This window comes from Hyla sarda, chromosome 4 (assembly GCF_029499605.1).
Source record: "Hyla sarda isolate aHylSar1 chromosome 4, aHylSar1.hap1, whole genome shotgun sequence".
In the NCBI taxonomy this organism is placed as follows: Eukaryota; Metazoa; Chordata; class Amphibia; order Anura; family Hylidae; genus Hyla; species Hyla sarda.
Window position 1 is genome coordinate 2,260,543 of NC_079192.1, and position 72,089 is coordinate 2,332,631.

Genomic DNA, 72,089 nt, shown 5'->3' on the forward strand with positions numbered 1-72,089 from the left:
GTCAGGGGCAACAGCAGAGGGTCTGGAACACTGGCTTGGGACATACAAGGAACGCTTTCACTTGCACAAGTCAACAAGATCCGGCAATGCTGGGAAGGGGAAGTGAGGTTATATAGGCGTGGAGCAGGTAGGAGCTAATTACACTGATTGGGCCAGGCACCAATTAGTGGTGCACTGGCCCCTCAAATCTTAGAGAGCTGGCGCGCGCGTCGCCTTAGAGAGAGGAGCCGCGCGCGCCAGGGCATGACAGCCGGGGAACGGGACAGGTGAGCAGATTGGGATGCGACCCGCGAGCGGGCGCGTCCCGCTATGCGGATCACATCCCCGCCGGCAGTGTCAGTGCAGCGCTCCCGGTCAGCGGGTCTGACTGGGGCGCTGCGGAGAGGAGAACGCCGTGAGCGCTCGGGGGAGTAGCAGGGACCCGGAGCGCTCGGCGTAACAGGGGTGAATACTTGTGCACATTACAATTTTCTGTTTTCTATTTCTAAACAATAGTTTTATTTATATATTTTTCTAATTTCACTTCACCAGCTTAGACTATTCTGTTCTTTTTTTAACATGTATATTTTTATTTGAAGAAAATAAAAATGTTTACATAGAAACATAACATTCATTGCAGACAATACAGTAAGGTACAAATGATGCATGTGAAGAAGAGAACGGCCACTGCATGGCTGAGGCACACAGATGTTTTATGTACAAATCTGTTTAGCAATGACTAACAATGTATAAAACTAACCAGGAGATAAAAAATAGAACCCAAAAATTGTCTGTGCTCGTCTTCCTTAAATGTATTTCTTGCAGTTGTAAAGAGATAAGATTAAGAAAGGGTTTAATATATCTGATAAAGGGCTTATTTGGAAAGAAGAAACTAAAGTTGTACAGTATTGTGCGGGCTGCTTAACCATATATCCCACTTAAACAAGAAGGATCTATCAGATCCAAGGGCACAATCTGTTTTATATTTGTGCCAACAATTTGAATTAACATTTTGTATAATTTCCTTGAGAGTTGGTATCAACAGTGTTTTCCATTTCCTAACTATATTATGTCTAGCCACTATGAGGGCGTGGATAATGACGGTTTTGTGGAAAATTGAGTAAGTATCAATACCCATAGTAAGAAGAGCTAAGGTGGGGTTTAAAATTATCGAGAGGCCACAAATTTGGGACAAAAATTTGCCCAATCTTCTCCATAAAGCGAGTAATTGTGGACATTCCCACCATTTGTGCATGAAAGAACCTAAATTCGGAAAACGCCAGCATGTGTCCGAGGTTGAGGTAAATCAAGCAAGAAGGGATGGGGTTAAATACCACCTATATAATCATTTTTTTGAGGCTTCTAAGTGGCTGACACATTTAGAAAACTGAGGTATTATGGAGTAGTGTTGCTCGCGAATATTCGCAATGCAAATTTTATTCGCGAATATCGCATATTCGCGAATATAGCACTATATATTCGCAATTACGAATATTCGTTTTTTTTTGTTTTTTTTTTTCACATTACACATCACAGTGATCATCCCTCTCTGCTTCCAGCTTGTGTGGTGTAAATAAGGCTCTAATACTACTGTGTGAGACAGGCGTACAAATTTTCGCATATTTAAGCATATGCTAATGTTCGCATATGCGAATTGTCGCCTATGCTAATTTCCGCATATGCGAATTTTCATTTATGCTAATTTCCGCATATGCAAATTTTCGCATATTCGTCCATATATTCGCAAAATATCGCAAATTCGAATATGGCCTATGCCGCGCAACACTATTATGGAGTGAGATTTATTCCATTGGTTATCAGTGAATGTAGTATTTAGATCAGCTTCCCATTTAACTTTATATGAATTGGAAACCTGTGAAGTGGATTTGAGAAGAAAGGCATAGCTCCATGAGATGTTGTGTCTCGTTGAGTTCGTATTTATTAACCATTTAATAAGTTCGGAGTTACTATCATCTAAGGACGATTTGATAGACAACGATGCATGTTGGATCTGGAGATATTTGTAAAAATCCCTATGATGAATCTCAAATTTTTCATGCAATATGTCAAATGGCACGCAAATCTTTCCATCCCAAATCTCTATAATATGGTGTAATCCTTTAGAAATCCATCTCAGTACGTTAAGGTCGAGGATGTGGGCCATGAGGGTCAATATGTGAGAGTGGAGTAGGCTATTCTGTCCTGATCCATCACATAGAATTCAGATTAACAATTGAATTTTAGGCTGTAATGTACCAAAATACGAAAAAAATATGAATTTTTTGCAAGACACTGTAATCCTAGATAACAATCATTCTAGATCTGAATGGGGCTGGAGACATATTTTCTACCTGTTATTTCTGTTATTCTTTGTAATGGTTTTGGTGGTTTTGTCAATTGTTAGTGGGCCAATTAATAAATATTTTGAACAATTTGTATTCCAATAATAATATAACTATCACTCTTTCTATGGTCTATCATCTATCATGCTTTGATGTTTCAATTGGATCTTTAAAGGGGTCCAGCTGTCAGATAAATACACATATATCGGTTAATAAAGTTATTTGATTACCTTTCTGTGGTCTTTCACACTTTCCTTTTGCTTCTGATGCAATTTGTCCCCTCTGTTGTCTTCGCTGAGCAACTTCCTGTATGGCTAACATCCAGTAACAGACTTCCTGTGGCTGCTCTACACTCTAGCTAGCAATTCAGCCACTATGTTTGAGTAATTATAGTCAAGCTTTATTTCACAAGCATTAAAAGCAAGGTAAGTCTAGAAGACATAAGTAAACGGAAGTGACAGTGAAACAGCCATTGCCTCATGCAACCCCTTCTGAAGCGACTCAAGAGCTGCTTTTCTTTGTTGCCCTTCAGTTTATTTACACTTATTTTTTTTTCCAGCTGAGCACCACCTATGCCTTAATATTGTCTTTCTAGATAGTCTTGTCAGTTACATGGGGAAGGGGAATTAACTCCCCAAAACATGTTATAAAAGACATTAAAGTGGTACTCCCGTGGAAAACTTTTTCTTTTAGATCAACTGGAGCCAGAAAGTTAAACAAATTTGTAAATTACTTTTACTATTAAAAAATCTTAATCCTTCCAGTACTTTTTAGGGGCTGTATACTAAAGAGGAAATGTTTTTCTTTGTGGATTTCTCTGATGTCATGACCACAGTGCTCTCTGCTGACCTCTGCTGTTCATTTTAGGAACTGTCCAGAGCAGGAGAAAATCCCCATAGCAAACATATGCTGCTCTGTACAGTTCCTAAAATGGACAGCAGAGGTCAGCAAAGAGCACTGTGGTCGTGACATAAGAGAAATCCAAAAAGAAAAAAATGTCCTCTGTATTATACATCCCCTAATAAGTACTGGAAGGATTAAGATATTTTAATAGAAGCAATTTACAAATCTGTTTAACTTTCTGTCACCAGTTGATTAAAACAACACAAAATAGGAATTTAGGTGCACTACTGTGATAGATGTATACAGTGACACTGGCTATCCCTCAACACTCATTTTAAAATTGAGACATTCGCCAGTATATCCTTATATGAAGGACATACCAGAGCCCGCACACCAACGCCAAGGTTTCTGAAATGGCGTGGGACCTAACGCTAATCCTACCTGTGCGTGATAAGCAAAACAGGGGCCAGTGGGCAATTACGGTCACATTAGGTCTACTCACAGAGTCCTCCCAGGTACCCTCCAGCGTGGCTACGCACACATACAATGGGAGGAGGGAAGCAAGCTGCAAGCCCCACCTAAGTTGGCTAATATAGATGCATGGCCTCACAGGGGCTACCAGTTGATTAAAAAAATAAGTTTTCCATGGGATTACCCCTTTAAAGATTGATGAGAACCTTAACAGTGATGTTCGAGGAGTTCCCTGAGTTGAGGGGATTCCGCATAGATTCCAGGGTAGTTTTTCTCGGTGGTGCTTTGCTTTAGATTTCATGCCGTTCTGCCATTGGGGTCTGGTGTCTTCACCAGTTGAAACTTCAGCTTCCTCTATTGGAATTATAAGTTCATATGGTTCACTAAACTTTAATAGTTTTTGGGCTCTCACATAACTCTACAAGGTGAACTTTTGATCCTGATTTTGCACATTTAGTATGATAACCTCCTGTGTCACCCAATGTGGTGCTCTGCCCATCCTCATGTTTTTCCGTAGACAACTACCTCTTTATGTAATCCCCTTAGACCATGGGCTGGGATACCTGGACATTTATAGTCTATAGTCAGTTGGCAAGTGGTTAATGTAGGAAAGAAAAATAATTAAACTTAAAAATATCATCAAGGTCTGGGTAACTAGTCACAGGGGGGGTGGTTCCCACGGCTGCTTTCTGCTCCGCCAGCCATAAGGGATGCCTCTCTCCCTATCTGTATATAGAAGTATCACTCAGTGCTGGTGAGCACTTACTGGTGACTACTTACCCGGGTCCTAGCAGAATTGTTAAACTATCATTTCTATTAATTACCCAAGCTTTTGAATATGATTCTTTTTATCCAGACTAACTATAGGATGTCAACTCTATACATACTATAGTATAATGTGTATAGTCTGCACCTGTTTTCTGTGATTAGGAAAGCATAAAACTGGCGACAGGTTTTCTCTAAGATTGGGATGATCCACAATGTATCTATCCTGAAATTACAAAACTTGTATGAAATCTTAAGGGTTAAACAAATATATAAATGCCCCTTTCCTAATTAAGCCCTGTATTATCATAAAAAAAAAATATAAAATAGGTATTATCACATCCATAATGAATTGTACAATAAAACTATGTTACTTTTCCCTGCTTCTGCCCAGGAAACCCCATGGTAGGAAGCACAAAAAAACCTGGAGAGGAGAAGTATGCATGGTTTTTATAGTGTTCCTTTTTTATTTTTATGAAACAAATTTTTTCCATTTTTACTTACAGATAAAATACTTTAATACTTCAGAAAGAAGTGTATGTGTGTGTGTTTTTTTTGTTACTTTTTTGTGACTTACTATGCCGGGATCCATTACTAAATTGGGTTTAAGCATTAGACCATAGAACTAATGCTAACCCACCCTGATTACCCCAGTATCCACCAGCACCAGAGGTACTAGGAAAATCTGGATACCAGCAGGTCTGGACCATCATATATGATGGTTGGGGACAGGGAGCTGTAGCAGGCTAGTAGGATTAATTAGGGTACTGAGGATCAGAAAAAAAAGCATCACCTATATCATTCACACGTTAATATGCCAGGGTGACTCTTCTCCAAGAAATATATTTGTCCCGGCAGCATGGGCAGAGCTGAATGTGATTTATTATCTTTTACCAGAAAAAAACGCTTCCCACCCTCGTAGTGCCAGGCTGCTACTGCTGGTTGGTTATGGAAAATAGACAGGATCCCTTTTTCATGAATAAATCATAAAAAAATGTGTGGTGTCCTCTCTATTTTTAATAACCTGCCAGGTACAAAACTAAGCGCTAGCAGCCTGGATCTGCCAGGGTGAGAAGGGCCGTTTATTATGGCCCTGCTCAGCCTTTATAATACCAGCCTTCTACTGCCACATTCCCAGGCCATCATTTTTGATATTCATGGCCTTGTTATTCCTGGTTCTTTCCAGTAACCCTGGTGAGGTAGGTAGTGGGTAAAATGAAGGGGGGGGGGGTAATGTTATCCATTTAATGGCTAAGGCTATTATCTCATGCTGGGCTGAGCACTAAGCGCCAGCCCACCAAGGGGTTAACGCAGAAATTAAAATCAACTTTTGACATGTCAATCAGACATGTGAAAAGTTGTTGATCGCAGCAGGTCTCACTCCTGAGACCTTCTGCGATTCTGAATAACAGGCTGGGGAGCTCAGCGCAATTCCATGGCCTGTCATTCAGGATCGCACAGGGTCTCAGGAGTGAGACCTGCTGCGATCAACAACTTTTCACATGTCTGAATGACATGTCAAAAGTTGTTTCTTGCTGGGCTGAATGCTATGCGCAAATCCAGAAATGAAATGGTTAATAAGCACTACTGAGCACTAATTAACCCTTAAGGGGATTGTATACAGTATACAGCCTTTGCTGTATGCTGTATACAGAAGGGGATCACTTACACTTATGATGACATCATTAGAGGCGGAGCTACACAAGAGCCACGGACCCAGAATAAGACAGGTAAGAATGGGGTCTGTTTACATTGTGCAGTTTTTAGCATGCCTTTTTGTTTCAAAAAGGCATGTTAAAAATGTTTAATGTGAAAAGACCCTTCCTGCCAGTGGGTTCCCAGACAGGGAGCCTCCAGCTGTTGCTTAATTACAACTCCCATTTGGGATAGCACTGGTTTATGGTCACTCTTCACAGCGGAGAGTGCATTAAATGTACTAACCCTTTTTTCATGTTTTTCATTTCTTCTCATTTCAGATCTATGTATCCTGTGGGCTACATCTGATTCGGTGGTTTACGTCAATGACCAGCATTTTTTTTAAATTGAAATAAAATGGAAAATGATGGCTTGTGGGGGGAGTGTTTTTTTTTTATAATTTTTTTTTTTTAAAGAATAAAAAAATTATTTTACAGGCTAAGTAGTAAAAGCCGTCTCATAGGCAAAATCCATTACTAAGCCAGGGATTAGTGTTAGCCCCCAAAACAGCTAGCGCTCACCACCAATTATTACCCCTGTACCCACCGTCACAGGGGTGCCAGGAAGAGCTAGTATCAATAGGCCTGGACGGTAACCGGCAGGCATTATTTAGCTGGGGAGGGCCAGTAACAAAGGTCCTCGCCCACCCTGGTAACGTCAGGCTGTTGCTGTTTGATTGGCATTTGGCTAAGAATGAGGGGACTCTACGCATTTTTTAAATATTGAATTTATTTATTTATGAAAAAACACATAGGGTTCCCCCTATTTTCATTCTCAGCCAGATACCCACCAAAAAGCAACAACCTGACCTAACCAGGGTGCATGAGGAGCTTTGTTACTGGCCCTCCCCAGCCTAAATAATGCCAGTTGTCATTACCGTCTAGGCCCAGGAGAACCATTTTTGATGCTGGACTTCTGGACCTGTTGGTACTGGCTCATCCTGGCACCACTTTGGTGGTGGGTACTGGAGTAATAATCGGGGATTAGCACTAGCTGGTTTTGGGGCTAGCACTTATTTACGGCTTAGTAATAGATTTTGTCTATGAGATGGCTTCCATCCACTACTAAGCTTGTAAAATCAATAAAAAAAAAAAAAAAACACGTTTTAAAAGTTTTATTTAAACCCTCCTCCCCCCAAGCCCTCTTTAACCATTTTATTTCAATTTTAAAAAAAAGCTGGTCATCGACGTAATCCACAGAATTCCACATAATCCACAGGATACTCTGATCTGAAACGAGAAGAAAAAAGCAACACGAAAAATATTTACGTTGCTGTCCGCTGGATACTACAACTCCCACCAGTCCACCACTACTCTTCCTGCTGCTACTTCCAGCCAAGCTATACGTAAACAACCCATGATTCCTATGGCCCATGAGGATTTTTGGCTTTTCAGACAAAGGCTATATCTTTTTCATGAATCCTGTTTCAACTCCCAAAAGGGATAATTCTCAGAATTCTTGATGAAATCCATTGCATCTTCCGATACCTTTTAACACCGGCAGCATCTGCCAACAATCAGGGATACTTTATATGGGTATGTTCACAGATACAAGATCTCCTGAATATTTTTGGTGCATATTTTGTGCAGCTGATTTTGCTACCCATTAAAAGGGTACTCCGGCACTAAGACATCTTGTCCCCTATCCAAAGGATAGGGGATAAGATGCCTGATCGCGGGCGTCCCGCCGCTGGGGACCCCTGTGATCTTGCACGCAGCACCCCGGTTACAACCAGCCCCCGGTTACAATCAGTGATGTCCCGCTCCACCCCCTCAATGCAAGCCTATGGGAGCGGGCGTGACAGCTGTCACGCCCCCTCCCATAGGCTTGCATTGAGGGGGTGGGGTGTGACATCACACGGAGGCGGGGCCATCATGTCACAATGGTCCGGCCCCTGTGATCGCCAGTAATCAGTCCCAGAGCAAACATGCTCCGGGGACTGATTGTAACCGGGGAGCTACGTGCAAGATCACAGGGGTCCCCAGCGGCGGGACCCCCGCGATCAGGCATCTTATCCCCTATCCTTTGGATAGGGGATAAAATGTCTTAGAGCCGGAATACCCCTTTAATGTCAATGGGTAGCCAAATCATATGCAAAAATATGCAGCAAAAATAATCTGCAGATAACTGTATCAGTCCCTGAAACTTTATTTTAGTGATAAAAAGCCTAAAAATCCACCAGTGCATTAACCCCTTAAGGACCAGTTTTTTTTTTTTCATTTTTGCAAAAAATCAGAACACCTTCAATTCTGTACTTACAGACCCATTTGAGGGCTGTTTTTTTTTGCACCACCAATTGTGCTTTGTAATAACATCAATCATTTCGCCACAAAATCTATGGTGAATCTAAAATAAAAAATCTTTGAGGGGTAAAAATGCCATTTTGTAACTTTTGGGGGCTTCCAATTCTATGAAGTGCACATTTCGGTAAAAATGACACCTTCTCTTTATTCTGTAGGTCCATATGATTAAAATGATACCCAATTGATATACCGTATATACTCGAGTATAAGCCGACCCGAGTATAAGCCGAGACCCCTAATTTCAACCCAAAATCCCAGGAAAAGTTATTGACTCGAGTATAAGCCTAGGGTGGGAAATACATCATCCCCCCCTGTCATCATCCAGACCCGTCATTAACATCCTCATCATCATCACCGCCTGTCATCATCCAGACCCTCATCATCATCACCTGTCATCATCCCCTTGTCATCATCCCACACATCCCCCCTTCATCATCCCCTTGTCATCATCCCACACATCCCCCCTTCATCATCCCCTTTTCATCATCCCCACCCCCTTCATCATCCCCTTTTCATCATCCCACACACCCCCCTTCATCATCCCCACCCCCCTTCATCATCCCCCCCCTTCATCATCCCCACCCCCCTTCATCATCCCACCCCCCCCCTTCATCATCCTCTTGTCATCATCCCCACCCCCCTTCATCATCCCCTTGTCATCACCCCCCCCCCTTCATCATCCTCTTCTCATCATCCGCCCTCAGTGGTCTTCAACCTGCGGACCTCCAGAGGTTTCAAAACTACAACTCCCAGCAAGCCCGGGCAGCCATCAGCTGTCCGGGCTTGCTGGGAGTTGTAGTTTTGAAACCTCCGGAGGTCCGCAGGTTGAAGACCACTGCGGCCTTCGACATCATCCAGCCCCCTCTCACCCCCCTTTAGTTCTGTACAGTACTCACCTCCGCTCGGCGCTGGTCCGGTCCTGCAGGGCTGTCCAGAGAGGAGGTGGTCCGGTGGGATAGTGGTTCCGGACTGCTATCTTCACCGGGGGCGCCTCTTCTCTGCGCTTTCGGCCCAGAATAGAGGCGTTGCCTTGACAATGACGCAGAAGTACGTTGGCAATGAACGTACCTCTGCGTCGTTGTCAAGGCAACGTGACTATTCTGGGGCCGGGCCCGAAGCGCTTAGAAGAGGCCTCCCCGGTGAAGATAGCAGCTCGGAACCACTATCCCACCGGACCACCTCCTCTCCGGACAGCCCTGCAGGACCGGACCAGCACCGAGCGGAGGTGAGTACTGTACAGAACTAAAGGGGGGGTGAGAGGGGGCTGGATGATGTCGAAGGCCGCAGTGGTCTTCAACCTGCGGACCTCCGGAGGTTTCAAAACTACAACTCCCAGCAAGCCCGGACAGCCGATGGCTGCCCGGGCTTGCTGGGAGTTGTAGTTTTGAAACCTCTGGAGGTCCACAGGTTGAAGACCACTGCGGGTGGAGAGTTCACTCGAGTATAAGCCAAGGGGGGTGTTTTCAGCACGAAAAATCGTGCTGAAAAACTCGGCTTATACTCGAGTATATACGGTAGGTTTTATTTTGTTTTACTTCATTTAAACAATTATAAGTATTTATACGAAAATTAGTATGTTTTTAATTGTCATCTTCTTACCCCTATAACTTTTTTTTTTACTTTACTGTAAATGGGGCTATATGAGGACTCATTTTTTTGCACCATCATCTGTAGTTTTTATCGGTTTCATTTTTGCTTTGATGGGACTTTTTGATAGCTTTTCATAATTTTTTTAGGGTATACAAGGTGACCAAAAATAAGCATTTTTGAACATTGAAATTGTTTTACATATTGGCCATGCAGTTTAATTAATATAGTATTTTTATAGTTCGAACATTTACACGACAATGACACATGTTTATGTTTGTTTACATATATTTTTTTAAATGGGAAAAGGGGGTGATTTAAACTTTTTCTTAGGGAAAGAGTTAAATCACATTTATTGACAGTTTTTTTTCTACTTTTACTCTACACTTTCTTTTACTCCACGTAGGGGACTATTGCATTCAATCCTTAGATCTCATACAATGAACAATGCTATGCCATAGCATAACATTGATTAGTGTTATCTGTGCTCGATTGCTCTATCCTGCAGAGCCAGGCTGGAGCTTCCAGGCAAAGATCGGATGGTGAGGAGGCAGGTAAGGGCCCTTCCGCCATCCTCTCAGCTGTCCGTGACGCCACGATTTCACCGCGGCTGTCCCGAACAGCCCGCTGAGATAACCGGGATGTGTTTTCTCCCGTTTTAGACACCGCAGTCAACTTCGATCGTGGCATCTAAAGGGTTAATACCGGACATCCGCCCGATCAGCTATGTCGGTATTGGCCTTGGGTCCTGGTTGCTCATACCTCCTGAGTGAGCTTCACATAACGGGAGCGGGCAATGGATGTAAATATACTATTGTATAAATTATCCTTATAAACACTTACCGTGGGTTACTGCATGTCGCTGTAACTTTAACATTAATCTAGCTTCAAGTTAAAAGGGTACCCTAATGAAAAACATCGTGTTGCCTATCCAAAGGATAGGGGATTATGATGTCTGATCGCAAGGGTCCCACCACTGGGGACCCCCGCGATATCCGTAGCGTATGGAACATAGAAGCTTGGAACTTCCATGTTCATGATGGCCCGCCACGCCCCCTCCATTCATGTCCATGGGAAGGTCCGTCACGCCTCCTCCCATAGACATAAATGGAGGGGGCGTGGTGGCTGTAGTCGCCAGTTATCCAGCATGGAGCAGAGTTTGCTCCGTGCATGGATGACCGGAGATAGGAGGCGGGACCCCTACAATCAGACATCTTTTCCCCTATCCTTTTTTTTAGGGGATAAGATGTTTTTTTTTACGGCAGAGTACCCCTTTTAACTCTTGTAGATACACATATATATATATATATATATATATATATATGTTGAAAGCCTAATTGGCTGCATTTGTGGGAGTGGCGTGGGGTATAAAACTACACCTCTCCCACAGGTAGGGGCGTGTGTATCATTGGCAGTAGTTCTCTTGTAGGCTGCTGTATTAGGTCTCACGTTCCTGGAGAGTTAGTTGGTGGTTTCTGTGACGGTCCTATCCCCCGTCCTCTACAAGGTTTTTCAGGTAAGCGCCACTTCCCGGCCTCTATGTGTCCTGTTTATGCAACCCCACTGCTCCCTGTCTACGTTGTTCTGGGGCAGGGTACTGCTCTCCTCGCCAGGGCCGCCCTCCCCCAACGTTCCTGGGCCCTCCCGTCGGCTTTGCTGCCGCTCCCGGGAGTCCGGGTTTCCCCGGTCAACAACAGGGCTCCGCCCCTACCTGGTTCTCCTTCAGCCTGGTGGCGCCGCTGGCCCGGGGCGGGGAGACGTCATCGTGCTGGTCCCGCTGCTCCGTTCCCTCACGCCGCTCGCTGGCTCGGGTCGGCAGCGTGGCTGGGGGGGGGCGGGGTTTCGCGGCACCAGCGGATGGCGTCACTCCCCTGGCGCCGCCTCGCGTCACTCACCGAGGGGAGGCCAACACGGGCGCCGATCGGTGTATCCGTCCCGTCGGGCCTCGCGCTCCTTCCCCTCTCCGGTCTCCTGCCGTCTCCTAGACAGGGCAGGGAGACAGGAGGGGTGGGGCTCCAGCTCAAGGCAGGGAGAGAATTGCGTACTCACACTGTACCACTCGTAATTTCCATTTTCACGGTTGCTACTGGAGACCGCACTATCTACTATGCTTCCAAAACGTCATTTCTGTGATTTCTTTCCCCCCTCAGGTTTGTCTAGTTGGTGGTCGGTGATTAGGTTCCCTTCTAAACGTTTTCCTCTCAGCTTGCAGCTCGAGGTACAAAAAAAAAAAAAAAGGAGGGGGGGGAAATACATATTATATACACATACACACGTGCAAACCCACAAACTCACGTCCCGTGATCCACGTTTCTGACATCCACGGGTATACTCCCCGATGTCATGCATGACGCTGCTACTGACATTCCGTCACAGCCACACGCGTCCTCACACACACCTGCCACTCGGCTCTCGATCTGACTCTGCTTCAGTCGGGGCATGGCACTCATGTTGTACCTGACTCATTCAGCGCAACATGTCATTAAACTAGGCGGAGGATCACCTTTTGTCTGACACGTCTTCAGCGGGGTCCTCTGCGTGTGCCGTTTCTGACTCTTCTTCAGCGCAAACGGCATACACATAGTCACTACAGTAATTACTCTCTTCGCCACCCACACCCTCTAGTTGTTACTCAGTACACCACGCTAATTGTCTCATATAATATTCACAGCTGTATCAGGTCGTCCCGCCAAGGCTGTCGCGTTGTCCCTACAGCTCAGGACAGCAGCAGGTCAGTTCCTGTGTCTAGTAGCTAGGTGAAGTTGAGTTAGTTGCAAATTCATCAGTCATTTTTCTTTTCCCCACCGGCACCCTTGAGGAGGAGTTAAGGCGAAGGGACATCCCCTTCCCAGCCTCTGCCAGGAAGGGCGAACTGTATAAACTGCTCACTGCCGACCAAGCCCCCAGGGGCAGTCAGGAAGCTGTCCAGGCTCAGGCGTCAAGCGCCTCGCTGTCCCAGCTTCATACTATGATGGCAGACGTCCTAGCGTCAGTCGCTGGCTTCCAGGCCAGACTGGACCTTATGGACACCTCCAAGAGTAGCAAATCTGCTCCCACTATGGCAGCTCCCACGGCTTCTACCTCACAGGCTACGCCTACAGGTACGCCACAACTCCCACCCAACATCACCCCAGCGCATCTCATCTCGGCGCCCATTAAAAAAGAGATCCTAGAGGGTAAGGATGTCAACCTTGCCTCCCTCCTAATCGCTACGACAGACATCAAGGACACCAAGACTGTCGCCTGTGGTGAGCTGGCGGTGACATTCAAAGCAAGGACGCCAGGCTCAACAGGTCCTTGAACGTCACCGAATTCGTCCTTGCATTCGGCCTCTTTAGGGACGTCATCTGCTCGGTCAGCCCTAGCCGCAGGGTCGAGTTAGACCTGTATCTGCACAGAGTTATCCAGATGGCTCATAAATACGGGGGCACTACGTTTTATGATTACCACAAATCCTTCACGGCCAAAGCAGCGGCAGCTTACGCAGAATTTAACTACATAACTAACTGGGGGGGTTGTTGATACGGAGCTCTATTGCGATCACTTCGCAGGCATGAAAGCTCCGTCCTGCGCTGTGTGCGGACTCACCTCCCACTCAGCCAACTGGTGTCCTAGGAGCAGTGACCCAGGGGAGTCTAGCTCCAGCAGGGGCCCCAGCTCCCACGCCTCTGCTCCTCAGAGGAACACAGGCGCTCTAGACAGGCTGGGCAGGCCTGCAACAACTTCAATCTCTCCTCCTGTCAATACAGCAACTGCAGACTCCTACACATATGTCTCACCTGTTACAGAGCTCACCCCAGCTCAATCTGCTCCCAGAAGGGCTCTCAGGCGTGACTAGGAGTGGTCCAGGTGCAGGTCCTGGCCGGGGTCCTCGCCTGTCACCCTGATCCCAACTGGGTCAGTTGGTTGGTGGCTGGGTTCTGTGACGGATTACACACAGGCTTGGTCGCCCTCCCACAGTGTACTTATGAATGTCACAATTTGGTGTCAGCCCTTGCTGACACAGAGGCGGTGTCCAGTCTGATCATGTCAGAGCTGGAAAAAGGATTCATGATCGGTCCTTTTGACACGCCTCCTTTCTGCACTTGGAGAGTCTGCCCGCTGGGGCTCGCTACCGGAAAGTTCAATAATAAAAAGAGGTTAATATATGATCTCTCCGCTCCTTATTCGTCTGTCATACCCAGCATCAATGCTTTAATTCTGTCAGAGGAATTCTCAATGAAGTATTCATCCATTGACCAGGCCATACAAATCATCCTACAGTTAGGGAGGAACACCTGGTTGTCAAAAGCAGACATAACCGATGCTTTTAAATTACTCCCTATTAGGCCAGACCTCTGGCAGTGGCTTGGCATTAAATGGCTAAACAAATATTACTTCACCACCAAACTCACTTTTGGCGCAAAGAGTAGCCCGTGGCTTTTCGATCAGTTGGCCACAGCCCTTCACTTGGCACTCCAAAACGTCACCAACTGCCAACACACCATACATTACTTGGACGATTTCTTGCTGCGTGAACACCCCAAACATACTCCAAGTAACCTTTCCTCACTGCTGGCTTTGTTCAAAGAGATTGGCATCCCTGTCGCTTCACACAAAACAGAGGGTCCCTCCACCCAGCTTGTCTTCTTGGGTATCATCCTGGATACCGGGAACATGCAAGCAAGACTACTACAGGACAAACTGGCCAGAATCCGGGAGCGACTACACAGTCTCTCCAGGTGTCGTACGGTCTCCAGGGTCGAGCTTCAAAGCCTCCTGGGAATGATGGCTTTCGCCATGAGGATTATCCCTCAGGGGAGAGCATTCATTTCCAGGCTCCTGGACCTTCTCCCCTCAGTCTCTGGCCAGAGGCAGACTATTCACATTGACAATGAAGCCATGGCAGATCTACTTATGTGGGACCAGTTTTTAGACAAATGGAATGGGGTGTCTTTCTTTACTCCTGGAGCATCAGAACTGTCCTCCATTGTGCGGTCCGATGCTTCTGCACTCGAGTTCGCAGCTATACACAAGAATCAGTGGCTGGCAGGTCCTTGGCCTCCAGAGATCGGCAACATTCCCGGTTTCAAAGATACCTCTGCACTGTTCGAGATATATCCCGTTGTAGCGGCCGCTGCAGTGTGGGGACGGTCTTGGAGTAACACGACTGTTCGCTTCATATGTGACAACACGGCCACGGTCAATATACTAAACAAAGGGTTCTCTAAGTCCCCCCACATCATGCGCTTCGTCAGGAAGTTCGTGTGTCTAGCACTCGAGCACAACTTTCACTTCTCAGTCGAACATATTGAGGGCAGGTTAAATGTTGCAGCTGACGCATTGTCCCGAGCTAACCTGAGGCTGTTCTTTCAGGTACTACCAGGAGCAGATCGAACAGTCCACCCGCTCCAGCAACTGACGGCCTAGCCACCTACTCAGCAGTGACTATCGCTCTAAACCGAGGTTCCTTAGCACCCAGCACGATTCGGGCTTATGATTCTGCTCTGGCGTCTTTCACTACCTTCATGAACAACTTAGGTCTGCCTGCCACAATCTCAGTGCATTCTTCCCTAGCGTTCATTGGTTTTTGCCACTCCTCCTTACACTTGTCCCACAATACCATCAAGCTGCACCTCACGGGTCTTCAGCACCACAGGTCCTTGTTGCACCCAAATGCACCGTCACTGCTTTCCGCACGTCCCATCAAGGCTGCTCTCAGAGGTGTGTCACTTTCTTCACTTCACAGGTCACCTTCCTGCGCACCGGCCACCGGGGACCTCTTCAGGGCCATGTCCACCCTGCTAGACACTCACCCTTCCGGTTACCACCTAAGTACGGTCATCAAAGCGGCCATTCACCTCGCTTTCTATGGCTTTCTCAGGCCCGGTGAGTTTACGCGTCTCGGGCACAGATCACCGGGCCTGACCCTGGGCCAGCTGTCGCCTAGTGGCTCAGGTTTCACCCTCTCTCTGCTGGCCACCAAAACCTGCAGGTGGGGAGTGTCCGCCCGCTACTTTCCCACGTCACATCGTTGGTGCCCGGTAGCTGCCCTATCGGCCTTACTGGCCATGTTGTTGGGGCGAGTGGCGGACGGTCCTCTTCTACCTCTTGGTGGCCAGGCTTTGACGTCATGACAGTTCATCAAACATGTCCGGTCACTCATCACCATGTTGGGTAAAGACTCTGCAGGCATCACAGGGCACTCATTCAGAATTGGCACGGCCTCGGTTGCTTCTAGACACAACGTTCCAGCTCACATGATCAAGAAGCTGGGTTGTTGGAGTTCTGCTTGCTTTGACCGTTATGTGCCCGACCCTTCAATGGAAATGGCAAATGTATTTAAGATACTGGCTCTGTAAACTAAATAAAATCAAGTTGCACCCTATTTCTGACTTTTGCCCTCTATAGGCGTACCCACGGTCGCGGTACTTTGGGCACACTTCAACCGCTGTTTCCTTACTTCTTCTTATGTTCCAGGTTCCATAGGAATTCAAGGTTAGGTCGGTAAGTCATCCTAATCATGTTTTCTCCTTAGGTTATTCATTCACGGCTCTTCGAGCCACGACCACAAATATATATATATATATATATATATATATATAATCTGAAGCTGGGTTTATGTGAAATGTTTTTATATAAAAATAATTCTGGAGACATTTTCTACTCATTTGTAATGACTGTAATTCCATGAAGACCAATTATGATACAAATTTATTTACACGGCTAAATTTCCCCGATGGCTTCATTACCGGATTTCCCCTGATACCGTAATGTACAGTATATCTGTATTGTACGTTCATCTATAAAAGGGAAACAAAGTGACAACATCACATGAGACCGCCGGATATTTCACCGACAGTAGACGAGACACATGGAAAACAAAATCTAATTTGTTTCATGGAATTTTTTTTTACCTTTGAACAAGTTAATAATCATTGTTTTTTTTTATTTATTAATATTTAAAATTAGACTTATATTTATACTATTTCTAGTTACATTGTTTACAGAATATTTACAAAACATTTCATCGTGTTGAAGAATTCCTCAAATATAACAGAAGAAATGTTTCCAATATTCACAAAATCACAAAAGGAACAAAATGTATAGTATATCATCCATCTGGAATCTGGTGTAGACAGGATTTATTTGCTGTAAGTTTTTATTCTTATCTCTGATCGATATACAAATACTAAAAATCATGAGTTTGTAAGTGTATTCTAATTTGGCGTTTACACACATATATATACCGTATTTTTTGCCGTAAAAGACGCACTTTTTCTTCCCCAAAACTGGGGGGGGGGAGGGAGTTGGTGCGTCTTATACGGCAAATACACCCCTATCGCGGCGGTCCCTGCGGCCATCAACTGCCGGGACCCGCAGCTAATACAGGATATCACCGATCGCGGTGATGCCCTGTATTAACCCTTCAGATGCGGTGATCAAAGCTGACCGCCGCGTCTGAAGCAAAAGTGACACTAACCCGGCTGCTCAGTCAGGCTGTTCGGGACCGCCATGGTGAAATCGCGGCGTCCCGAACAGCTTACAGGACACCGGGAGGGACCTTACCTGCCTCCTTGGTGTCTGCTCCGTGTCGGGATCCCCTGCATGGCCGGCGCTCTCCTTCGACTTCATCACGTCGTCACGCACGCCGTCCCGTCATCCAATAGGAGCGGCCTGCGTAGCGACGTGATGACGGTGACAGACAGCGTGGATCCCGGGGAAGAAGACGTCTGGAGTGTCGGGGACACCACGGGGACGCGGCGACGGTGATTGAGGGGAGCGATGATGGTCCGGAGCGGCGGGGACCTGATGAGTATTACCTCTTATACCAGTGATCTTCAACCTGCGGACTTCCAGATGTTGCAAAACTACAACTCCTAGCATGCCCGGACAGCCGATGGCTGTCCAGGCATGCTGGGAGTTGTAGTTTTGCAACATCTGGAGGTCCGCAGGTGGAAGATCACTGTTGGGTTCAGAATTTTTTTTCTAGATTTTGCACCTTTAAAATTGGGTGCGTCTTATATGCTGGTGCGTCCTATAGGGCAAAAAATATGGTATATATATATATATATATATATATATATATATATATATATATATTTGTTTTTGTTTTTTCTTTCTTCTAAACAATCACTGTTCATGAAATATTATGTACACTTTTGGGCTCCTGTGTATAAGATCCTGTGTACATCTGCGTTTAAAGCACATTCAGGGGTCTCAGTAGCAGAATTTGTCATTGAGCGTAATTTTTTCCACCAAAATGATGGAACCCATGATGGAAATCCCGGACCCCATTTAATGTGTTTTGTCAGTTATCATCTGTGTCTGTCAGGCAAATATCATGCATTGATTTTTTTTTTATTGCTTTTAACCCCTTAAGGACGCAGGACGTAAATGTACATCCTGGTGAGGTGGTACTTAACGCACCAGGATGTACATTTACGTCCTGTGCATAAACGCGGGCATCGGAGCGATGCCCGTGTCATGCGCGGCTGATCCCGGCTGCTGATCGCAGCCAGGGACCCGCCGACAATGGCCGACGCCTGCGATCTCGCGGGCGTCCGCCATTAACCCCTCAGGTGCCGGGATCAATACAGATCCCGGCACCTGCGGCAGTACGCAATTTAAATGAACGATCGGATCGCCCGCAGCGCTGCTGCGGGGATCCGATCATTCATAACGCCGCACGGAGGTCCCCTCTCCTTCCTCCGTCCGGCTCCCGGCGTCTCCTGCTCTGGTCTGTGATCGAGCAGACCAGAGCAGGAGATCGCCGATAACACTGATCTGTTCTATGTCCTATACATAGAACACATCAGTATTGGCAATCATGGTATTGCTATGAATAGTCCCCTATGGGGACTATTCAAGTGTAAAAAAAAAGTAAAACGTCAGTTTTTTCCTATTTTACCCCCAAAAAGCGTAAAAAACATTTTTTATAGACATATTTGGTATCGCCGCGTGCGTAAATGTCCGAACTATTAAAATAAAATGTTAATGATCCCGTACGGTGAACGGCGTGAACGAAAAAAAAAAAAAGTCCACAATTCCTACTTTTTTAATACATTTTATTTAAAAAAAATATAAAAAATGTATTAAACCTTTTTTATATGCAAATGTGGTGTCAAAAAAAGTGCAGATCATGGCGCAAAAAATGAGCCCCCATACCGCCGCTTATACGGAAAAATAAAAAGTTAGAGGTCATCAAAATAAAGGGATTATAAACGTACTAATTTGGTTAAAAAGTTTGTGATTTTTTTTAAGCGCAACAATAATATAAAAGTATATAATAATGGGTATTATTTTAATCGTATTGACCCTCAGAATAAAGAACACATGTCATTTTTACCATAAATTGTGCGGCGTGAAAACGAAACCTTCCAAAATTAGCATTTTAATTTCCCCACAAAAATAGTGTTTTTTGGTTGCGCCATACATTTTATCATATAATGAGTGATGTCATTACAAAGGCCCTCATAATAGTCTTTGGATGAAAATATAAAAGAGTTATGATTTTTAGAAGGCGAGGAGGAAAAAATGAAAACGTAAAAATTAAATTGTCTGAGTCCTTAAGGCCAAAATGGGCTGAGTCCTTAAGGGGTTAAAGGGGTACTCCGGTGGAATATATATATTTAAATCAACTGGTACCAAAAGGTTAAACAGATTTGTAAATGACTTCTATTTAAAATTGTAATCCTTCCAGTACTTTTCAGCTGCTGTATGCTTCAGAGATAGTTTATTTGTTTTTTAACTTCTTTTCTGTCTCACCTCAGTGTTCTCTGCTGACACCTCTGTCCATGTCAGGAACTGTCCAGAGCAGGAGAGGTTCACTATGGGGATTTGCTCTGGACAGTTCCTGACATGAACAGAGGTGTCAGCAGAGAACTCTGAGGCAGAAAAGAACAAAGCAACTTCCCGTGGAGCATACAGCAGCTGATAAGTACTGGAAGGATTAAGATATTTTAATAGAAGTAATTTACAAATTTACAAATTTCCTTCACTATAAAAGTTCGCATCCCAGTTATGTTAGGGACAATATTCCATACAGTCAATTTTTAAGGATAAAAAGAGTGAATAGTAATTATTCTAGTTTTAGGCAACAGGCGGAGGAATTAAAAGTAAGGCTTACAGAAAGGGGCTACCCCCCCCCCCCCCCCGCAATTATAGAACAAGCTTACCTAAAAGCAGAGAAGAAGGATAGGGGAGATTTATTGGCCCCGAAAAAACGAGGAAAAACAAGCAAGCACTATAGAAATAAAAACAATAAACGCATTGTTTTTTCTTTTGCTAACTCGCCAATTAATCAAGTTATAAAGAAGAACATTTTTGACAATTGGTTTTATTTTGATAACGACGAAGAAATGGAAGAGGAAGCAAAAGAAAAACCCATTGTAACTTTTAGGAAATCTACCACCATTGGAGATTTACTTAAAAAATCTAAAAACAAGTATCAGGTTGAAAGTGGCCACTGGTTGAATAAAATGACACTGAAGGGAAATTTTCCGTGCAGGAATTGCAAGTTTTGCAAGTTTAATCTGTCCAAAAGAAATTTTTCCGTTGGAGGGGTCAATATATTTGTGAACCAGTTGATCACGTGTCAATCAACTCACATCGTGTATTGCCTTATCTGTCCATGTAAAAGATATTATGTGGGCAAAACCAAGTGCAAATTAAATGCACGAGTGAGAGAGCACCTCTATTCTCTACGATCGGGCAAGGGGTCCCCTCGCTTCATCGCTCATATGAATGAGTGTCATGGCGGTACAAGCGAGGGTCTCCGGTTTGCCGGAATCGAGAGAATAGAAGTTGTCCCCGTTGGCGTTGATATGCATTCCTTCCTCTTACGTCGCGAGGCGTTTTGGATTATTAGGTTAAAAGCCATGGGACCCACGGGGATGAATGACAAACAAGATCTGTCAGCTTTTTTGTGAATCCTCTACCTCTGTTAGGTGGAGTTGTTTTTAAGCACTATGTATGTTTTACATATTTTTTACAATGGTCTGTGGTTTTTTCTGTTTCACTTTTTGTTATGTGTTACGGTCACCACGCCCCCTTCCCTCCCCCATTGTAAGCCGCTTAAATACTTACCCACCTGGATAGGTAGGCGTACACCTTGTTTGGCCGGAAGAAGCGTCAGGTCTGTGACGCGAAACTAGTTGCCATTGGTGGTGTGCCCCCGCATCTTGAGAGCAGCGGCTGCTCTCACTCCCCGCGTGTGTGACCGCATTTTACCTTTCCACTCTGCTGGTGTGAATAAAGGACAAGACTTTTTATACTGCTTCCAGTGGTGAGTGCGACTTCTTTTCTCTTCGTCTAACTCTGATAATTTACAAATCTGTTTAACTTTCTGGCTCCAGTTGATTTTTAAAAAAAATGTTTCCCACTGGAGTACCCCTTTAAGTACACTTTTTTACATTTTATTTTTATTATTATTATAATTATTATTTCTTTCTTTCTTTATATATGTTTTAATGGCATTCACCTTGCAGTAAACATTATGTTATCTTTATTCTGTGGGTATGTATTATTTTGGTGATACTCGATTTATATAGCTTTTTATGTTATTATTTCTTAACACAAAAAATTCCTTTTTTTTCCCCCTACTTTCTTGTGTGTTGCCATGAGCTTATTTTTTGCAGGAGGAGCTTAACTTTTTACTGGTACCAATTTTTTAGTACATGGCACCTAAAGTGTTCACCTTACGGGATAAATCATTATAGTTTTATAGTACAGGTCAGTCATTATGAACAGGTAGGCAGACAACGCATTTCGCGAGGGGATCCTCGCTTCATCAGGTCAGGAGACATGATGAAGCAAGGGTCCCCTAGTGAAATGCGTTGTCTGCCTACCTGCTTATCTTTTTTTGTTTTTGAAAAAAATCCATTTGTTTTACCTCGCTGACATCTGTGTCTTCCCTGACATTTCAGCCTTCCCGATAGTGCCGAATTGCAGATGAAATACATTGAGTAACCTTTTCCTCACTCCTTAAAACTCTATGAATCGCACCCCCATCATCAGATGACCGGGCGGGAACGGATGCAAGGCTGCCACGGAATGTGTTAGAGTGCTGCACATTACAGTGTTGTGCCTGCAGCGCAACACTGATAGGTGAGTGTATTGCCTCACTATTGTTTCCATCACTGTTTAAACCGATTGATCTGAAACAGAACACCTATTATATTGGTTTTACGGGACTTAGATAGCGGCTGTGTCAACGTGGCAATAGCTATTATGTATTTTCTTTTGTGATAATACAGGGCTTTATTGGAAATATAGCACTTATTTTATTTTTATTATTTAAATTTTTTTTATTTATTGATAAACTTTTTAGATTTTTTTATACTTTTTACCTGTTATACTATCCTGTACATCTGTACTGCAGCACAGCATAACTGACAGTATTACACTGACACTCTGCCTATGGGATTCAGACAATGGCAGGACCTCACAGGCTTCCGTACTCAGCAGACAGGAGGCCATCAGCTGGCTTGGGTTTGCCAATGGGGCACAGGAAAAGCGGATGCTTCGATTCACAGCTAGGCCCTTCTGGTGGGAAGGGGTTAAAGGAAGCTTACAATTACTTTCTTTGGATCAATACAAAGAGTATTCATTGGAATTGATGAATGTTCTTTTTTCCAACTTTATCAAGTATAATAAGGCCAGGTTTATAATGTCCTCTGACCTGTTAAGAGTCTGTTCGCCCCCCTTTTTTTTTTTGCCGAACGGACCCTGAACGGGTTGGACCACAGCTGACACGCCCGGGTTCCAACAGATCCCGTTGACCTAAATGGGGTCCATTGGACTCAGTTTTTTTATCAGACATGCCATATTTTTTTTCTTCTCAGCTCCCGTCCTTCCGATGGACCAATTGATGGATCTCCCTTTACCAGAGCACAACAACCGCACAACGGCCGTGTAAACAAGCCCTAATTATCTTAGATAAATATTTCTAATTCTGAAAACATAATAATAATAATAATAATAATAAAAACACCAATAATTATATAATTCATTTATACTATTGTTATCCTAATTGTTGTCATTTAAATTATTAGTAGTAGCAGTAGTATTCATTAGTATTAATTAAGATGTTAGCATTAAATCTGAAATTTTATTATATTAAAACAAATGCAATAATTGATAACTATATAAAAGGAATAAAATATGTTTATTTATTTTTATATTTTGTGTAAAGGTAAAATCCATCACATGAAATATGAAAATTATATGAAAAATAACTCCGGCTCGGTGACTGTGATACTTCTGTCTGGATTCCAGGATTTACATAGTTTAGGTTCCTTCTTTTTCCTTATTTTGCTGCTCACCTACTGTGTGACCATCTGTGGGAACCTCCTGATCATTGTGGTGGTGTCCTATAGCCGATCCCTCCACTCCCCCATGTACTTCTTCCTCACACAGCTCTCCTTCTCAGATATCCTTCTCTCCACCACTGTAGTACCCAACATGCTCCACGTTGTGTTGTATGAAGGAGGTTTTGTGTCTTTTATAGCTTGTTTGGTTCAGTATTACTTTTTTTCAATGTCTGAAATATTAGAGACTCTTCTCCTGACGGTGATGTCCTATGACCGGTATCAGGCCATCTGTAACCCTCTACGTTACTCCATGGTCATGAACCCCAAATTTTGTCTCAGGGCCCTTGTGTTTTTTTGGGTGATAATTTTTGTTGTCATTTTGATGATTTCCGTGACAATGAGTCAATTACAATTCTGTGGACCAAGCACCATCGACCATTTCTTCTGTGATCTGGCCCCGATACTAGAACTTTCCTGCTCAGACACTTTTATCATAAAAACACAAAGTACAATTTTTATGATCCCACTTGCAATCTGTCCATTCACAGTCATCCTGATCTCATATATTTATATTATCGTCGCCATACTGAAGATCCCATCTACAACTGGGAGGCAGAAGACCTTCTCCACCTGTAGCTCTCACCTGGCCGTGGTCTCCTTATATTATGGATCCACAATTACTATCTATTTATTTCCAAACAAAGCCACAACAACTAAGATCCTCTCCCTGATCTACACCGTAGTAACTCCACTACTAAATCCAATAATATACAGTCTGAATAATGGAGAAATTACTCAGGCTCTTAAAAAACTCAGAATTCCACATTGAATGGTCACTTGACCTTTTTGTCTGAGTGTAAAGTACAAATAATTCTAAATAATAAACATTTTGGATCTGAATGGGGACCAGGGACATGTTTTTAGTACCCTACATATTAATACTGTCATTTGTTATGATTGTTTTGGTGATTTTATCCATTGTTAGTCATAAGATTTATAAATATTTGTTTAAAAAAATAATAAATGTGTCATCCTCTCTGTGGTCTGTGATCAAGTTATGTATTTCAAAATAATGCCTTGGTCTTACAAATTGATCTTTAAAAGGTTACTCCAGTGGAAAATAATAATAATAATTTTTTTAAATCAACTGGTGACAGAAAGTTAAACAGATTTGTAAATTATTTCTATTTAAAAATCTTAATCCTTCCAGTTCTTATCATCTGCTATATGATCCATAGGAAGTTGTATTTCTTTCTGGAATTCTTTTCAGTGCTCTCTGCTTACACATCTGTCCGTGTCAGGAACTGTCCAGCGTACAAGCAGATCACCATAGCAACCATCTCCTGCTCTGGACAGTTCCTGATACAGACAGAAGTGTCAGCAGAGAGCACTGTGGTCAGAGTGAAAAAACTCCAGAAAGAAATACAACTTCCTCTGGAGCATACAGCAGCTGATAAATACTGGAAGGATTAAGATTTTTAAATAGAAGTAATTTACAAATCTGTTGAACTTTGTGGCACCAGCTGATTTAAAAAAAAATTGTACCCCTGTCAGCTAAAGCAACATACATCAATTAATAATGCTATTTCATTACCTTTCTGTGGTTTCTCAAAATTTCCACTCTATTGTCTTAACTAGAAATGAGCGAATCGAATCTGACAAAGTCGAATCAAATTTTTTTAATGGTACCCTAAGAAATTTTTATTAAAAAAGGTATCTCCATTACTTTTTTGGATCGCTAAGGTTTATATTTTTTCTGTTATTGCCTTCTAAATGGACCATTCTAATAACGGCTGCAAACTCGATGCAAAGGGATGTCATTTAGTAGCTTACATTTGCATCAGTTTTTTATCCGTTGGTATCAGCTGTCGGCAAAATCCTGCAGCCAGGACTACTACTACTCCCATCATGGAACAGACTTGTTTCCATGATGGGAGTAGTAGTTCCCTGGCTGCGGGAGTCTGCCGGAGGCTGGGAAGGTTACATTTGTGTTTGTACTACTAACACTCATACTCTGTTCCATGATGGAGGTTGTAGTACAGGGGCTGAGGGATTGATCGCACCGGGTCTCACTTATGAGAAACAATGCGATCAGAAGTTATTAAATAGGCGAACGGGCAGCATGCTGCACTCCCCTGTGATGTACGGTGTATTTTTACTTTCTTTTTTAAATTCCCCCTGGGAACACTGAATGGCCGATACGGAGGAGCCATTCAGGGCTCCCGGTGGGGTTTTTAAACTTACAGTCTGCCTAATTACTGTATAATCACATTCCCTGTGACTTAAGTATGTTCATTGTATTCCCCCATGTGTATATGTAGGATTTCCACCCCTGCCTGCTGCCATTTCTCAGCCCAAACCTCCAACCTATCCAGATCCATTTGAAACAGTGCACTGTCCTCTATTGTGTTATCTACTATACACAGTGCACTGCCCTCTATTATGTTATCTACTATATACAGTTCATCTGCAAAGATTGCTACTTTTCTATTCAGTCTCTCTACAAGGTCATTAATAAATATATTAAATAGAACCTTAAATAAACTGTTTGCTATTTATATAGTTAAAAAACATTTGGCGGTTAGTTTTACTCTCTTTGGCAATAAGTCTTTCTGTCTCTATTTTTGAGGCTTTAATCTGTTTTTTTTTTTTACATATTTTACATTTTTCTCTATATGTTTTTAATGCTTCTTCACTGCCGTCCTGTTTAAGTAGTTTAAATGCTTTATTTTTGTCATTTATTACCCCTCAACATTTTTATTCATCCATATTGCTTTTCTTTTATTTCTGACTTTCATTCCCATAAGGTATATACATCTTACAGTGAGAATTTAAGATATTTTTAAAAGTTTCCCATTTAGTGTCAGTATTTTTCTGCCATTCTTCTCTGCAGATCCTTTCAGGCTCTGCCTACTATCACTGAGCCAGTTGCTAACTTATTTACATATATTTGTCAGTGAAATACATTTTCTGGTCTCTTTAGAGATGTTCTATTGGGTAGAAGTAGAGGCTCCATTTACTTCACTGTAGTGGTGGTATTGGGCAGGTGGCGGGCAGTACCTGGTTTCCCCCAGACATGATGCTGCCCCCACCATGATCACTGTAGGGATGCTATTGGGCAGGTGATGGGCAGTGCCTGGTTTCCCCCAGACATGATGCTGCCCCCACCATGATCACTGTAGAGATGGTATTAAGTGGGTGATGGGCAGTGCCTGTTTCCTCCAGACATGATGCTGCCCCCACCATGATCACTGTAGATATGGTATTGGGTGGGTGATGGGCAGTGCCTGGTTTCCCCCAGATATGATGCTGCCCCCACCATAATCACTGTAGGGATGGTATTCGGTGGGTGATGGGCAGTGCCTGTTTCCTCCAGACATGATGCTGCCCCCCACCATGATCACTGTAGGAATGGTATTGGACGGGTGATGGGCAGTGCCTGGTTTCCTCCAGACATGATGCTGCCCTCACCATGATCACTGTAGGGATGGTATTAGTCAGGTGATGGGCAGTGCCTGTTTCCTCCAGACATGATGCTGCCTCCCCACCATGACCACTGTAGGGAAGGTATTGGGCAGGTGATGGGCAGTACCTGGTTTCTCCTAGACATGATGCTGCCCCCACCATGATCACTGTAGAGATAGTATTGGGAAGGTGATGGGCAGTGCCTGGTTTCCCCCAGACATGATGCTGCCCCCACCATGATCACTGTAGGGATGGTATTGGACAGGTGATGGGCAGTACCTGGTTTACTCCAGACATGATGCTGCCCCCACCATGATCACTGTAGGGATGGTGTTGGGCAGATGATGGGCAGTGCCTGGTTTCCCACAGACATGATGCTGCCCCCACCATGATCACTGTAGGGATGGTATTGGGCAGCTGGCGGGCAGTGCCTGGTTTCCTCCAGACATGATGCTGCCCCCACCATGATCACTGTAGGGATGGTATTGGACAGGTGATGGGCAGTGCCTGGTTTCCCCCAGACATGATGCTGCCCCCACCATGATCACTGTAGGGATGGTATTGGGCAGGTGGCGGGCAGTGCCTGGTTTCCTCCAGACATGATGCTGCCCCCACCATGATCACTGTAGGGATGGTATTGGGTGGGTGATGGGCATTGCCTGGTTTACCCCAGACATGATGCTGCCCCCACCATGATCACTGTAGGGATGATATTGGGCAGGTGATGGGCAGTGCCTGGTTTACTCCAGACATGATGCTGCCCCCACCATGATCACTGTAGGGATGGTATTGAGCATGTGATGGGCAGTGCCTGGTTTAAACAACAACAAAAAACGTGGTCTCAAATGGCTGAAGGTGCTCAACCCCAAATGCAGTTGTGCATATATACTGGGGGAGCAGATCCTGCCCTTGTAGTCCGTTGCTAAGGGCAATCCACAGCATAAAAATGCATACAAAGGAGGATGCCTGCAGCGGACTACAAGTGCCACAATAGAATCCTACACCAGATAAACAGTGTGGATGTGTAACAATTAGAATAATACAATACAGAAATGTAGGTGCACTACTGTGGTAGATGTATACAATGACATTGGCTATCCCTCAACGCTGATGCTAAAATTGAGACATTCGAAAGTGAACACCTTCCAGGCAGCATTAGGGTTGCACCTGTGAGGCCATGCACCTATATCAGCCAACTTGGGTGGGGCTTGTAGCCTCTCTCCCCCCTTCCATTGTATGTGTGCTCAGTCACGCTGGAGGGCAACTGGGAGCAGGTTGCATGTCGACCTAGTGCTGCTGTAGTTGCCCACTGGCCCCTGGTTTTTGCTTTTTACGCACAGGTAGGTTAGCGTTAGGTCCCGTGCCATCTGAGAAACCTTGGCGTTGGTGTGCGGGCTCTGGTGTGTCCTTAATATAAGGATACACTGGCAAATGTCTCAATTTTAACATCAGTGTTGAGGGATTAGCCAATGTCATTGTATACATCTACCACAGTAGTGCACCTAAATTTCTGTATTGCAGTGCCTGGTTTCCTCCAGACATGATGCTGCCCCCACCATGATCACTGTAGGGATGGTATTGGGCAGATGATTGATGGGCAGTGCCTGGTTTCCTCCAGACATGATGCTGCCCCCCCACCATGGTCACTGTAGGGATGGTATTTGGCAGGTGATGGGCAGTACCTGGTTTCTCCCAGACATGATGCTGCCCCCACCATGATCACTGTAGGGATGGTATTGGGCAGATGATGGGCAGTGCCTGGTTTCCTATAGACATGATGCTGCCCCCACCATGATCACTGTAGGGATGGTATTTGGCAGGTGATGGGCAGTGCCTGGTTTCTCCCAGACATGATGCTGCCCCCACCATGATCACTGTAGGGATGGTATTGGGCAGGTGATGGGCAGTGCCTGGTTTCCCCCAGACATGATGTTGCCTCCACCATGATCACTGTAGGGAAGGTATTGGGCAGGTGATGGGCAGTGCCTGGTTTCCTCCAGACATGATGTTGCCCCCACCATGATCACTGTAGGGATGGTATTGGGCAGGTGATGGGCAGTGCCTGGTTTCCTCCAGACATGATGCTGCCCCCACCATGATCACTGTAGGGATGGTATTGGGCAGGTGATGGGCAGTGCCTGGTTTCCTCCAGACATGATGCTGCCCCCACCATGATCACTGTAGAGATGGTATTGGGCAGGTGATGGGCAGTGCCTGGTTTCCCCCAGACATGATGTTGCCTCCACCATGATCACTGTAGGGAAGGTATTGGGCAGGTGATGGGCAGTGCCTGGTTTCCTCCAGACATGATGCTGCCCCCACCATGATCACTGTAGGGATGGTATTGGGCAGGTGATGGGCAGTGCCTGGTTTCCTCCAGGCGTTAAACTAAGTATTAAGTTTTATTTTGGTTATGTCAGTTCAGCCAGAGGGACCATTGGGCTCTTTCTTCCCCTGGTTGTTTAATATTTCCATAGTTACATAGTTTATAAGGTTTAAAAAAAAAACAAGACAAGAGTCCATCAAGTTGAACTTACAACCCAACTTTGTTAATCCAAAGAAAGGCAAAAACCTTGTATGAGACTGAAGCAAATTCCTTCCCAATTCTAATATGGCCTCAGAATAAATCCCTGGATGAAAGTTCTGCCCCTATAAATCTAGTATCCATAACCTGTAATGTTATATTTTTCCAAAATAACATCCTGGGGCCCCTTGAACTTGTTTATTGAGTCAGACATCACAACATCATGTAGAAAGAGTTCCATAGTCTCTGCTATTCTTTACTGCTCTTACAGTAAAGAATCTCTGTCTGTGATGATGGTGAAACCTTCTTTCCTCTAGATGTAGAGGATGCCCCCTTGTCATGGTTATCTGCCTAGGTATAAAAAGATCACACTATAAAGATCTATGTACTGTCCATTCATATATCTGTACATTGTATTCAGATCCTCCAAGACGTTTTCTCTCCAAACTAAATAACCCCAAGTGATAACCTGTCTTGGTCCTGTAATTCCCCCCCCCCCCCCATACCATTATTATCTTGTCGCCCTCCTCTGCACCCGCTCCAGTTCAGCCATGTTCCTCCTATACACAGATGCCCAGAATTGGACACAATACTCCTTATGTGATCTGTCTAGTGATTTAATACAGCGGTAACTATGTCCTTGTCACGTGCCTCTATAGATGCCATGACTTTATTAGCAATGGCAGCCGCTGCCTGGCATTAGTAACTAAAGTAGAGTTTACTGTCCACCAGTACCCCTAAGTCTTTTTCAGTAGAAGTTTTACTGAATGTCTTATAATTTGGCACATAATTGTACATTTTGTTTTTATGGCCCAAGTGCACAACTTTACATTTATCCACATTAAACTCTATTTGCCATGTCTGTGCCCTGCGCTTCCAGCTTCCCCAGATCCCTCTGTAATATTATGTTATCCTCCTCTGTGGCATTCCAGCTTCCCCAGATCCCTCTGTAATATTATGTTATCCTCCTCTGTGGTAATCATTTTACCCAATTCAGTGTCATTTACAAATAAAGAAATTCTACTCTGTAATCCCTCTGCAAGGTCATTAACCCCTTAAGGACGCAGCCCTTTTTCACCTTAAGGACTGAGCCCTTTTTCGCAATTCTGACCACCGTCGCTTTATGAATTAATAACGCGAAAACGCTTTCACCAAATATTCAGATTCTGAGATTGTTTTTTCGTGACATATTCTACTTTATTTTGGTGGTAAATTTTCGGCGCTACTTGCATCCTTTTTTTGGTGAAAAATCCCCAAATTTCATGAAAATTTTGAAAATTTAACATTTTTCTAACATTGAAGCTCTCTGCTTGTAAGGAAAATGGATATTCCCAATACATTTTATTTTTCTTCACAAATACAATATGTCCACTTTATGTTGGCATCATAAAATGGACATACTTTTGCTTTTTGAAAAAATTAGAGGGCTTCAAAGAAGAGCAGCAATTTTCAAAAAATTCATAAAAATTGCTAAATCTGAAGGGACAGATGTTACAGAACTACAACTCCCAGCATGCCTGGGCAGTCCAGGCATGCTTAGAGTTGTAGTTCGGCAACATCTGGAGGGCTACAGTTTGGGCACCACTGTAACAGTGGTCTCCAAACTGTGACCTTCCAGATGTTGCAAAACTACAACTCCCAGCATGCCCATACAGCCTTTGGCTGTCTGGGCATGCTGGGAGTTGCAGTTTGGCCTTCCTAGTGGTTGCCACAGTAAATATTGTTTTACTTTCACTTTCAATCCCCCCCCACCACCACCACCACCGACGATTCCCTACCTGAGCCAGGATCCTGCAGTCTCCAGCGAAGATCCCGGGTCCCCAGGCATCTTTTCCTGCAGGTACGCCCTCCATCTTCTTCCCACAATCCCCTCGACATCCATGGGCGGGCAGAACGGGGGGTTGCCATGGCAACCCCCTGTCCTGCTCTGCCATTGGTCAGAACTCTGTTCTGCTAATGGCAGGGGATAGGAGGAGATCACAGCTCTGCGACCTCACTAATATCCCTTAGGCTAATTGGGGCTATCGCTGACAACTCCGATCAGCCCTATTTTCCAGGTGATCAGGTCACCAGAGACCCGATCAGCCTGGAATTGGAGAAAATCGCATGTCTGAATTGACATGCGATTTTCTCCGATCGCCGACATGGGGGGGTCTCAGGACCCCCCTGATCGATGTGCCGGGATGCCTGCTGAATGATTTCAGCAGGCATCCCGATCCGGTCCCCAACCAGCTAGCGGCGGGGACCGGAATTCCCACGGGCGTATCCATACGCCCTCAGTCCTTAAGGACTCGGGATGCAGGGCATATGCATACACCCTGTGTCCTGAGCAGGTTAATAAACATATTGAAAAGTAGTGGTGTCAGGTTCCAGACTGGTATGCGGGGAGGACACGTAAGTGGATCCTCTGTGTCAGTGAAGCGATGGCGTGGACCGTACCTGGGGAACGGAATCTAAGAGGTTACTGGTTTTCACCAGAGCCCGCCGCAAAGTGGGATGGACTTGCTGCGGCAGGTAACCCCCAGGTCGTTCCACCCGATAGCGACTCAACCTCACCTACAGCTGAGACAGGCGCGGTACACAAGGACAAGGCTAGGCAAGGTCAGACGTAGCAGAAGGTCAAGGCAGGCGGCAAGGTTCGTAGTCCGGGGCAACAGCAAGGGTCTGGATACACAGGCTAGGGATGCACACAAAACGCTTTCCCAGGGCACTAGGGTAACAAGATTACACTTAATTGGGCCAGGCACCAATTAGCGGTGCACTGGTCCTTTAAATTTCAGAGAGCCGGCACGCGCGCGCCCTAGAGGGCGGGGCCGCATGCGCTGAGACGGGACAGAAGGAGGAAAGGGCAGGTGAGAGAATTGGGATGCGACCCGCGGGCGGGCGCGTCCTGCCACGCGGATCGCATCCCTGGTGATACTAGAGCAGCGCTCCCGGTCAGCGGGTCTGACCGGGGCGCTGCATGCAGGAGAACGCCGCGAGCGCTCCGGGGGGAACAGGGACCCGGAGTGCTCGGCGTAACAAGTGGACCCAGTGGTCCCCCTGTGGTTCCCCTTGTAACTGTCACCCACCCCCACCCTCTGCCTACTCTGACTGAGCCAGTTGCTAACTCATTTACATATATCCTCCCCTAGTCCCTGCATCCTCATTTTATGTACTAACCTTTTGTGTGGAACAGTATTAACCCCTTAACGACGAAGGACGTATATTTAAGTCCTCCACCGGCTCCAACGATATGCCGCGGGGTCACGCAAATATCATGCGTGGAGGAACAAAGAATGTCGCACTCACCGATCCAGGATGAAACTTCTTTATTGAAGACTAGTCAGCGGGTGTACGGATCAGCATAGCGGGAGCGTCTCCACGCTCCCGCTATGCTGATCCGTACACCCGCTGACTAGTCTTCAATAAAGAAGTTTTATCCTGGACCGGTAAGTGCGACAATCTTTGTTCCTCCACGCCTGATTTTATTATTTTGAGAATAAAAAATAGAAACAAAGACCAACACAGGAGCAGGAGCATTGGATATTTAGAGATGAGCGAATTTGCAGTAATTCGATTTGTCACGAACTTCTCGGCTTGGCAGTTGCTGGCTTTAGCCTGCATAAATTAGTTCAGCTTTCAGGTGCTCTGGTGGACTGGAAAAGGTGGATACAGTCCTAGGAGAGTCTCCAGCCACTGGAGCACCGGAAAGCTGAACTCATTTATGCAGGATAAAGTAATTAACTGCCGAGCTGAGAAGTTCGTGACAAATTGAATCCCTGTAAATTCGCTCATCTCTAGATATAGTCATTAGTATGACAAAAACATGACTAAACAAACAAAATAAAAACTAAAATGGCCTGAAGGAACCTAAGATGGGAACAAAGCTACCAGGCCCAAAAAACAAAGAAAAGAAAGAGGGGATAATATCAGAGAGCATTAGGAGGACTGCACAGAAAAGCACCTGACCGAAAATAGGACAAAACAGACACCCACAGGAATGAATAGGAGTGAAATAGAATGGGAGAAGAACAGACAACAAAGAGACATTCAAGGCAGACATCTATCAGGGACAAGGGAGGGGGCATCAGGGAACCTACTACGCAGCGGGGGGGGGGGGGGGGGGGGGGTTGGCAGGAAATAATGACCGGTAGTCATTTATAGAGAGAAAAATAATCCAGGGAGACCACAGTACCACCTGCTTCTTCTCCCGGAATGTTTGTGCCACCAGAAGTTCCTTCTTATGGTGTATGCGGTGGATTTCAGTAAACTAATCTGTTGTTGGGGAGATAGTCCTTTTCCATAAACTGGGAAACACCAGTCTAGTTGCTATTATAAGGACTCGATTGAGAAACAGCCCCCACAGGCCCCGGGAAAAGAGACAGGAGAAGCAGGGCAGGGTCATTTGGAATGGTTTCTCCTGTGATCTTATGAATAATGGCAATGACCTTTTCCCAGAAAGGTTGTGGGATGGAGCATGCCCACCAGATATGTATCAAAGTTCTTTCTTTACAACCACAACACCAACACAGGGCAGAAGTTGAGGGGGGCATTTTATGAAAAAGGAAAGGGGCCCTGTACCGACGTGAAAGTATCTTATAATTGGTCTCTTGAACCTTACGTGAGATAGTTTGTACCAGAGAGGAGAGCTTTGGTCCATTACTCCGAAGAGGTTTACTGGCCAAGGTCTCTCCCCCATTTGGAAAGAAACAGGAATTTATCGTATGTGAGGGATCCGCACAATAATAATATACAAAGTTATATTCACGTGTCCCCGCCGCTCCGCACTGTCACCGCTGCTCTCCATCGTCGCTCTCCATCGCCGTCATCACATCGCTGCACGCGCCGCTCCTATTGGATGATGGGACGGCGTGCGCTGTGATGATGACGAATGAGAGTGAAGGCTATGCAGGGGAGCATGAAGAGGACGGTCTGAAGCGGCGGGGACAGATTATGTGACACTCACAGGGGCACACGGGGCACATTAAACGGCTATCCGGCGGTAGCTGAAGCAGTCTGCGCTGCCAGATAGCCGTTTATGCGAGGGCCCCGGCATAGAAAAGCATTGTTTGTTGATAATGCCTTCAACATACAGTAGCCTCTGAGAGGCCATCGTATGTTGTAATGATTATATGTCAGGGCCATCGTAAGTCAGGGGGTCACTGCATAGGCCGAAAGGAAGTTCGTGTTACATTGTTGGGGAATATGGAAGCGTTTGGCACTTATATAAGTGCCAAAGTGACTGGTTCACAGGGGGAGGATAGGAGAAGAGGTTGAAAAAGAACAAATAGGGAACCATGAGTAGACTGAAGGGGTGGTCTTCATCAGACAGGACTAGATAAAGAGCCAAAGTCTTGTTTCAGAGCTGTGATAGCAATTAAGAAGTCTCGTGAGTACCGAGGCAATATAATATGATAAACAGGAAGATTCAGACTTCCACAAGTTTTCCATCTGATCAAGATCAACCTCGCTATCCTTGGAAATTTATGGGACCAAACCAATAAAGAAAAAGCAGTGTTAAAGGGAACCCCCGCGATCTCCAGCACACCAGCCCTGGACTCTGAACTTTTCGTTCTGAACACTGGGTTCAGGGTTGTGGTTGGGACGTCACTCCGCGCCACCTCCATTCATTGCTATGGGAGGGCGCATGGCGGCCGTCACGTCCCCTCTTATAGACATGAATGGAGAGGGGGCGTGCCGTGATGTCACAAGGCATGATGTCACGACCACTGCCGTGCAGGAGATCGCAGGGGATCAGACATGTTTTCCCCTATCCTTTGGATAGGGGGATAAGATTTTTAGGGGTGAAGTACCCTTTAAGTTTAGTAAAGAAAGATTTAGGCAAGACTACAGGCAGAGTTTAAAAAAGGTAAAGAAGCCTAGGAAGAATGATCATCTTGAGGATATTTATGCACCCAAGCCACGGAAATTTTTTATTATGCCATTAAGAAAGATCGGAGGTCATGAGAGACAGAAGAGGTGGGAAGTTGAGTACATAAGTATCCTCAAGAGACGTTGGTACCTGAATCCTAAGGTGTTAAAATGGGTACTCCGCCCCTAGCATCCAAAGGATAGGGGATAAGATGTCAGATCACTGGGATCCCGCTGCTGGGGACCTCCGGTATCTCCACTGCAGCTCCCCGCTTTCATTATTGCACAGAGCAAAGTCGCTCTATGTGCAATGACCGGCGATACAGGGGCCGGAACACCGCCCCCTCGTGATGTCACGGCCCGCCCCTTTAATGCAAGTCTATGGAAGGGGGTGTGATGGCCGCCACGCTCCCTCCCATAGACTTTTATTGAGGGGGTGGGCCATGATGTCACGAGGAGGCGGAGCCGTGATGTAATGATACTCTGGCCCCTGTATTGCCCTCCATTACGCACAGAGTGAGTTTGCTCTGTGCAGTAATGATAGCGGGGTGCTACAGCGGAGATCCCGGGGGTCCCCAGCAGCGGGACCCCAGTGATCTGACATCTTAACCCCTATCCTTTGGATAGGGGATAAGATGTTAGGGGCAGAGAACCCCTGCCACAAAAAATATAGTTTTATGGCAAGAACCTCCAACGTGGGCAGGTAAACGTTAAGGGCTACATACTTTTGTATGTTCATTTATTAATTGCTATAAGAAGCAAAAGTGCGATTAATGAAAAAGAGAGCTTGAAGAGAGATGTGAAGGAACGAGAGGTAGATTAGTAAATATTTGACAAAGGCTAAACACGTTATATCGATCAGCAGGCCCCCGCGCAAATGCCCATGGGGGTCATCAGCCCCCCCATGTCGGCAATCGGCGCAAATCGGAAGTGAATTCACGCTTGCGATTTGCTCGATTCTGGGTCATTACGGGTCTATGGTGACCAGGTGACCCGGAAAATAAGGGGGATCGCGGTTGTCCAAGACACCGACGATCCCCCTGAAGGGATAGGAGTGAGGTGGCAGAGGTTCCACCCCTCCTATTCCTGCTATTGGGCATCTAGATGCAACGTCCAATAGCAGATCGGCGGCGGGGGGGTTAACTTTCGTTTTCCCCGTTCTTCCCCGTTCTTCCCACCCACAATGGGGAACCGAAGGGGACCGGGTGCCGAAGATCCACTTACCCTGCGGACGAGGCTGCGGGCGACGATCCGTGTCAGTGATCGGCGGGCGGCATGTCGTGCGGCTGGCTCCCTGGATCCGAGGGAAGCCGGTAAGTTGCCTAGCAACATCTAGAGGCCTACAGTCTGAGACCACTAATACAGTGGTCTCTACACTGTTGCCCTCCAGATGTTGCAAAACTACAACACCCAGCATGCCTAGACAGCTGTCATGCTGGGATTTGTAGTTTTGCAACAGCTGGAGGGTCACAGTTTGGAGATCACTGTGGCCCTCTAGATCTTGCAAAACTACAACTCCCAGCATGCCCACATAGCAGTTTGCTGTGTGGGCATGCTGGGATGCTGGTCTCTAAACTGTAGCCCTCCAGATGTTGCAAAACTACAACTCCCAGCATGCCCAGACAGCTGTTTGCTGTGTGGGCATGCTGGGATTTGCAGTTTTGCAACAGCTGGAGGGTCACGGTTTGGAGATCACTGTGCAGTGGTCTCTAAACTGTGGCCCTCTAGATCTTGCAAAACTGCAATTCCCAGCATGCCCAAACAGCTGTCTCGGCATGATGGGAGTTGTAGTTGCGTATCTCCAGCTGTTGCATAACTACATCTCCCGGCATGCCCTTCAGCGATCAGTACATGCTGGGAGTTGTAGTTTTGCAACAGCTGGAGGCACACTGGTTGGAAAATACTGAGTTAGGTAACAGAACCTAACTGAAGGTTTTCCAACCAGAGTGTCTCCAGCTGTTGCAAAAGTACAACTCCCAGCATGCCCGGTCTGTCAGTACATGCTGGGAGTTGTAGTTTTGAAAAATCTGGAGGTATGCCCCCCATGTGAATGTACAGGGTTCATTCACATGGGCTAGTTTACAGTGAGTTTTCTGCTTCAAGTTTGAACTGCAGCTAATTTTTCGCCGCAGCGCAAACTCCTAGTGGTAAGCTCACTGTAAACCTCCGCCTGTGTGAATGTACCCTAAAAACACTACACTACACTAACACATAATAAAGGGTAAAACACTACATATACACCCCTTACACTGTCCAAAAATTAAAAATGAAAACGTATCGTACGGCAGTGTTTCCAAAACTGAGCTTCCAGCTGTTGCAAAACAACAACTCCCAGCATTTCCGGACAGCTACTGATTATCCAGGCATGCTGGGAGTTTAGCAACAGCTGAAGGCACCCTGTTTGGGAATCACTAGCATAGAATACCCCTATGTCCATCCCTATGCAATCCCTAATTTAGTCCTCCAAAGCGCATGGCGCTCTCTCACTTCGGAGCCCTGTCATATTTCAAGGAAACAGTTTAGGGCACTACAAATACAAATTGCACTACATATTTGAAGGCTTTTTCTCCTTTTACCCCTTATGATAAGGAAAAGTTGAGGGCTACACCAGCCTGTTAGAGTAAAAAAATAAAACATTTTACACTAACATGCTGGTGTTGCACCATACTTTTTATTTTCACAAGTGGTAAGAGTGAAAAAAGACCCCCAAAATTTTTAACGCAATTTCTTCTGAGTACGGAAACACCCCATATGTGGGCGTAAAATGATCTGCGGGCGCACAACAAGGCTTAGGAGTGAGAGCGCACTATGTACATTTGAGGTCTAAATTGGTGATTTGCACAGTGGTGGCTGATTTTACAGCGGTTCTGACATAAACACGAAAAAATAAATACCCACATGTGACCCCATTTTGGAAACTACACTCCTCACTGAACGTAACAAGGGGTATAGTGAGACTTAACACCCCACAGGTGTTTGACACATTTTCATTAAAGTTGGAAAAAAAAAAATCTAAATCCTGGTGTTACCCTAAAGTTTTCAATTTCACAAGGGAAAATAGGAAAAAAGCCCCCAAAACTTGTAACCCAATTTCTTCTGAGTATGGAAATGCTCTGTGGGCAAACTACAATGCGAGAAGGAGCACCATTGGGCTTTTGAAGAGAAAATTTGTCCGGAATTGAAGGCCATGTGTGTTTACAAAGCCCTCATAGTGCCAGAACAATGGACCCCCCACATGTGACCCCTTTTTGGAAATTACACCCCTCATGTAATGTAAAAATGGGTGCAGTGAGCATTTAAGCCCCACAGGTGTCTGTCAGATTTTTGGAACAGTGGTCCGTAAAAATGAAAAATGTAATTTTTCATTTGCACAGCCTACTGTTCCAAAGATCTGTCAAACGCCAGTGGGGTGTAAATACTCACTGCACTCCTTATTAATTTCTGTGAGGGGTGTAGTTTCCACAATGGGGTCACATGTGGGGGGGTCCACTGTTTTGGCACCACGGTTGCTTTGTAAACGCACATGGCCCCTGACTTCCATTCCAAACAAATTCTATTTCCAAAAGCTCAATGGCGCTCCTTCTCTTCTGAGCATTGTAGTTCACTAGCAGAGCACTTGATGTCCACACATGGGGTATTCCCATACTCAGAAGAGATGGGGTTACAAATTTTGGAGGTAATTTTTTCCTATTACCCCTTGTAAAAATTTAAAATTTGGGGAAAAATCTGCATTTTAGTGAAATTTTTTTAATTCATTTACACATCCAACTATAACAAAAAGTCGTCAAGCACCTGTGAGGTGTTAAGGCTCACTGTGCCCCTTGTTACGTTCCTTGAGGGGTGTAGTTTCCAAAATAGTATGCCATGTGTTTTTTTTGCTGTTCTGGCCCCATAGGGGCTTAATAAATGCAACATGCCCTCCAAAATCCATTTCAGCAAAATTTGCTTACTAAAAGCCAAATGTGACTCCTTCTCCTCTGAGCATTGTAGTTCACCCGCAGAGCATTTTACGTCCTAACATGGGGTGTTTCCATACTGAGAAGAGATGGGATTACAAATTTTGGGGGGCATTTTCTCCCATTACCCTTTGTAAAAAATGGTAAATTTGGGAAAAAACTGCACTTTAGTGAAAAAAAAAATTCATTTACACAACCATCTTTAACGAAAAGTCGTCAAACACCTGTGGCGTGTTAAGGCTCACTGTACCCCTTGTTACGTGCCTTGAGGGATGTAGTTTCCAAAATAGTATGCCATGTTGGGGGTTTTCTGCTGTTCTGGCACCATAGGGGCTTCCTAAATGTGACATGCTCCCAAAAACCATTTCAGAAAAACTCACTCTCCAAAATGACATTGTCGCTCCTTCCCTTCTGAGCCCTTTACTGCGCCTGCCAAACACTTGACTTAAACATAAGAGGTTTGTCCTTACACAAAAGAAATTGGGTTACAAATTTTGAGAGGATTTTTCTCCTTTTACCCCTTGTAAAAATTCAAAAACTGGGTCTACAAAAACATGCGAGTGTAAAAAATTAAGATTTTGAATTTTCTCCTTCACTTTGCTGCTATTCCTGTGAAACACTTAAAGGGTTAACACACTTACTGAATGTCATTTTGAATACTTTGAGGGGTGCATTTTTTATAATGGGGTCTTTTATGGGGTATTTCTAATATGAAGGCCCTTGAAATCCATTTCAAAACTGAACTGGTCCATGAAAAATTAGATATTTTTTTTTACCACTAACATGAAGTAGAATATGTCACGAAAAAACAATCTCGGGATCAGAATGAAAGGTAAAAGCATCAGAGTTATTAATGCTTAAATTGAAAGTGGTCAGATATGCAAAAAACGCTCTGGTCCTACAGTGAAAATTGGCCTGGTCCTTATTGGGTTAAATGGGTACTCCACCCCTAAACATCTATGCCTGATCGCAGTGGTCCCGCAGGTGGGGACCCCCGCGATCTTGGCTGGGGCACCCAGCGTTCATTTAGAGTGTTGGGTGCAGCGCTGGAGGCTCGTGATGTCACAGCCTTGCCCCGCTCATGACATCAGTGCAAGTCTATGGGAGGGAGCGTGACGTCACAAGAGGAGCATGACCATGACATCACGAGCCTCCATCCCGCATTGCCAGTCATCTGGCACTGAGTGAAGTTCTCTCTGTGCACCAGATGTCTGGGGTGCTGCACCCGAGATCGCGGGGGTCCCCAGCGGCTGGACCCCCAGCAATCGAGGATAAGATGTCTATGGGTGGAGTACTCCTTTAACTTTTTTATTTTTTTATTTTGTCACATATGGGGCTGTACAGAATATTTTTTGCTGTGATCTGTATTTTCTATCAGTTCTGTTTAATTATTGATGGGACTTTTTGATCCCTTTAAATTTATTATTGTCTGATTTATATAAAGTGATACAAAATCCTATATTCTTGTGGTTTCTTTAACATTATATTTAAACAAAATATGTTTATGTTTGCTTAATTTTTTTTATGAAAAATCGGACAAAGAGGAGAGATTTATATAAAGGGAGGATAATATTTATATTTTTATAAACATTTTAAACATTATTTACAATACTTTCACGTAGCATAGCATTGATCAGTGATATCACTGTCTGTTTAAGGCAATATGTAGTGATCATTGGTGGCACGGAGGGAAGCAGGAGACCGCCAGGTGCCTTCTTAACTGATGGGGATCTCCGCACTGGGGTTTGAAGGGTCCGATGAGACCCCTAAACCCACCGGTGCCTGCTTATTTCACTTTAAGATGCCACGATAGGCATTGGATGCAGCATCCAGACAGTTAAATGTGAGCCATTAGCATGATTGCTTATGTCTGGCATTAGAGGTGAGTGTTTGATGCCGATAGCAGCTGGTGCTCACCCTCTATAAAGCGAGCTCTGTTCCTTAGCTTTATTTATAATAACCCTGCACGCACACAACATGCATTGTGTGTCATTAAGCAGTTAATAGTAAAAAAAAAAAAAACAGTTAATAGTATTCTTTATTTACCAATCCACTGCCAGTAGAGTTTGAAAAATTTTGGCCATTGGTGGTCTAGTGTTTTTACGGTCGCTATTTTGCCTGAGCTTCCATAATAAAGCTTGAAATGTACTGGATATTCTGGAGCTGCCCAAATCTAATGGAATTCAAGATCTTGCTACTGAGGGTTATTTATACTTGACAAAATAAAAAGTAGAAATACCAATAAATGAAGTCATTTAAACAGGTATTACTGAGGAAATTTTTTTTTTAAATCAACTGGTGCCAGAAAGTTAAACGGATTTGTAAATTGGTGTCGCGGTGGTGGTGGACGCTGCCTGGTGCTCCGCCATTTTATGCTAGGGATGTTAGGGACCCACTCTTAATAGGTGGCCTTGACGTGGCGAGTGGGCTTGTACCTTTTGATCATAATGTATACTAACAACCTGTTAGTTTTTGAAATTATGCTGAGAAGCAATTAGATCAAAATGCAAAATTGTGGATGTGCGGCAATGTCTTTTTTCTACCTAGATTTGTAAATTACTTCTATTAAAAATTCTTAATCCTTCCAGTACTTATTGGTGGCTGTATACTATAGAGAACATAATTTTCTTTTGGGATTTATTTTCTGTCACGACCACAGTGCTCTCTGCTGACACCTCTGTCCATGTCAGGAACTGTCATGAGCAGGAGCAAATCCCTGTAGCAAACATATGTTGCTCTGGACTGTTCCTAAAATGGACAGATGTGTCAGCAGAGAGCACTGTGGTCATGACAGAAAATAAATAAAAATATAAAAGAACTTCCTGTGGAGCATACAGCTGCTAATAAGTCCTGGAAGGATTCATTTTTTTGAATAGAAGTAATTTACAAACTTTCTGGCATCAGTTGATTATTATTTTTTTTTCCACCGGAGTATCCTTTAACATGAAGAAGATATTTTGCTCTTAAGCTTTTAAAGGCCTGTTTAATCTCTCTATTACTCAGACTGTAGATCATAGGATTGAGAAGCGGAGTAACTACAGTGTAGAACATGGAGAGGATCTTCTTTACGTTTTCCTTGTTTGGAAAAAAATAGATGCAGATTAGGGATCCATAAAATAAGGAGACCACGGCCAAATGAGAGCTACAGGTGGAGAAGGTCTTCTGCCTCCCGGTTGTAGATGGGATCTTTAGTATGGTGAAGATAATATAAATATATGAGACCATAATCACCATAAATGGACAAATCATAAATGGCACAGCCAGAATCATGTCTTCTAATTTCACATTAAAAGTTTCTGAGCAGGAAAGTTTAAGTATGGGATCTAAATCACAGAAGAAATGGTCAATGATGTTTGGTCCACAGAACTGCAGTTGACTCATTGTTACTGTAAAAGTCAATGTAGCAGCAAATGTCATCACCCAAAACAAGAGAACGGCTTTTAGACAAAATGTAAGGTCCATAACGGAGGAGTAATGTAGAGGGTTACAGATGGCCTGATACCGGTCATAGGACATCACCGTCAGGAAAAGACTTTCTAATGTTTCTGAGACTGCAAAAAAATAAAATTGTATCAAACAGTCGATAAAGGGCAGAGAACGTCCTTCATACAACACAACATGGAGCATGTTGGGTACTATAATGGTGGAGAGAAGGATATCTGAGGAGGAGAGCTGTGTGAGGAAGAAGTACATGGGGGAGTGGAGGGATCGGCTGTAGGATACCACCATAATGATCAGGAGGTTCCCACAGATGGTCACACAGAAGATCAGCAGAAGGAGGAGAAAGAAAAGAATCTTAAAACTGTGTAAATTCTGAAATCCTAAGAGAAAAATTTTGGTCACCGTATTAGAATTGTTGCTCTGCATATTCAGAGAACAACTTTTCATGGAAAATGTAATTAAATATATATTTTAAAAAAAAATCAGTTATTGACCCCACAGTGTAATGGGATTTCTCCTTTATATTACATTAGAGGTTCATGTAGATGATGAGGTTCAGTTTCTCTGGACTCTTCTTGTTGGATTGTATTGTGACCAACGTGTCTACAGAGAGATACAAAAAAGTGGTAGAGAAATTTTGAACATTGAATCTCTGTGATATTTTATTACCACAATTCTGATGTTAAACATCCTGTTTATAGGAATGTTCCAAATTGTATTTTTATTTTATTTGTTAGAATGTTCTCAGCCTTGGGAAAAACATTAAAAAACCCTATACTTACCTTCCTTCCCCTACCACTCTCCCAGACCCAGTCCCATTGCACTGTACTATTTCTGTTAGGGGTTGCCATATGTATTGTCTGCTCAACCCATAAACACAGGCACTGCTGACACAGGCAATTCACAATCTGATCCCAAACACAAGAAGCCCTATGCACCGGGAATGACTTTGGGAGAGCAGTGGGAAAAGCAAGAAAGGAGGTAAGTTTAGGGGTTTCCTCCAGGCTAAGAACATCCTTAGAAAAAAATACAATTTATGAAAACTCTCTAAATTTACAAAAAGCTGTTTGTAATATTATTTAGGAAATTGTAATATGAAGTGACAAAAAAGATATAACAAAAAAGTAATACAATTGAAAATAATATTATTAAAAAATAATGAGAAGCTTATAAAGGAAATCGCAGATTTCATAACATCATATACTGTAAAATTTCTATTTGAATGCTATTTTATAGAAATTGATTTGATTATAGTATTAGAGGTTTTCTTGTTTGTTTTAAATATATTTCAATTTTAACTGTTTCAATGTACCTAAAAACCTCTAACTACTGCTGTACAGGGTCAGGGCTACACTCAAAGCAGCTATAGAAGTTCTGACAGATGTGACAGAACAAAAACTATTCTACATTGTCTATCTCCCCCCCCAAATAAATAAATAAATAAATAAATCTATGTTACAGAAGCCACAATGTAGTGCGGGACCACCTGTAGTGCAGCAAACTGCATCCCACCTGCTAAACTCCAATGGGGTTGCTAGGGTTCCTTCCAGGTTTCATTCCTTCTGTTAATAGATGTAAAAGTGACCTTCTACATGCAGAAACAGATAAGCATACAATGCATTCAGAAAGTCTTCAGACCCTTTTACTTTTTCACTTTTTTTTTATGTCTTATTATGTCTTGTGTCTTGTGCTAAAATAAATAAAAACATTCTGCCCCATAATGAAAATAAGAAATTAGATTTTTAGACATTTTTGCAAATGTATAAAAAATTTAAAAGGGCCATAAAAGTTAGACCCTTTGCTAAGACATTTAAAGATATTTTAAGACATTGGCCCTGATTTACTATTGTAAACCAGACATGAATTGTCGGTTGTGCTCCAGATTCTGGCAAATTGTGCCAAGAAATTCTGTCTGTGCCAGAATTGAAAAAAAAAAAAATCCCCAATCAACTCTACATTTTACTTAGAAAACCTGAAAAAGGGGCGTGGCTGTCAGGAAATGGGGTGTGTCCCTGACATTTTCACAAAAACCCAACGTATATCCTAAGGTTTCCACAGAAAATGTGATGGATTTCAGCAGAGGAAACCCCAACAGATCAGAACATGTGTAAAAAAAAAAAAAAGGAAAACGTGGGGAAACCTTAGTACGTAACGTAAAACAAATTGTAGGGAATTAAAACCCACAGAGAAAACTACACAACACTCTTAGTAAATTTGGGTCATTTGTTCTTCACCTTGATTGGAGTCCCCTGTTGTTTGGACAGGATTAGGAAAGACACAGCGCTGGTTATAAGACGCAGTGGCCTCAATAATTCTTACATGGAAGAAGTTGAACAACCAAGACTCCTGGAGCTGCCGCCCGACCGAACTGTTATCAGGAGAGAAGGGCCTTGGTAAAAAAGACGACCAAGAAATCAGTGGTCTGGTTGAGCTCAATAGTTTCTGTAAGCAGATGGGAAAAACTTTAAAAAGGTTAATCCACACTTCAGCATACACAATCTATGCTGCAGCATAAACAATCGAGTGGCCAGTAAGAAGCTTTTCCCCAGTAAAAGACAAATACATTTCACTTGGAGTTAAAAAAAATAAATAAAATAAAAACAACTAAACAACTAAAGAACTCTCAGACTGTAAGAAAGAAGATTCTATGGACTGATGAAACCAAACAACCTGTCTGGAGAAACGAGGCACTGATCCTCACCCGCCCCCCAATACCATACCTACAATAAAAAAGGTGGGTGTCCGGCTGATAAGACAAGATAAAACACTGACCCTAAGCACACAACCAAGACAACAGAGGAGCAGCTAAGGGATAACTCTGTGATTGCCCTTGAGTGTCTCAGCCACAGCCTGAGCCCAATGGAACATTTCCAAAAAGACCTGAAACTAATTTTAACCAAGGGTCCCCATCCAACCTGACGAGGTTTGAGAGGATCTGCAGAGAACAATGGCAAAACATCCCCTAATCCATGTATGCAAACCTGAGTCCTCATCTCCATTAAGACTGGGGGGGGGGGGGGGTGTAGTTGCTGCCAAACGTGCTTCACCTAAATCCTTAGTAAACGGTCTGAATCCTTAAGTCATAGCAAGATTATAGTCTCTTTTTTTTCTCCAATAAATTAGGTCAGAATGGTGAGGAAATACAAAGAGCAACATAAAATGTCAAAGTAAAAATGTCTGAAGACTTTCTGAATGTACTGTATATAACACATATCATGTATACATTACTGTATATAACGCATATCCTATATATATATATATATATATATATATATATAACCAAAGAATAAATTGGCCAGCACTATTGATCCAAACTATTGCAAAAACCTGGCCTGCAGGTGCAGGCTGCTGGGCTAAATATACAGCAACAGGAGAATACAGCAGCACACTGTTAGCACAAAGATATAGATGAAACATGAGTATATAGATAAAACATGAGTATATAGATAGAACATGAAAAGCTATACAGCTGTAATGCAATAAATGAAGATATGAAACTATGAAATTATGAGGTACTTAGCTTGCAAATTTGGTGCCAAATAGGGGGTGGGACGGTCCACGCTATTTGGTGCCAAATTTGCAAGCTAAGTACCTCATAATTTCATAGCTTCATATCTTCATTTATTGCATTACAGCTGTATAGCTTTTCATGTTCTATCTATATACTCATGTTTTATCTATATACTTATGTTTCATCTATATCTTTGTGCTAGCAGTGTGCTGCTGTATTCTCCTGTTGCTGTATATATATATATATATATATATAAATATATATATATATATATATATATATATAGATGCAAATCATATATAGATGCAAATCATAAAATGTTGCAGTATCTTGTAATTACCTTTTTTATTGGACTAACAGCATTTTGTAGAGACAAGCTTTCGGGATTCCTCCCTTTATCAAGTCCAAAGCAAATATTTCCTTTGGACTTGATAAAGGGAGGAATCCCGAAAGCTTGTCTCTACAAAATGCTGTTAGTCCAATAAAAAAGGTATTACAAGATACTGCAACATTTTATCATTTGCATCTGCATCACTGGACTAATACAGCTACTCAAATTTACTATATATATATATATGTATATATATATATATCTGTAGACAACACAGAATTGACCTTGGACAGTCACAGAAAACAGAGGAAAATGATCTTGATGTTGTTTGTGTAACAGAACAACAGTTTCTTCTTGTCTTAGAAAAAGACATGAGGTTATTACTATGCGCCCCTTTTATAGATGAAATATTACAAGCGTGGTGGAGCAAAGCCGGAGAGATCTCATTTCTGGTCTCTGGTGGGAACAGTCACATTTATTATAATTGGTCTTTATAGATTTAACATCATGAAACTTAAAAATGTTATAGAAAAATGTTCACAGATATTTTATATAGACAGGTGTGGTAAGAAGATCAGTTCACCCCTCATCCTCTATTCCCTTATACCAATTTCTAGGTCCTCACTAATTTCACTAGGTCACTTTAACAGGTCACCTCTGACAACATCAAATGTATCAACATGGAGTCAGTTTTTTTTCCCAAAAGTAATTTTATATTAAGAAAACAAATGGGGTGCCCCCTCCTTATTTCCCCAATCATTCACAGGATATTTATCAGCCGGATGTTACTAATAATGGGAACAAAATAAATAATCCACAAAATATTGTGACAGCCTTTATAATAGCAAAACTTTTTCTCAGTAAGATGTCCTTAAGGTCATAGAAGTGTCTACATCATGTGGCCATAACTTCAGAGAAGGAATAGTTGCAGATTATCAGTTTGTACGGGAATAGGGGGGTGGCTGTGTGCAATAATTATTATTGGGTTATCACTAGACATGAGTAAATTTTAAAAGTTTTGTTCTCCAAACTTTCAGAAAAGGTTCAGTTGGCTTAAAGCTAGTTCTTCATGAACCAGCAATAAAATATACCTCAAAACATGTGGATAATATTGTTTAAGAGTTCTAAAGCCCTTAATAGCAAAGTTATGGTAACCTAGGAAAGTATTAGTGGCGTTAATCCTCTTTTACTGCAACATGCGGTAACCCAGGATAACTTACAGTTTGTTTAATGCGCTATGGATTTGGTATGTTTTTTTAAACTAAAAAAATGGTTTACATTATCTCTGGTTCTAGGCAAATGCCAGCCGGTCTTAAAATGTACACAGAGGTATTTGAAAATACAATGACATTTTTTTTTTTTTTTTAAGCATTTCGAAAATAATCCTTTTGGGAGTTGCTACAGGATATGTTTTCTAAAATAGTAAAGAAGGAATAGCTTAAAAAAAAAAGAAATTTATCCTATTTTGAAAGCTCATGAGCTGTGTACATGTAGACTTGGCTGGTAGTAGCAGCGAGGGTAGAGGATAAGAAGGTATAGTAGAATCCAGTGTACAGCAGGCGGTGGTGGAATGGTGAGTATAGTAGCCAGCGTAGAGCAGGATGGGGTGGGAGTTGTAGGAGAAACTCTACAGAAGGATTGGCAGACTGGTGGGAGTTTTAGTATCCAGCATACAGCAGGAGTCGGTGAACTGTTTGGAGTTTTAGTAGCCAGAGTACATCAGCAGGTGATTGGTGTAAAGAGTATATTAGCCAGCATACAGCAGGAAGTGGCGGTCTATCAGGAGTTGTAGTATCCAGAGAACAGCAGGAGCTGTTGGACTTGTAGGAGTAGTCGTAGCCAATATGTGTGGATAATACTGCTGTAAAGATCTGTAAAGCCCTGTAAACACTGCAAGGGTCTCCTAGGAATGTAATCAAGTAGTTTTAAAGTGTTTTTAGTAGTAAGTCTGTAGTAGCCAGCGTACAGCAGGAGTTGACAAACTGGTAAAAGGTGTAGTAGTCTGAGTACAGTATAAATTAGGTGAATGATGGGATTAGTAGTAGGCAGTGTATAGCAGGAGGTGGCAGAATGGTGGGAGTTGTAGTAGCCACTCTACAGAAATGGTAGTGGACTGTGGGAGTTCTAGTATCCAGTGTACAACAGGAGGCGGCAGACTGGTTGGAGTTTTAGTAGCCAGCATACAACAGCAGGTGACGGACTAGTGTTGTCATAGTAGCCAGGGTACAGCATGAGGTGGTGGGCTAGTGGAAGTAGCAGTAGCAAGTGAGCAGCAGGATTTGGCAGACTGGTGGGAGTTGCAGTATTCAGAGTATAGTAGGAGGTGTCGGACTTGTGAGAGTAGTAGTAGCCAATACGTGTGAATAATACTGCCTTAGGGCTGTAAAGTCCTATATAACACTGCTAGGGTCAACTAGGAATATGTTCAAGTAGTTTTCAAGTGGTTTAAGATAGTAGGATTAGTAGTAGGAGGGAGGTGACAAACTGGTAGGAGTTTTAGTAGGCAGAGTACAGTAGAAGGTGGGGGGACTTAGAAGGTGTAGTAGTAGCCAGCGTATAACAAAAAGTGGCAGAATGATGGAAGTAGTAGTAGCTAGAATAATGCAGGGGGTGGCGGACTGGTAGGGGACTAGTAGCCAGAGTACAGCAAAAGGTGGCAGGCATTTGTGAAAGTTTTAGTTGCCAGCATACAGCAGAATATGGCGGACAATTGAAAGTTGTACTAGCAACAATACAGCAGGAGGTAGCAGACTGGAGGGAGTCATAGTAGCCAATGTGCAGCAGTAGGTGGCAGACTTGTGGGAGATATAGAAAAAAAGCATACAGCAAGAGGTGGCTGTGGGATGGGTATTGACATTGCCAGTGTACAGAAGGAGGTGGCGGAATAATCAGAGTTTTAGTTGCCAACATTCAGCAGTAGGTGGCAGATCGTGGGAGTCATAACAGTAAGAGTTCAGCAGGAGCTGAACTGGTAAAAGTTGAAGAAGCCAACGCGTACAGCAGAAGATGCAAGACTAGTGATAGTCGTAGCAGCCAGTATACAGAAGGAGGACAGCAGGGAATTTTGGGGCTCTAAGTATCCAGCGTACTGCAGGAGGGTGCATACTTGTGGGTGTTTTAGTTCCCAGCGTACATAAGGAGGTGGCGGACTGGCGAGAGTAGTATTAATCAACGTAAAGCAGAAAGTGGCGCAACGATGGGAGTTTTAGCAGCCACCATACAGCAGAAGGTGGTGGACTAGTGGGGTGGTAGTATCCAGAGTACATCAGAAGGTGGCAGACAATTGGGAGTTGTAGTTGCCAGAAGCCAAAAGGAGGTGACAGAATATTCAGATTAGTAGTAGCCAAAGTACAATCGGAAGTTTTGTACTGGTGGGAGTTGTAGTATCTAGCATACAAGAGGAGGGGGCAGACTGGTGGGTGTTGTAGTGAACAGCGTACAGAAGTAAGTGGACGACTGGTGGGAATCATATCCAGCATACAGCAGGAGGTAGCAGATTGATGAGGGTCGTAGTATCTACAGTAGAGAAGGAAGTGGCGGACAGGTGGTAAAGTAGTAACCAGCGTTAAGGAGAAGGTTGGAGACTGGTTAGCGTTTTAGTGGCAAGCGGACAGCAGCAGGTGGCAGACTGGTGGGAGTGGCAATAGCAAGTGTACAGCAAGAGGTGGCAGAGTGGTGGGAGCTGTGGCAGCCACCATATAGCAGCAGGAGGTGATGGACTGGTAGACGTTGAAGTAGCCAGCAGACACAAGGAGTTGGTGGACTGGTTGGGGTTGTCACCAGTGTACAGGAGCAGGTAGCGGACTGGTGGTAGTTGTAATAGCCAGTGTACAGGCAAAGATGGCGCCTGGTGACAGTAGTACTAGCCAGCATACAGCAGGAGGTGGCAGATTGGTGGGACCTGTATTTACCACCATAAGAAGGAGGTGACAAACTGGTGGGAGTGGTAATAGCCAGAGGATAGAACGAGGTGGCATACTGCTAGGAGTTGTAATAGCCAAAGTACAACAGTAAGTGTTGGACTGTCTGGTTTGTCATAGCCAGTGTACAGCAGGAGGTTACAAATTGTTAGAATTAGAAGTAGCCTTCATACAGCAGAAGATGGAGGACTGGTGGGAGCTGTATTAGCCAACTACAGAAGGAGGTGATGAACTGGTGGGCAGAGTAGTAGCCAGTGTACACATGAGGTGGCAGTCTTTTAGGAGTTGTAGTAGCCAGCGTACATAAGAAGATGGCAGACTGGTGCAGGTAGTAGTAACCAGAGTACAGCAGGAAGTGGGGGACTGTTAGGTGGTGTAGTTTCCAACATACAGCAGGAGATGGCAGACTGCTGGAAGTTGTTTCCAGCCTACAGCAGGAGATAGCTGAATGGTAGCCAGCGTAAAGGAGGATAGCTGAATAGTAGCCAGCGTATAGGAGGAGACAGTGGACTGGTGAAAGGGATAAACAGGAAGAGTACATCAGGAGATGGTGGAATGGTGGTGATGGACTTTTGATTGCTATAGTAGCCACCAAACAGGAGAAGGTGGTGGACTTGTGGCCATTTTAGTAGCCAATGTACAGCAGGAGGTGGAGGATGGGTGGAATTAGTAGTAGCCACTGTAAAGTAGTACTTGACGGACTGGTGAGATTGTAAGTATCCAGCGTAAAGCAGGCAGTGGAAGATTGGTTTAAGTAGTAGCCAGCAAGGAAGCAATAGGTTTCAGACTGGGTGAAATTTTAGTAGCCATCGTACAGTAGGATGTGGTGGGCTGGTGGGAGTTGAAGTAGCTAGGAGGTTGCAGAATGGTATGTGGAGAAGTATCCAGCATACAAAAGGAGGTGGTGGACTTGTGGAAGTTGTAGCCAGATTAAAGCAGGAAGTTAGTGAATGGTAGGGGTTCTAGAATTCAGCATATAGCAGGAGTTGGCATACTGGCGGGGATGATAACAGCAAGAGTATAACAGGAGGTGTGGGAATGCTAAGAGATAGGGGACTTTTGAAAATTGTAGTAACCAGTGTACAGCAGGAGATTGCGAACTTTTGATAGTGGTAGTATACAAAATACAGCAGAAGGTGAAGGAGTGGTTGATGTAGTAGAAGCCACAATACAGCAGGAGGCGGAGGAATGGTTGAGTTAGTACTAGCCAGCATACAGTAGGATGTGGTAGAATTGTATGTGTTGTAGTAGTGCAGGAGGTGGTCAACTGGTAGGTTTTGTAATACAGTGACCCCTCGACCTACGATGTCCCCGACATACAATAACTTCAACATGCGATGGCCTCTCAGAGGCCATCGCATGTTGAAGGCAGCATCAACATACGATGCTTTTGTATGTTGGGGCCATCGCATAAACGGCTATCCGGCAGCGTTGACTGCTTAAGCTGCCACCGGCAGCCATTACCATTTAGCCAATTACCTGTTCCCCGTGTGGTCCGCTGACGATCACTTACCTGTCCTCGGGGCTCAAACGTGTCCTTTTCGGGATCCTCTGCATCGACGTCATCACGTCGCTGCGCACGCCATCCCGTCATCCAATAGGAGCGGCGTGCGTAGTGACGTGATGGTGGCGACGGAGAGCGCGGATGCCGGGGAAGCGGAGGCCTTGCCGAAGCGTCGGGGACACCTCGGGGACGCGGCGACAGCGATAGATGGCGACATCATGGGCAGCGATGACGAGCCGTGACGGTCCGGAGCGGCGGGGACAGGTGAGTACAACTTCCTCTAACAGTGATCTACAACGTGCAGACCTCCAGATGTTGCAAACTACAACACCCAGCATACCCGGACAGCCGTTGTAGACCACTGTCCTATACTTTACATTGCACGGATCCCTCAACATGTGATGGTTTCAACAAACGATGGTCCCTTTGGAACGGATTACCATCATATGTTGAGGGACCACTGTAGCTAGCATAAAATAGGCGGATGTCTACTAGTGAAAGTTGTGGTATCCCACGTAGAGCAGGGGTGGCAGACTGGAAGGAGTGGTATTCCACATACAGAGGGAGGTGGCAGAAAGGTAGGAGTTTAAGTCACTAGTGTTCAGGATGATTCATGGACATGGGACATGGGATTTGTAGAATCCAAAGTACAGCAGAAGATGACGGAATGGTCGGATTAGTTGTAGCCACCGTATAGGAGAAGGGAGTAAACTATTGGGGTGTATTGGCCAGACTAGAGCAGGTGGAGGCGTAATGGATGTAGTAGTAGCCTCCGAATAGAAGGAGGTGCAGACTGTTAAGGTGCAGTAGCCAGCGGACAGTAGGTGGTGGACTGGTGGTTGTTGTAGTAGCCAGGTTTCAATAGGAGGTGGTGGACTGGTGGTTCTAGTATTAGCCAGTGTACAGCAGGAGGTGAGTGACTGATTATATTATAGTAACCTGCACGCAGCAGGAGGTGGCGGACTGGTGGTGGGCGTTGTACTGTCCCAGAGTACAAAAGTATATTGTAGACTGATAGGTATGTTAAGCAGTAGATGGCGGAATGGTCAGAGTAGTAGTACCAACTGCACAGCACAAGGTGGCGGACTAGTGGATGTTGTAGTACCACCACATAGCAGGAAGTGGCGGACTGGTAGGTGTTGCAATATTCAGCAAACAGCAGGAGGTAGCAGGCTGGTGGGGGTTGTAGTAGTCAGCGTACAATACAATGTGGCGGGCTTATGGGAGTGTAAGTATCAACCATAGAGCAGGAGGTAGCAGACCATTTGGGGGTTCGTAGTAGCCAGTGGACACCAAGAGGTGGCGGACTGGTGGGAGTCGTTTTAACCAGTGGACAGCAGGAGGTTTCAGACTGGTGGGAATTGTTGTAGGCAGCATATAGCAGGAGGTGGTGGACTGGTGGTGTTTGTAGTTTCCACCTAACAGCAAGAGTTGGGAGTTGTAGTGGATGTTGCAGACTGATAGGTGTGTATTACAGGAGATGGTGGAATGGTTGGATTAGTAGTACCAACTGTAAATAAAGATGTGGTGAACTACTGGAAGTGGCAGTAACCACGGTATAGCAGGAGGTGTCAAACTGTTGGGGTGCAGTAGCCAGCATACAGCAGGAGGGGGCAAACTGTTTTGAGTTGTACTAACCAGCATACAATAGGAGGTGGCAGACTGGCAGGAGTGATAGTAAACAGCGTAAAACAGGAGGTGGCGTACTGGTAGGTATACAGTAGCCAGCTTACAGCAGAAAATCGCAAACTGGTGGGTTGTATAGATGCCCGTACAGCACAAGGTGAAGGGCTGGTGGGTCTAGTAGTAGCCACCGTACAGCAAGAGGTGGTGGACAAGTTAGAGTAGTAGTATTCAGTGGACAGCAGGAGGTTTCAGACTGGTGGGAGTTGTAGTAGCCAGCATACAATCAGAGGTATTATACTTGTTGGAGTTGTAGTAGTCAGCATACATTAGGATGTGGTGGACTGGTGGGTGTTGTAATTGCCACGGTCCAGCAGGAGAAAGACTGTTAGAAGAAGCAGTCTCCAGAGTACAGCTGGAGGTGGCAGACTGGTGGGAGTAGCAATAGCCAGGATTTGAGTTAAGGAATTAGGGCTCTACGTAAGTACATGGAGCAGTATCACAAGGCCTAACTACAAACATCACTAGTCCACCACTGCCTGCTGACCGCTGGCTACAACTAGAACTACTGCACCACTACCTGCGGACTGCTGGCTACAACTAGCACTGCAGCACCACTGACTGCTGACCGCTGGCTACAACAAGAACAACCAGTTTTCCAACCACTACTTTTTGGCCTTTGACATACAGATCGCATTTTCCTGTCCTGTACTTCTTCTACCCCCACCCTTGCGCCAGCTCCTACCAGGCCCACTCATGATCCGAAAAAAGGGATCATTTTTATGGCTTTTGAATATTTACAATGCCTATTTCTTTGACTCTATTTTAAGACAATTACAACTTCTAAAATTATATATATTTTTTATATTTTAACCCCTTAAGGACACCACCTGTTTTTACTGGGTCACATTTTTCAAATCTGTCCTGTCTCTCTTTAAGTGATAATAACTCTGACACTTGTACTGAGTTGAAGCGATTTTTTTTTTCGTGACTTATTGTACATTATGTTAGAGGTGAATTTTTTTTTTTTTGCAAAAAAACTACCAAATATTGAAAAAAAAATTTTTAACACACTTCTGGTGTTTTAATTTTCTATTTTTTGATGGCATTTACTGTGGTGAAAATAATGGGTGAGATTTATCAAAGTCTGAGCAAAGGAAAAGTTGCCCAGTTGCCCATAGCAACTAATCAAATCACTTCTTTCACTTTGCAGAGGCCTTGTTGAAAATAAAAGAAGCGAGATGATTGGTTGCTATGGGCAACTGAGAAACTTTCCCTCTGCACAGGTTTTGATAAATCTCCCCCTATGTTATCTTTATTCTGTGGGTCGGTACATTTATGGCCATACCCAAGTTATATAGTTTTTCTCTTTTTTGTGTTTCCATCTTCCGACATAACTTTTTCATTTTTCTTTTGACTCAAAATTTGTTTAGGGCTTTTATTTTACTTTTTATTGTTACCATTATTGCCCTACATGATTCCTCTCAATATTTGTTTCCACTTTTTGGACCAAAATTAGCCTTTCTTTTATTATTTTTTTTTAACATTGTTCACTGTTCAGGATCATTAACATTATTATTTTATAGTAAGTCATTAGGAAAGTGGAAATACCTATTATGTATAAGTTTTCATTTTTTTTTTTTTTTATAATACAGAGCTTCATTAAAGGGGTTATCCAGGAAAAAATACTTTTTTTATATATATATCAACTGGCTCCAGAAAGTTAAACAGATTTGTAAATTATTTTTATTAAAAAACCTTAATCCTTTCAGTACTTATGAGCTGATGAAGTTGAGCTGTTCTTTTCTGTCTAAGTGCTCTCTGATGACACGTGTCTCAGGAACCACCCAGTTTAGAAGCAAATCCCCATAGCAAACCTCTTCTACTCTGCAGTTCCCGAGACAAGCAGAGATGTCAGCAGAGAGCACTGTTGCCAGACAGAAAACAACAACTCAACTTTAGCAGCTCCTAATTATTGAAAGGATTAAGATTTTTTAATAGAAGTAATTTACAAATCTGTTTAACTTTCTGGAGCCAGTTGATATATCAAAAAAAAGTTTTTCCTTGAATACCCCTTTAAAAAGAGTCATTGATGTTCTTTTGTTTACACTTTATTTATCAAAAAAATATATTTATTTTATACAAGTCAATTAGACTTTCGGTACATCTCCTGATCTCATTACTCTTTGGCTGCTTAGATTGCCTAGGAGCCTTAAATGGTTACTCCGGCCCTTTAAGGCTCCTAGGCAATCTATGCAGCCAAAGAGTAATGAGATCAGGAGATGTACCAAAAGTCTAGTTGACTTGTATAAAAAAAATATATTTTAATATAGTGGGAGTCCCACTGTGCCGGACCCCCGCAAACTGTCATTCAGCACCCACCTTTGTGAGCTCTCCGTAGCGCTGGAGGCTCAGTGTGTGCAGCATGACGACCATGGGGCCGGAGTTTCATGATGTCATGACTCCGCCCCCGTGTGACATCATGCCCTGTCCCACAATGAAAGTCTTAAGGAGGGGACCCACTTGTCCCCTATCCCTTACCATGATGTTGGCCTTCCAACAGATAGGGGAGAAGGCATTCAGGGGAGAGATTAAATGCAGGCTGAGGAAAGATATCAGTGTGGGGGCAGGGAGAAGGCATGGTAGTGCTGCTACAGTGAGAAGTACAGGGAGGATGAACAGCCAAACACTGTTGAGGCTTCAACAGACTAACAAAGCTGGGTGGCCATTAGTATTCATTGAATACAACCTGTAAAGCAAAATGTCAAAAATAGGCTGTGTTGTAAAGAAGTTATGAAATACAATAAAATAATATTTTTCATTTTCATTTTTTCATGAAAAATATATTGTTATTCATATATCATAGTTTTTTTCCTCTTCACCATGGTTTAGGTAGAAAGTCGTGTCTAAATGTTTTAGGCAGGTGTTAAACAATGCTGCAAAGTAAAGTAGAAGCGTTAATAGTTTAATTTTATCAATTAACTTAAAACAAAGTGAGGGAACAGAAGAGAAATCTAAATCCAAATACTTGGTGGGACCGCCCCCTTTGCCTTCAACAGCCTGGGATTCTGTAGGATTATATATTCAGGTGTATGATTAATCATTTATTCCAGATGATAATTATAATTTTCATATGTACAGCAAGTGAAAACTCAGTCATAAACTGAATTACAAAAAGCTGTGTAGGAAGCTTGAAACTAGGTGAGGAACAGCCAAACTCTGCTACAGGGTTGTGGTAGACCTTATCATGTCACAGGTCATACACCATGGCAAGACTGATCACAGCAACAAGATACAAGTTTGTTATGTGATATCAGCAAGGTCTCAAGATCTGTTGGTCAAGAAAAAGGCAACCCTGAGGACCGAAGATACAGTGGTAGGCCAAGGAAATTTAGTGCAGCAGATGAAAGTCACTTTCCTTGGAAAGATGTCCAGCAATGCCATCAACTCGTTACTGGAAGAAACCAATGGGACCCAGGTACATCAATTGTTCAGAGAAGTTCAGTCAGAAGTAGTCTTCATGGAGGAATTGTGATCAAAAAGCCATTTCTTCAACATTGGAAGAAACTTGACGTGACGCAACTTTGTACGAAAACATAGGAACTGGGGGTGCACAAAAATGGCAGCCAGTGCTCTAGACTGATAAGTCACAATGTAAAATATTTGGCTGCAACAAAAGCCAGATTGTTCTCTGAAGGCTGGAGAGTGGTGCAATAATGAAGCATGGTGGAGGATCCTAGCAAGGTTGGGTCTGCATTTCAGCAACTGGAGTTGGGGAATTGGTCATGACTTATGGTGTCCTCAATGCTCAGAATATAGACAGACCTATCATACAGTACCATCAGGGAGGCATCTGATTGAGTTCAAATTTATTCCGTAGTAGAACAACATCTCCAAACATCCAGCCAATGTCAGAAAGAGTTGTCATCAGTGTAAAAAACACGGAGTCATGGAAGTAATATGTGGCACCACAGAGCCATGATATCAACAACACGGAGTCTGTATGTAACCCATATAATCCCAGACAGAGACAGCAGGTCTGCGGTAGTTCTCCAAGATGTTTGGAACAACTTCAATGCCAAATTCCCTCAAAAACTGTGCAAGTGCTGTTAAGATTTTTTTAAATTGTCTATCTCGAATAAGTACACTATTCTTCCAGTTAACCCCTTAAGGACCAAGCGTTTTTCAGTTTTTGCACTTTCGTTTTTTTCTCCTTTTCAAAATCATAACTCTTGCACTTTTTTTTGCACCACCAATTCTACTTTGTAATGACGTCAGTCATTTTACCCAAAAATCTACGGCGAAATGGGGAAAAAAAATCATTGTGCGACAAAATTGAAGACATCCACAGGATTAAAATGATACCCTACTTATATAGGTTTGATTTTGTCATACTTCTGGAAAAAATCATAGCTATATGCACAAAAATGTATACGTTTATAATTGACCCCCATAATTTTTTTTTTTTTTCCATGAACGGGGCGGTATGAGGGCTAATTTTTTACGCCGTGATCTGAAGTTTTTACGGTACCATTTTTGTTTTGATCTGACTTTTCATCGCTTTTTATAAAAAAAATTTATGGTATAAAAAGTGACCAAAAATACGCTATTTTGGACTTTGGAATTTTTTTTACGCGTACGCCATTAACCGTGCAGTTTAATTTATTATATATTTTTATGGTTCGGATATTTACACACACATACCCAATATGTTTGTTTTTATTTACACTTTTTTTTTAATGGGAAAAGGGGTGTGATTCTGATTTTTATTAGGGAAGGGGTTAAATCACATTTAATAACTTTTTCAAAATTTTTTATGCAGTGCTATAGCCCCCTCTAGGGGCTGTAATATTGCATATACTGAATGCAGGCATTCTTCAATGCATTGCCATAGGCATGCATCAGTGTTTTCTGCGCTTGATTGCTCAAGCCCGGATTTAAGGCTTAGAGCAATCAAACGCCAATCAGACAGCCAGTAAGAAGGTAAGAAACCTCCCACTGTCCTCTCAGGACAGTGGAAGGTTTGCAAACCGGCAGTGTATTCTCCTGTTTTAGAGGGGTTAATACCAGACATCAACCCGATCTGTGATGTCCGATATTAACCGAGGTTCCTGGTTGCTGACAGCAACGGGGACCCCGCAGATACGAAGTGCGTTCAGCTTCTGAGCATGCTTCACAGATCGGGAGACGGCCATGGACGTAAATATACGTCCGTGGTCGTTAAGGGGTTAATCTATGCACTTCAACATATATTACTGAGGAATTATCAATATATTGCTTGCTTTGAAATGTGTGTCGCTGTGCGCTGTTCTGTTTCCTCATCTCTGTCTTTGCTTCGCAGTTGGATAGCTTAGTCCGAGAGGAGTGGCGTCACGGTCAGCCTTTGGAGCATGTTTCTGAGGTGGTGGGGGGATGTAGTGGCCGATGATAGCACTAGTAGGATTGGTGGTGGTAGACGTGGTGTGGATACTGTAAGGCATCATGGTAGATGTGCTGAGGGGGAACAAGGAGGCCACGATCATACATCAGAAGAGGAGTGGTGGGAATGAGGAAGAGGAGTCAGGTGAAGGGACCTCTGTCCCCCATGTTGGCTGATCAGATCTCCGCGGTCGTGCCACGGGCCATTACAGCCATTACAAGTGCCACATTGCCGCAAATGCTATGCTCATTATTGATGACGCCATCTGAGGGGTTAATGGTGGATATCAGCATGATCACTGATGTCCACTATTATCATAGGGTTCTTGGCAGTTGGGACCAGCCATACATGAAGCGAGCACAGCTCCTCTGCTCACTTCATGTATAAGACATAAATGCACATCCTGGAGAATTTACGTCCAATGTCCTTAATGGATTAAAAAACCTCATTTTTTAAACCTTCCTCTGTCCTCAGTCCACCTCCCCCTGCTGTGTGCTGCCAACTACTAATCCATTGAGTCCGACCTCACCCTTGCTGCAGCTACTTCTAGCCAGGCCTTGAGGAGTTTGAAAAACCTCAATTTGAAAACCTCCTGCTGTCTTCTGGATGCTACAATTCTTAACAGTCCACTTCCTCCTGCTGTACACTGGCTCCTACCAGCCCCACCAGTCTGCCACTTGCTGCTGCCAATTCAAACCAAGCATTGAAAATGTAAAAAAAAAAAAAAAAAAAATTTAAACCATATGCTGTCCACTGGCTACTACTACTCTTACCAGTCCTCCTTCTTTTACTGTAAGCTGGCAACATTCACCTTTGCTGCTGCAAACTTCATTAGGCCTTGAAAATTTTGAAAAGCAGAAATTTTCAAACCTCCTGTACACTAAGTACTACTACGCTACCTCCTCCTGCTGTATGCTGAATACTACTTACCTGCGTCCTCCTGATGTACTCTGATTATTAACAGACCCTCTCATGCGCCATCATCTTTGCTGCTGCTACTTCCAGACAGGCCTGTTAACAGTAGAAAAAATCCTCATTTTTAAAAATCTCATTTTTTTAAACCTCCTGCTGTACTCTGAATACTCAAAGAAAGCTATCTTCTGCTGTACGCTGGATACTACGAGAACCAACAGTATCACAACCCCCAAAAAAGGGATTGTTATATATATATTTTTTAATTCAAAAGCCAATTCTGTTTCAACTTCCAAAAAAGGTAAACTTTTTGGAACGCACAGAAAAGTCTATGCTGTCTTCTTCACTTGCCAGAAACCTATGCTACTCCCAAATTTTTGACTCGCTTTGAAAAAGCCATTGGCCCACATTTATCATGGTAGGTGTAAGTGAAGCATTTTTATACACCTTTTTTTTTGTGTGCTGGTAATGTGTAGGAGCACCAAATTTATTAAATGGTCGCAGAGCATGTGATAAATTTTGTGCAGGTCACATTTTCTGAAATTTCTGTCTATACATACACCAAAAAGCTACACTAGGTCAGGGCTGGTGTAGATTTGCACATTTTTGGCCGACTTGCGCCTTTTTTTGCGCCTTTTTACAAAAAGGCGCACTTCATAAAATCACGTCTACAGACTACTCTAAATATAAAGGAGTGTACAGATAGTCAAAAACATCTGGAAGAAGCAAAAACATATAGCTACAAAAGTTGCACATTTTTGAAAGATGCGCCAAATGTACGGGGAAAAAAAAGGTGTAAACACTATAGTGTCTTCTGATACATTTTCTGTCATCTGTGCATTTTTACACCGGTAGGCATCTACCGACCAACAGGGATACTTTATGTTTTATTTAAATATAAATAATCCTAACAAATCTGTGAGCGCATTGAACAAGCTGTTAGTTACCAAGGTTTACGGCATGTCACCATAACTGAGTCTTAAAACCACTTCAAAACTAGTTATACAGGACATTAGAGCTGTTAGGCAGTGTTATAAAGTAGAGCTGGACGGTAGGACCAAATATGTGTATCACGGTATTTTTGTAACTTATGGCGGTTTCATGGTATATAACGGTATTTCCCTCCTTTCCCCCAAAAAATTAATTATCAGCCCAGCGCTGTCCCCATCTGGGTAAATACTACATATCACCCGCAAGCGCTGCCCTCCTTGTCATCCTGTTTGTTGTGGGCCGCCGGCACTGACACTCTATACCAGTGGTCTTCACCCTGCGGACCTCCAGATGTTGCAAACCCACAACTCCCAGCATGCCCGGACAGCCAAAGGCTGTCCGGGCATGCTGAGAGTTGTAGTTCAGGCAACATATGCTATGCCCAGGCTGCAAAAGCGCTGCGCTGTCCCCATCGGGGTAAATACTCACATATCACCTGCAAGCATTGCCCTCCTTGTCCTCCTGTTTGTTGCGGCCGCCGGCACTGACACTCTACTTTACGCTATGCCTGGGCTGCAAAATGTAAACATAATAAACTTTAACGCATGTTCCGACGTCGGCCTTACGCTGGGGACGTGAACGTCGGGCAGCTGTCAGCCTATCACAAGGCCGCAGCGATGTTCCGCCTCGGTCGGTGATAGGCTGAGCCCACTCTCATGTAAGAAGCCGGCTCCTTACATGACAGTGCCTATCACCGGTTGAGGCGGAACATTGCTGCGGCCGGCGATAGGCTGACGGCTGTCCGAAGTTCCCGTTCCTGTTCCCTTGGAAGCTGGTCCGGACCAATGGGGAAGGTGAGTTTATTTTGTTTACCTTTTGCAGCCCGGGCATAGCGTACAGTATAGAGCAGTGGTCTTCAACCTGCGTACCTCCAGATTGTGCCTGAACTACAACTCTCAACATGCGTGGACAGCCTTTGCCTGTCCGGGCATGCTGGGAGTTGTAGGTTTGCAACATCTGGAGCTCCGCAGGTTGAAGATCTCTGGTATAGAGTGTCAGCGCCGGCGGCCCGCAACAAATATTATGACAAGGAGGGCAGCGCTTGCGGGTGATATGTGAGTATTTACCCCGATGGGGACAGTGCTGGGCTGATAATTAATTTTTTTTTAGGGGAAGCAGAACAGCGCTCGCGGGCCACATATAGTTCCCCGATGTGGGGACAGTGCAGCGGGCTGATAATTCATTCATTCCCGAGGGGGAGGGGCCAAACCGGTATTGCGGTATGGGGATAAATTCATATCATGCAGGACAAAAATTTCGGTATGAACCGGTATATCGCCCAGCCCTATTATAAAGTGTTTAGGGGTTGATTTCATTGTATTTTTGCGTCGAACGGAGACGAACCAAAGCAGCAATTTTGGAAAAGATTGGTGAACTTGGGGAGTCAAACTTTTCAAAATTTCCCTCATCTCTAATAATAACCATTAGGCACCTGGCCACTGTAAACATTGTAAATGCCGTGGTGTCTTCATACAGGTGATCAGCGAGTGTGTCCAGACTCCTGCTTATCTGACACTGATGGTCAATCCAAAGGACAGGTCATCCATTTTTACAGCCTAAAGAACCCTATTAACCCCTTCCCGCTATAGGACGTATGCATACGTCCAATCATCCGACACGTTCGCACAATTGGACGTATGCATACGTCCTAGTGATCTCCGGTACTGCCGTGGGCACTCCCGCCGCAGCTGCCAGAGGCGCAAATGTGCCGGTCCCGGCAGCATTAACCCCATAGATGCCGTGATCACTTCTGATCACGGCATCTATGGTGTTGACAGGGGGGGCGCTCTCCCCCTGTTCTCCAACCGTGGCAATGCAAGGAAATCGCTGGTCGCTGTTGGTTGCTATGGCAGCAGGAGGTCAGATCGTGACCTCCTGTATGCCTGCTACGGAAGCCTGTGAGATCCAGCCAGAGGCTGTAGTGTGTGCAGCTGATCGGGTCATACTGTACTGCAGTACAAATGTATTGCAGCATAGTATAACCTGTAAAAAGTATAACCTCTAAAAAATTAAATAAAAAGTTCTTCAATAAAAGAATGAAGTGTAAAAAAAAATAAAAAAATGCCCTTTTCTCAATAAAAGCCCTGTATTATCACCAAAAAAGATCAAAAACACAAATCATATACATAATAGGTATTGCCACCTCCGTAATGACGTGTACTATAAAACTATTATGTAAATTATCCCGCACGGTGAACACCGTAAAAAGAACATTAAAAAAAGCACAAAATTCGCCAATTTTGGTATAAATAGCGGAATAAAAAAGATCAAAAGGTAGCACGTAGCACAAAAATGATACCAATAAAAAATACAGCTTATCCCGCAAAAAATAGGCATCAGACAAAAAAATAAAAACTTTACGGCTGTAGGAAAATGAATGGCAGAAAAATAATTTTGCTCAGAAAAGGAAAAAGAACACAGAAAGCTTTATAAAATGTGTATCGCCATAATCGTACTGAACCACAGAATAAATATAACATGACTTTTACCGCACAGTGTACACCATAAAAAATAAAAAAAACGCCAGAAATTTTCCAGTTTTTTACAATATTTTAAAGTTTTTCACAAAAAATGCTTCACGTGTCAACAAAAATGTACCAGTTATATAAAGTACAATATGTCACGAAAAAACTGTCTCAGAACCGCTGCGCTCAGAAGAAACGTTCTAAAGTTATTACCATTTAAAGAGACACGTGTCAAATAAAAATAAAAAAGAGCCTGGTCATAGAGGTAAAAAATGGGTCGGTCCTTAAGGGGTCAATGGAATAATATATTTCTTTGTATATGTTAGATGTATTGTCCGACTATTATGGTACCAATAAAATCAGATGTTGTAATTTGAGAGATTAAAATGGTATATAAGTCATTTCAAGCATCCATCTTTGTATGAATTACTAAAGCAGGATTATGTTGAAATGGCCACAGTCCATGTTAGATTTGAGTTAACGATCGAAGGGGGACAGTGGAAAGAGTTCTGAGATGAACAAATGCTTTGGATATTCCAATCATAACTGTGTTAGCCTGGGATTAGACACAATAGTATCATATTTACCAACCCAGAGAATCAGGAAGACTGTCAACAATGTGTAGACGCAGATTCAGCAAATGTGACATAAAGGTTAAAGGGTACCTCTCATCAAATAAACGTTTTGATATATTTTAGATTAATGAATGTTGAATAACTTTCCAATAGCATGTTAATGAAAAATATGCTTCTTTCTATTGTATTTTTCCCGATCAGTCCTGTCAGCAAGCATTTCTGACTCATGCTGGAGTCCTAAACACTCAGAGCTGCCAACCTGCTTTGTTCACAGCCAAACAGGCTGTGAACAAAGCAGGCTGGCAGCTCTGAGTGTTCTCCTTTGTGAACAAAGCAGACTGGCAGCTCGTAGTGTTTGGGACTCCAGCATGAGTCTGAAATGCTTGCTGCCAGGACTGGTAGGGAGACCCCTAGTGGGTCTTTCTTTAAACATTACTTGTCCGTGATGTATTGTATTTTAACTTTTTTGTATTTTTTTTAATACACTTACCTTAGAGCATCTCCCCTGTACCTTACGTCAGGAGAAGATCTGCTACTTCACTGATGTGGTCAGGATAGGTGAGATGGTCTGTTAAAGCACACATGCGTGAAACAACTGTAACCTAGCTCCTTTGTGGAACACACTGGCGTCCGCGCCAAGAGGCGAAAAGGTCTTCTGTACACCTGCACCTTCTTTTCTATTTGCAAGGCTGGTAAGTTGCCCTCTTCAATATTTATTTTGCTGTTTGTAAACAAATATTATGTCATCCAATAATATTTGGGTGGGTGTGAGCATGGAGATCAGGGTCTAGTCACATGACATCACAGCTAATCATTTATTATAACAGTATATTCTAGGTGTTACTAAATTCACTATAAGTGATAAGTGGACATCCCAAACATTATTTAGCTACATATGTGTATACATAATAAGAATAGTCCTTATAGTGCCATAAATATCTATCAGCTATATATAGACATTAGAGATGAGCGAATTTACAGTAAATTTGATTCGTCACGAACTTCTCGGCTCGGTAGTTGATGTCTTATCTTGCATAAATTAGTTTAGCCTTCAGGTGCTCCGGTGGGCTGGAAAAGGTGGATACAGTTCTAGGAAAGAGTCTCCAAGGACTGTATCCCCCTTTTCTAGCCCACGGGAGCACCTGAAAGCTGAACTAATTTATGCAGGATAAGGCATCAACTGCCGAGCCGAGAAGTTCGTGACAAATCGAATTTACTGTAAATTCGCTCATCTCTAATAGACATCAATACTGTTGTAATGTGACAATGTAACATATCAATGCCACATTGATCATATTGTAAGGAATGGTTATATAAAAAGACCTTCTATTAAAGGGTACCTCTCATCAAAAAAAACTTTAGATATATCATAGATTAATGTATGCAGAATAACTTTACAATTGCATGTTATTAAAAAATATGCTTCTTTCTATTTCATTTTCCACTTTGAAGAAATGACCACTAGGTCTGACCTGAGAGTGAAGGAGAGGGGGGAAATTCAATCGAAATAAGTCAGCTAAGCAATCTCACTCCCAAATACTTAAGGGAATGAGATTACCAAGTAAATGTTAAGCAATGGAGGACGAGAGAGAGATATTAAGAGCTTCACATTTTGCAGGATTAACCCCTTAACGACCAAGGACGTAAATATACGTCCTTGGCCGGCTCCCGCGATATCACGCGGGGGTCACGCGTCATATCGGGTCGGTCCCGGCATGTATATGAAGCCGGGACCCGGGGCTAATAGCGCGCGGCAGTGATCGCGGTGCCGCGCGCTATTAACCCTTTAAACGCGGCGTTCAAAGTTGAACGCCGCGTCTAAAACGAAAGTGAAAGCTGCCAAGCTGCTCAGCGGGGCTGCTCGGGACCACCGCAGTGAAAATGCAGTGTCCCGATCGGCTGGGACACGAGCGGAGGTCCTCTTACCTTCCTCCGGTGTGTCCCTTTGGCGATTGATTGCTCCAAGACTGAGATGCAGGCTTGAGCAATCGACTGGCGATAACACTGATCACTGCAAAGCTATGGCTTTGCAGTGAACAGTGCTGGCAATCAGTGTGTGCAGTGTTATAGGTCCCTAAAGGAGCTATAACACTGCAGAAAAAAGTGTAAAAAAAAGTGAATAAATGTCATTTAACCCTTTCCCTAATAAAAGTTCAAATCACCCCCTTTTTCCCATAAAAAAAAAACAAGTAAATAAAAATAAACATATGTTGTATCGCCGCTTGTGTAAATGTCCGAACTATAAAAATATATCATTAATTAAACCGCACGGTCAATGGCGTACGCGCAAAAAAAATCCAAAGTCCAAAATAATGTTTTTTTGGTCACTTTTTATATCATGAAAAAATGAATAAAGAGCGAACAAAAAGTCCGATGAATACAAAAAGCCCTCATACCGCCCCATATGCGGAAAAATAAAAAAAGTTATAGGGGTCAGAAGTTGACAATTATAAACGTATACATTTTCCTGCATGTAGTTATGATTTTTTACAGATGTATGACAAAATCAAACCTATATAAGTAGGGGATCATTTAAGGACCTACAGAAGAAAGATAAGGTGTCATTTTTACCGAAAAATTTACTTCTTAGAAAGGGAAGCTCCCAAAAGTTACAAAATTGCGTTTTTTCTTCAATTTCGTCGCACAATGATTTTTTTCTGTTTCGCCGTAGATTTTTGGGTAAAATGACTGATGTAACTGCAAAGTAGAATTGGTGGCGCAAAAAATAAGCCATCATATGGATTTTTAGGTGCAAAATTGGAAGGGTTATGATTTTTAAAATGTGAGGAGGAAAAAACGAAAGTACAAAAACTGAAAAAACCGTGGTCCTTAAGGGGTTAAGCTTGTAATTGCTATCAAAAGAAAAGCACCAAAGTGTGGCCATGATCACGGCATCTGCAGCATCGCGGTCACTTAAATGGATGATCGGATCGCCGGCAGCGCTTCCTCGGCGATCTTATCATCCAGCACAGCAGATGGAGGTCCCCTCACCTGCCTACACTGCCTTCTGGGAGGCTTCTGCTCTGATCTGCCTTCCTGCAGACCAGAGCAGAAGATGACCGATAACCCTGATCAGTGCTATGTCCTATACATAGCACTGAACAGGATTAGCAATCAAATTATTGCTATAAATAGTCCCGTATGGGGACTATTAAATTGTAAAAATAAAAGTTAAAAAAGTTAAAAAAAAAAAAGTTTAAAAAATGTGAAAAACACCCTCCCCCAATAAAAACGTAAATTGTCCCATTTTCCCTATTTCACCCCCAAAAAGTGTAAACAAAATATTTTATATACATATTTGTTATCGCCGCGTGCATAAATATCTGAACTATTAAAATGAAATGTTAATGATAATGATAAACGGCGTGAACGTAAAAAAAAAAAGTCCAAAATAGCTGCTTTTTTAAAATGACATTTTAGTCCAAAAAACATTAATAAAAAATGTATTAAAAGTTTTATATAAGCAAATATGGTATCAATAAAAGGTAAAGATCAAGGCACAAAAAATTATCCCTCATACCGTCGCTTATACAGAAAAATGAAAAAGTTATAGGTCTTCAAAATGGGGGATTTTAACCCCTTAAGGACTCAGCGTTTTTCCGTTTTTGCATTTTCATTTTATCCTTATCACCTTCTAAAAATCATAACACTTTCAATTTTGCACCTAAAAATCCATATGATGGCTTATTTTTTGCACCACCAATTCTACTTTGCAGTGACATTAGTTATTTTACCAAACAATCCACGGCGAAGCGGAAAAAAAATCATTGTGCAACAAAATTGAAGAAAAAATTTCATTTTGTAACTTTTGGGGGCTTCCGTTTCCACGCAGTGCATTTTTCGGTAAAAATAGCACCTTATCTTTATTCTGTAGGTCCATACGGTTAAAATGATAACCTACTTATATAGGTTGGATATTGTCGTACTTCTGAAAAAAATCATAACTTCATGCAGGAAAATTTATATGTTAAAAATTCTCATCTTCTAACCCCTTTAACTTTTTTATTTTTCCGTTATTTTCCGCGTACGGGCCGGTTTGAGGACAAATTTTTTTAGCGGTGCCATTTTTGTATTGATCGGACTTTTGATCGCTTTTTATTATTTTTTCATGATATAAAAAATGAAATTGGAATTGGAATTTTTCAGACGCGGCGGTCAACTTTGAGCGCAACAGTAATAGAAAACCATGTTATTATGGGTATCATTTTAATCGTATTGACCCAAAGAATAAAGAACACATATCATTTCATTTTTACCATAAAATGTACGGCATGTAAACGAAACCTTCCAAAATCAGCAAAATTGCAGTTTTCTTTTTAATTTCCCAACACAAAAAGTATTTTTTTGGTTGCGCCATACATTTTATGCTAAAGTGAGTGACGACATTACAATGGACAACTGGTCATGCAAAAAACAAGCCCTCATGCTAGTCTGTGGATGAAAATATAAAAGAGTTATGATTTTTTGAAGGCGAGGAGGAAAAAACTAAAACATAAAAATAAAATTGTCTGCGTCCTTAAGGCCCAAATGGGCTGCGTCCTTAAGGGGTTAAAGGGGTATTCCAGAAAAAAACTTTTTTTTTTTATATCAACTGGCTCCAGAAAGTTACACAGATTTGTAAATTACTTCTTTTAAACAATCTTATTCCTTCCAATAATTATCAACTGCTGAAGTTGAGTTGTTCTTTTTTGTCTGGCAACAGTGCTCTCTGCTGACATAGCTGCTTGTCTTGGGAATTGCACAGAGTAGAAGAGGTTTGCTATAGGAATCTGCTTCTACTCTGGACAGTTCTCAAGACAGGTGTCAACAGAGAGCACTTAGACAGAAAAGAACAACTCAACTTCAGCAGCTCATAAATACTGAAAGGATTAAGATTTCTTTAATAGAAGTCATTTACAAATCTGTTTAACTTTCTGGAGCCAGTTGATATATAAAAACGTTTTTTCCTGGATAACCCCTTTGGAGTACCCCTTTAATCAGGGAAATGGGGCAGTAGCTGGCACATAAGGAAGGGTCCTTCCCCTCTTCAGGGATGACCGTGACAATGGCCTGAAGAAAGGATTGAGGGAAAGGTGGGGAGGTATTTACAGAGTTAAATGATGTGAGGAGATGGGGGTGGACAGGTCCTTCTGTAGTGATTTATAAAACCTATCCGTGTAGCCATCTGGACCTGGGCTGTTTCCTGCTGGAAAGGAGGAGATGGCCAGATCCAGTTCCTCCTGGGTGAATGGGGTCTCAAGAGACTGAGCAGTTTTTACGAAGAATGATGGAAGGGCAGTGGAGGCGATATATTCTGAGAGAGATTGAGGGGGAGAGTCACATGGAGACTGAGGAGAAGGCTTTCGGGAGGTTATATAGGGAAATGTAGTATTGCCAGACAATCTCAGTAATCTCTGGAGTCCGATGTCTGAGGGAAACCGAAGATGTCTTAATGGATGGGACAAACAGGGAGGACTTTTTCGCCTTCAGGGCCCTCGCCAGGAGTCGGCTTGCCTTGTTTCCTCACTCGTAGAACATCCATCCCGTTACCTGTTTATAATAACAGTATTTCTTATTCATGTGTTCTAACAGATCGTGGCGGACCTGATTGAGATGACGTAGAACCGAAGCGTAGTCAATTCTGGTGTAAGTCTGTCGGGAGTGTGAGAAGAGAGAATATGCCCGTCCATTGGGGTGTAGGGCATGCCAGGTTTCACATAATTGCATTACATGCGTTTTTTTTTCCTCAGGGCGCGAAGCTTGTGATAAGACAGGTAAGGTTAATGTCTCCACAGAGGATGATCGGCCCAGTGGCAAAGGAGGCTAACAAGTCCTGCATCCTGAGGAGAAATGGCAACTGAACATGGTTGGTGGCAAATACTGAGGCACTGGTCAATTTCTGATCCGAAAGGTCGTAATTGGCAAAGACATAGCGGCCCAGAGGGTTAATGAGGGAATCCGAAATCATGGCAGGATAAGATTTATGCAAGTCTAGGGGAAATTCTCTACATCCTGTCCTCAGGATTGGTGCTATGTAACCTCGTAGAATAGTATCTGTTGGATAATGTCAGTGTGTGGCCTGTTTTGAAGTGCGTCTCTTGCAGAAAAAGGACATGTGCATGTTGCTTATGGAAAGTGTAAAGAAGGTGGGCCCTTTTTTATGGAGTAATAAACCCCTTAACATTAAGGGTGACTAAGTTGATATCAGCTGCCATGGGATGTCAGGGAAGATGGAATGAGCTTACCATGACTCCTGGAGTCCCAGAATGCTACCAGTCCGTGCGGCAGGTGCAGAAAAGAGGCAGGGTATCTGTGGACACAAAAAGAGAAAGTTATGAAGATGTGAGAAGTCAGAAAGGGTGACTGAAGAAACAGCAGTAGCCACAAGAGGACAACTACAAGGGGACTAAATAGAAGGGCCAAAATTAGTGCCAGAACCAGTCTAGCAAATACGCTAGATGGGGTAACATGGAGGGGACACTGGGGCAGTGTCAACCGGTAAGTAACTAATCAAACATACTGCATTGGAAAAGGCTAGGGCCTAAACGAAAGCTAAGGGTCACCCAACTCCTTGAGTGAAACCAGAGGAGAAGGGGGAAAGGGCTGAGTAGAGCTAGGAAACAGTTAAACCCACTACTCTACACTGGGGAACAGGGGTGGTCTGGTAATAAAGTGCTAAAGGGGGCATTAATCGGAATCTAGTACAACCAGTAATAAACAAAGGTAACACTGCAGTCAATATAGACAGTCGTCGGGGGCTCAAGGGCCAATATACGTGGGGCTAGGACCCACTCTCTCGCAACACAGGTTAAGGCATGAGGATAAAGTAGTCAGCCACAAGTCCCACTCTTCTGACGTTCAGGCAAAGGGTCTGCCATATCTCATTGTGCTCTCACTGGGAATGAGCTGGGGGGACTTCCGTGCTGCCTTGGATCTGGGGGTTGGAACAGACCTTCCCAGTCAGGGAGAGGAACTGAAGATCGCTTGAAAGTCCCAAGGAAGAAAGGTAGATCGCTTGCGTGATGAAGGGTTGCCACGATGGAGCCATAGTGTGCGGTCAAGGAGAAGGGGTACCACCATTGATACACGATCCTTGCATTTTGTAACATGTTGAGGAGAGGCTTCAGCGTAGCTCTGAGCCGCAGGGTCCGCTGTGAAAGATTAAGATACAGTTGCACCATAGATCAATTATAAGCAAGGTTTGGAAGAGAGCTGGCTCTTCTCATAATATAAGTGTTGTGAGCCCTTTACTTTGGTGGCCCGGCAGGAGCTCTCACATGCTGCTTCTTGCCACCAGCGTGCCAAGCCACGCCCTGAGCAGACATAGCTTTAGGTAATCTCCATGATGAGATGGCAATAGTAGTTTATAAGCCACACCCCCTTCCACTGCGTCTTATGGGGATCAAGGCAATCACATATTTTTGGCAATTCATAACGGTCAAAATATGTTTAATATTCTTGTTGACCATGATTCATAATTTATAAGTGAGTTATTACCCCAACAAAATTATAACCTCAGGTTTGTGATCTACTCAGTAGAATGCTTTTTACGCTTTACCGAGAAAGTCAAAAGACCAATAAATGAACTAATTTATTGACATTTTTCTCATGAGCTTTATAAAGGCCTGTTTAATCTCTCTATTACTCAGACTGTAGATCATAGGATTGAGAAGCGGAGTAACTGCAGTATAGAACAGGGAGAGGATCTTCTTTACATTTCCTTTATTTGGAAATAAATAGATGCAGATAAGGGATCCATAATATAAGGAGACCACGGCCAGGTGAGAGCTACAGGTGGAGAAGGTCTTCTGCCTCCCGGTTGTAGATGGGATCTTCAGTATGGTGAAGATAATATAAACATATGAGACCATAATCACCATAAATGGAAAAATTGCAAAGGGCACAGCCAGGATCATGTCTACTAATTTTATATAGAAAGTATCTGAGCAGGAAAGTTCAAGAATGGGATCTAAATCACAGAAAAAATGGTCAATGATGTTTGGTCCACACAACTGTAGTTGACTTATTGTTACTGTTAGAGTCAATGAAACAGCAAATGTCAACACCCAACACAAGAGAACGGCTTTTAGACAAAATGTGAGGTCCATAGCAGCAGAGTAATGTAGAGGGTTACAGATGGCCTGATACCGGTCATAGGACATCACTGACAGGAAAAGACTTTCTAATGTTTCTAAGACAGAAAAAAAATAAAATTGTATCAAACAGTCGATAAAGGGCAGAGAACGTCCTTCATACAACACAACTTGGAGCATGTTGGGTACTATAATGGTGGAGAGAAGGATATCTGAGAAGGAGAGCTGTGTGAGGAAGAAGTACATGGGGG

The 72,089-nt window shown here is 43.4% G+C and overlaps 3 protein-coding genes across 3 annotated transcripts in view; 1 reads left to right on the top strand and 2 right to left on the bottom strand.

The window, feature by feature from the left end:
* The first annotated feature begins 15,756 nt into the window (after positions 1-15,756).
* LOC130366662 (olfactory receptor 11L1-like) lies at positions 15,757-24,106 on the top strand. Its single transcript, XM_056568982.1, has 3 exons — positions 15,757-15,853; positions 16,445-16,462; positions 23,160-24,106. The coding sequence occupies exons 1-3, from the start codon at positions 15,757-15,759 to the stop codon at positions 24,104-24,106; spliced, it is 1,062 nt and encodes a 353-aa protein (XP_056424957.1).
* A 4-nt stretch (positions 24,107-24,110) lies between these two features.
* On the bottom strand, positions 24,111-42,942 carry LOC130366664 (olfactory receptor 1496-like). The gene is made up of 2 exons (XM_056568983.1): positions 42,003-42,942; positions 24,111-24,127 (listed from the first exon to the last, which is right to left on the bottom strand). The coding sequence occupies exons 1-2, from the start codon at positions 42,940-42,942 to the stop codon at positions 24,111-24,113; spliced, it is 957 nt and encodes a 318-aa protein (XP_056424958.1).
* A 28,389-nt stretch (positions 42,943-71,331) lies between these two features.
* LOC130366665 (olfactory receptor 11L1-like) overlaps positions 71,332-72,089 on the bottom strand; it is a 927-nt gene continuing 169 nt past the window's right edge. Inside the window, exon 1 of the mRNA XM_056568984.1 lies at positions 71,332-72,089. This exon is cut by the window's right edge and continues 169 nt beyond it. Coding sequence (XP_056424959.1) covers positions 71,332-72,089 — 758 coding nt within the window.

Excerpts from the sequence above, each read along its gene's own strand:
- LOC130366662 (XM_056568982.1), top strand. The coding sequence starts at position 15,757 with ATGTCCACCCTGCTAGACACTCACCCTTCCGGTTACCACCTAAGTACG.
- LOC130366664 (XM_056568983.1), bottom strand. The coding sequence starts at position 42,942 with ATGCAGAGCAACAATTCTAATACGGTGACCAAAATTTTTCTCTTAGGA.